At 48.8% G+C, this 60,185-nt stretch overlaps 7 protein-coding genes across 7 annotated transcripts; 3 read left to right on the top strand and 4 right to left on the bottom strand.

The window, feature by feature from the left end:
- Positions 1–2,748: 2,748 nt before the first annotated feature.
- On the bottom strand, positions 2,749–3,717 carry LOC102454621 (olfactory receptor 6B1-like). The gene has a single exon (XM_006122748.3). It carries the CDS (start codon positions 3,700–3,702, stop codon positions 2,749–2,751), a length of 954 nt encoding a protein of 317 aa, XP_006122810.3. The 5' UTR covers positions 3,703–3,717.
- An 8,772-nt stretch (positions 3,718–12,489) lies between these two features.
- LOC102454373 (olfactory receptor 9S13-like) lies at positions 12,490–13,434 on the bottom strand. Its single transcript, XM_075912239.2, has one exon. It carries the CDS (start codon positions 13,432–13,434, stop codon positions 12,490–12,492), a length of 945 nt encoding a protein of 314 aa, XP_075768354.2.
- Positions 13,435–21,302: 7,868 nt separating this feature from the next.
- Positions 21,303–22,250, top strand: LOC102454139 (olfactory receptor OR9H1-like). Its single transcript, XM_006122746.3, has one exon. It carries the CDS (start codon positions 21,303–21,305, stop codon positions 22,248–22,250), a length of 948 nt encoding a protein of 315 aa, XP_006122808.3.
- Positions 22,251–30,591: 8,341 nt separating this feature from the next.
- LOC102453900 (olfactory receptor OR9H1-like) lies at positions 30,592–32,393 on the top strand. The gene has a single exon (XM_014573445.4). The coding sequence runs from the start codon at positions 31,230–31,232 to the stop codon at positions 32,175–32,177; it is 948 nt and encodes a 315-aa protein (XP_014428931.4). The 5' UTR covers positions 30,592–31,229; the 3' UTR covers positions 32,178–32,393.
- A 3,707-nt stretch (positions 32,394–36,100) lies between these two features.
- Positions 36,101–37,239, bottom strand: LOC102453658 (olfactory receptor 9S13-like). Its single transcript, XM_006122745.3, has one exon. The coding sequence runs from the start codon at positions 37,025–37,027 to the stop codon at positions 36,101–36,103; it is 927 nt and encodes a 308-aa protein (XP_006122807.3). The 5' UTR covers positions 37,028–37,239.
- Positions 37,240–45,259: 8,020 nt separating this feature from the next.
- LOC102445369 (olfactory receptor 6Y1-like) lies at positions 45,260–46,186 on the bottom strand. The gene has a single exon (XM_006112294.3). The coding sequence runs from the start codon at positions 46,184–46,186 to the stop codon at positions 45,260–45,262; it is 927 nt and encodes a 308-aa protein (XP_006112356.3).
- A 12,007-nt stretch (positions 46,187–58,193) lies between these two features.
- Positions 58,194–59,670, top strand: LOC106732628 (olfactory receptor 5A2-like). Its single transcript, XM_014578081.4, has one exon. The coding sequence runs from the start codon at positions 58,346–58,348 to the stop codon at positions 59,294–59,296; it is 951 nt and encodes a 316-aa protein (XP_014433567.3). The 5' UTR covers positions 58,194–58,345; the 3' UTR covers positions 59,297–59,670.
- Positions 59,671–60,185: the final 515 nt, after the last annotated feature.

Here is a 60,185-nt window from a genome sequence, read left to right as displayed (position 1 = left end):
TGACTGCAAGGGACAGGTCCGCAGGGTTCCTTCCTGTTCCGTGAGCCTGGGCCATTCACATCACAAAGCCTTTGCAGGCGGGAGGCCGATACTCTTACGCCAGCCCCAGCCAAACGACCCTCGTGTGGCCTCCTCGCCCGAGGGGAAAGACGCCTCTGAGCTGAATTATTTCTTCACTTCTCGGGGCTGCTTTCATCGCTGTCCCTTCTGGGCCTTCTTCAGCAGAAGTGCCCGGCTTCCAAGAGATTTCCAAAGGACTCAGGTGCCTAACTCCCTTGGGCTTCATTGAGAATCCCAACAGCTGGACTTTCTGGATCAGGCAGTTGTATCATGGAAGCTGCAGTGCTTTATGGGAGATTAAGTCCCGGCTTGACCAAGCCCTGGCTGGGATGGTTGAGTTGGGTTGGTCCTGCTTTGGGCAGGAGGCTGGACTCGGTGACTTCTGAGGTCTCTGCCCACCCTGGGACTCTAGGATTCTAAGTGTAACCCTTCTGCCGGGTAGGCCTGGCAGTAACCAGGGCTGGGTTCAATATCTTGGGGTCCATCTCACACAGAACCGGCTCGAGCCCCCACCCAGTAATCTGGGAAATTCACGCACCCCTGGGTGCTTCTCAGAGCAATGCTTCCCCACTCGCAAGCACTGAGTCTGAGTGTAGGAAAGAAACATTTAATGAAACAGAAAGAGAAGTCATACGGCATTAACTTGGGGAAAACACCACAAACAGAGTTCAGAACCCAAACATGAGCCAAGCCCCCACCCCAGCCAAGAATCGCCCGAGGTCCAAAGAGTCCGACACCCCAAAAGTCTCTGTCCTTGGTCCGTGCCACCCAGAGTCCCAAAGTTCACCCGCAGGGCTTCACCTCCCAACCTGGGTAGAAATGGGGGTGGGGGGATAGATAGGAGGCACCTTATACGAAACTCCGCCACGCTCCACCAGCTGTCTCGTCCCACGCCTCTGGACGCTCCTCTGGGCACCTGCTGCCGCGCCACACCACGCCGCCGATGGCCGCTCCTCGCCTGCCGCCACTCCACGCCACGCTGCCGCCGGTCCTCGCCTGCCGCCGCTCCACGCCACGCCACGCCACGCCACGCCGCTCCACGCCACGCCACGCCGCTCCACGCCACGCCACGCCACGCCACGCCACGCCACGCTGCTGCCGGTCCTCGCCTGCTGCCGCTCCACGCCACGCCACGCCACGCTGCTGCCGGTCCTCGCCTGCCGCCGCTCCATGCCACGCCACGCCACGCAGCTGATGGCTGTGCCTCGCCTGCCACTGCTTCACGCCACACTACTGGTTGCCGCCACTTCACTGGCTGCAATAGGTCTGGCACTCAGCCAAACCCATGATTTCAGCGCTCAGTGATTTCAACTCTTTAGCCACCAGCTGGACTGGCAAATGAATCCAGCTTTCACTAGCAAAAGAAAAGGCTCCTCAGGGAGTCTGTTTTAGGTCTGTCCTTAAAACAAAGGGGGAAAGGTGCAGGCGGGGCCAGACTTACAGCTCACACCTGGCAGGTGTGACGCAGGCTGACTCAAACCCTTTAACCCTTCCCCCAGCTCTGTCCACTCAACTGTGGAAGGGGGGAGGCTTGTTCTTCCGAGACCTCTTGCCATGATGGTGGTGTCTCTCCTGCAAGCACTGGTGGCATGTTTTACAGTTCCCACGTTTCGGGGTAGCATGATTAGTGACCCCCACAACAGTCCCAAATTATTTACAATTCTCCACATTCCATTCCAACACTGACCCTCCATCAGCCCTGGCTGCATGGGATTTCCATAGCCACACCTCGGATTCTCTCCTGAGCTGTATTTACATGTCAACAGTTAACAGTTAATTACCTTGTAGAGCTAAACAACTGTAGTGGGCACACCCACCCCTCCTTTTAGCTGGCTGACAGCAAGCAGCAGTTCAGCCCCTGCTAACAGAAGTACGGTTGGTGAGTCCAATTTATAGAGGAGACTGGACGTGACGCACCCACCGTCTAACTCGTATGAGGCCCTGCAACAAGACTTCAAAATCCAAATATCTCCATGCAAGGAGGCACGATTTCACGCTTTGGCCAGAATATTTCCCCGCGTTGGCTGAAAATAATAAAGACATTGCCTAGTTTGGGGGTATTTAGGGGGGTTTGTGCAGTTTTCTATGGAAAGACGAGTGAAAAAAGAGTTGTGGAAAAAAAATGTGGTTGAACATCTTATTCCACAAGGAATAAGGGATGTCTCGAAACTTTGCGTTATTTTGAAATTTGGCGCCGTGTAGATGTGCCAGATTTCAAAATAGCATAGTGCCAATTGCATATCGTATTTCAATTTTAGAGTGCAGTGAAGCGATACCCTCTAGAGCTGTGGTTCTCAACTGGTGGTCCATGGTGACTTTTTCGATGGTCCACAGGAACATTGTCCAAAGTCACACGGCGTGGGCAGGCACCAAAAATCTGTTAGTAAGAAATAAATTTCAAACCAAAATGTTTGTTGTCTGCTCTTTTTTATCATGTCTCAAAAAGGAGGTGGCCTACTACAATTTTTTGATTGGCCTGGTGGTCCATGGACTAAAACGAGGTGGGAACCACTGCTCTAGAGTGACCCAATACAAAGATAGCTCCAGAGTCTCCAGAGCCTGACCCAACTTCTCAAGCTGCTAGGCCAACTTTCTAATCCTAAAGAGGTGGAGTTATATGCCTGTCCCTGCCTCATCGCTTGGGGTCGGACCTGACGACTTCTTGAGGGCCCCTCCAGGCCTGCGTTGCTATGAGTCCATGCCTCTCCAATGGGCCAAGGAGCAGTTCTTCTCCAAGGTTTTCCGCAGGACCTCCTTCACTTCCTTGTTCCTCAGGCAATAGATCAGGGGGTTCAGGGCTGGGGTGACCACGGCGTAAAAGATGGAGACCACCTTGTTGAGGTTGGCGGGGTCGATCTTCCGGGGCCGGGCGTACATGAAGAGGGTGGCTGAGAAGAAGATGATGACCACGGTGAGGTGGGAGGCGCACGTGGAGAAAGCCTTCCTCCTGCCCTGGGCGGTGGGGATGCGCACAATGGCGCCGATGATGCACAGGTAGGACAAGACCGTCACAGCTAGTGGCAGCAGTAGGATGACCAATGCCAGGGCAAAGTCCACCATCTCTGCCACCGACATGTCAGTGCAGGCCAGGTTGAGCACCGGGGAGATGTCGCAAAAGAAGTGGTTGATGACCCCGGGGCCGCAAAACGTCAGCTGCGAGATGAAATATATCTTGATCAGGGAGATGGAGAAGCCACCGGCCCAGGAGAACACTGCCAGCTGTAGGCAGAGCTGGTGGGTCATGATGGCCGGGTAGCGCAGCGGGTGGCAGATGGCCAAGTAACGGTCATAAGCCATAACGGCCAGGAGGACGCACTCGGTGCACATGAGGGAGATGAAGAAGTAGAGCTGAGCCATGCAGTTGGGGAAGGAGATGCCCTTGTTCTCAGACCAGAAGTCCACCAGCAGCCTGGGCAGGGTGACGGAGATGTACCAGATCTCCAGGAAGGACAGGGACCCCAGGAAGAGGTACATGGGCTTGTGCAGCTGGCGGTTCTGTTTCACCACCAGGATGATGACCACATTCTCGGTGACCGTCAGCATGTAGGTGAGCAAAAACACCAGGAAGAGCACAGCCTGGACTTCCAGCTGGGTGGGGAAACCCAGGAGGATGAATTCCCGGAGGCTGGTTTGGTTTTCCATCCTGGCGTCCAGCTTGATAACTGCAGATGTGAAAGGAAAAGAAAAAGCAAGTCAGTGAGTATGTACCTTTGGGTAACGGGTCAAGCACACAGAGCCGTCCAGCGGTCTAAGTAATTTACAAGAGTCACAGCCAAAGAATGCCAAGACGAAAAAACAGATCATTCTAAAACAGTCAAAGGGAAAATGAAACATGTTTGGAGTCAACCCCAAATGATTTTTCCCCACTTTTTGGGACAGCAAATACCCTGGCAAATCCATTATTCTCATAGCTGTTGCCCAGAGAGCTTAAATGATCTTTCAAAACCTTCTTGAAAATCACTTTGAATCAAAAGAAAAAGAAATCACCACAATATTCACTATTATGGAAAGATTGGGTTTTGAAGAAAATGAAAAAAAAATGTTAAAAACTGTCAAATGTTTTGCGTAGACAAAGAGCAGCTGTGAGAATAATGGATCTGGGTGGTCCAAAAATTTGGAGTTGACCCCAACCGCATTTAAAAAAAATTCAAGAAATCAAAAAAGGGGAAAAAAAGTGTCAAACAAATGAATCATTTCACATTTTACACAGCCCTGGCTGGGGTGGTTGAGTTGGGGTTGGTCCTGCTTTGGGCAGGGGGCTGGACTGTCTGCCTCCTGAGGGCTCTACCAGGCCTGGGATATTTATTAATTATTAATTATTATTATTAGTAGTAGTAGTAATAATAAAACCCTAAGAAAGGGTTAGGGATGACGCTACAAACATTAGCTTAGAAGAGCAAATTTATTCACATTATGGGTGTTTTCCCACGATAGATAGATAGATAGATAGATAGATAGATAGATAGATAGATAGATAGATAGATAGATAGAGAGGGTGTGTGGGGATAGATAGATAGATAGATAGATAGATAGATAGATAGATAGATAGAGGGGGTGCATGGGGATAGATAGATAGATAGATAGATAGATAGATAGATAGATAGATAGATAGATAGAGGGGGTGTGTGGGGATAGATAGATAGATAGATAGATAGATAGATAGATAGATAGATAGATAGATAGAGGGGGTGCATGGGGATAGATAGATAGATAGATAGATAGATAGATAGATAGATAGATAGATAGATAGATGGTGTGTGGGGGGATAGATAGATAGATAGATAGATAGATAGATAGATAGATAGATAGATAGATAGATAGATAGATAGAGGGGGTGTGTGGAGATAGATAGATAGATAGATAGATAGATAGATAGATAGAGGGTGTGTGTGGGGATAGATAGATAGATAGATAGATAGATAGATAGATAGATAGATAGATAGAGGGTGTGTGTGGGGATAGATAGATAGATAGATAGATAGATAGATAGATAGATAGATAGATAGAGGGGGTGTGTGGGGATAGATAGATAGATAGATAGATAGATAGATAGATAGATAGATAGATAGATAGATAGATAGATAGATAGATTGTATGGGGCAGGGAGAGAGACAAAATCACAGAATCCCAGAACACTAGAATTGGAAGGGACCTTGCAAGTTCATTGAGTCCAGTCCCCTGCCCCCATGGCAGGACCCAGCACTGTTTAGATCATCCCCGACAGGCGTCTGTCCAACCTGCTCTTCAATATCCCCAGCGATGGGGATTCCACAACCCCCCTGGGCAATTCATTCCAGTGTTTCACCCCCCCGACAGGCAGGAAGTTTTTCCTAATGTCCAACCTCAACCTCCCTTGCTGAAGTTTCAGCCCGTTGCTGCTTCTCCTGTCCTCAGAGGCCAAGGGGAACAATTTTTCTCCCTCTTCCCTATGACACCCTTTTAGATACCTGAAAACCGCTCTCATGTCCCCTCTCTGTCTTCTCCTTTTCAAACTAAACAAACCCAATTCTTTAAATCTTCCCTCATAACGCATGTTCTTGAGACCTTTCATCATTTTGCTGCTCTTCTCTGATAGCCAGGTGTTCTACCCTCCTTTACGTATTATGAAGTGTCCTTAAAATTTGCACTCACCTTGCACTGCTACAAAAGGCGCCTGAATTGGGTGCTGAGAAGGGGCAAATACGTAGTATAACTTGCAAACGTCTTCAGCTTTCAGGCAGTGAGTCCAGTCTCCTCCCCTCTCTCTGTCCATCTGTCTGTCTTAAAGACACTTCTGCCTCCTTGTCTAATTAGAATGTCCCACCCGCTGCCGCCACGATACCCCGGTGTTAGAAAAACGATCAAACCAGCCAGAAGCTCCGTCAATAGTTCATCCGAGTTTCATGAGTCCCAACCTCTGCTCTTCGGGTCAGAACATGTCATGGAGAGTCCAACAGGGATGCGTGTGGGGGGCTTCCTCGAACCGACTGCAGAAGGGTGCTCCAATTTCTGGGGCTTGTGGTTGAGAATTTCTTCCCCTAGCTCCTGGCGTATACCCCAGATGTGCAATACTAACTATTTTGGTGTTGCTGGGATGAGCAGAACCCTGCAAACATACATGCGGCCCTCCGGATGGCTGGTGTTTCCATTCTTCTTACCGCTGGATCATCTGTTTTCCTATTAGTAGACCTGCCAGTAGCCTTCACACCCTTGCAAAAAATCAGAGGTTGTGTCCATGCCCCAAACATCACCTCCCTGCTCCCAGGGAAAGTTTCTCATTCAACAGTCATGCCAGGGATGTTCCTTCAGTGCGTATTTGCCTGGGGTTGTGTCTCTGTCCAAAGCTACAATCCTGGATTTAAATACCATTGGGTCGTCCTTAAAGCCTGATGGGTATTTTCCCCAGATGTTAATTAATGGGTCTAAATTGCTTGGGTAGGAGAGGGAATTCAGAAGCAGCCTCAATGGGATAGTCGTCCTTAAGGGAACTTATTAACAATAAGTCAAAGCTGGACATCCATAGGTCGGGTGCAAGTGAGAAACTAAGAACATAAGAACATAAGAACGGCCGTACTGAGTCAGACCAAAGGTCCATCTAGCCCAGTATCCTGTCTGCCGACAGCGGCCAGCACCAGGTGCCCCTGAGGGGGTGGACCAAGACAATGATCAAGCGATTTGTTTCCTGCCATCCCTCTCCAGCCTCTGACAAACAGAGGCCAGGGACACCATTTCTACCCCCTGGCTAATAGCCTTTTATGGACCTAACCTCCATAAATTTATTTAGCTTCTCTTTAAACTTTGTTATAGTCCTAACCTTCACAGCCTCCTCTGGCAAGGAGTTCCACAGATTAGCTATGCGCTGTGTGAAGAAGAACTTTCACTTATTAGTTTTAAACCTGCTACCCATTAATTGCATTTGGTGTCCTCTAGTCCTTCTATTATGGGAACTAATGAATAACTTTTCTTTATTCACCCTCTCCACACCACTCATGATTTTATAGACCTCTATCATATCCCCCTCAGTCTCCCATTTTCCAAACTGAAAAGTCCCAGTTGCTTTAGCCTCTCTTCATATGGGACCCGTTCCAAACCCCTGATCATTTTAGTTGCCCTTTTCTGAACCCTTTCCCAGGCAAAAATGTCTTTTTGGAGGTGAGGAGACCACATCTGTACACAGTACAGCCTGGCTTATGAAAGAGCTCAGATTAAGGTGGAGGGGAGGGGGGCATGCCATGCTGGGCTCTGGCAGTGATTTAAAAGGGCCTATGGTTCCGGCTGCTGCTACCACCATGGCATGCCCCTGTCAGACTAGACCAATGTTTCCCAACCTTTTTTAAAAAAGCACCCCTAAACAAATTCTAAGTACCCCCAGTACCTACAGTTTTCAGCTGCACAATTTTTTTCTACTGTTGCAACACATTTGTTTAAACAACTTCATCGTAGACAGGTGGGCAATGAAATTTCTCAGTGTAAAAAGGACAAAAATAATCAAGCGCTGTAAAACGTAAAACAAAAATTCCGTTTTCTCCCAATTTCAGTTGTGTTGACGTACCCCCCAGACGTCTCTCGAGTACCCCTAAGGGGACTGGTACCACTGGTTAAGAAACGCTGGCCTAGCTGATGTAATGGTAGAACTGGTTGGAATTTTTTTTATTGAAACGTCTTCGTTTCAAGTGGGCTTCCCACAAAAGGCAGCACTTTGCGGGCCTTTCTGTTTTCCTCGACAAAAAGAAACACACATCTTTTTCATCCGAAAGCTGAAAACTAGGTTTGCATTTTTAATTGGGGCATTTTTATTAAAAAACTCCAAATGACAACAATCTGAAAGAAAATCGTTTTCCGTGAAATGCTGATAATACAGGTAGCACCTCTCTAATCCAGAACTCTCTGGTCTAGAAAAATCCGTCATGCAGAATGATTTTGGGATCGGTTCGGCCTTGGGCCATGGGCTGGACTTGATGACCTCCTGAGGTCTCTTCTAGCTCTATGAGTCTATTATTTTAGTTGGCCAGATGTCCACTTAGCATGGGTGTGGCCAAACTTCCTGCGACCCCATAAAGTTTGTTTACAGCCCCCAGGTCTGGCTCTCAGTGTTCTGTGCTGTTAGTTACCTCTAATTTACCCCTCAATGTTTTCTCAGAGCCCAGGAAGCAGTGGAAGCGTTGGTCATGCTGCTAGACAATATTGACCTTCTGTGGTCTGGCAATTTCTCTGGTTCAGCACCAGTCAAGACCCAAGAGTGCCGGATTAGAGAGGTTGAACTTGTATAATGCTCATTTTCTAGAAAGTGCTACACAATGGTCCGACTTGGCCTCACCATCTATGAATCTCAATGTTGGGGAACCAGCAACTGAGATAAGACTGTTCACGTGTTAGGTTGAATCTGAAGACTTGATCCAGAAGGATGGCTCTGACGGGGTGGCCCAGAACGAGTAGCAGAATATCTCTGAGGTACTTTTTGGTGATTCCATGACTGAGGCTCCCCTATCTGTGCCGGGGCTATAGATGGAGCCTATATCTTCAGTCTGTGCCACCCAAATACTTGCCTGACCTCTGGGGAGATGACCCAGGAGACCTGTTTGCCATGCCCTGGCAGAAGGGACACACATCTTGGCTCCTGGGATGCTCAGATGTTTAGAAGTTTTGGGCTGGCTATTATGCCACATCCATTCCAAGCTCTGTCGCTAGCCAGACTTGTATCCTGGGGCTTCACTGCTCTATGTCTATGTCTCTTGGGGTATGTCTACTCCTCGTTCCACGAGGAGTAACAGTAGTTCAGAATAGGAGCCCTAATCCGAACTACCTAGTTCGTGCCGCGTGTAGCCGCGGGCACGGAGTCCGAACTAGCGGACATTTAAAAATGGCGGCGCCCAGCAATATGCAAATGAAGCCCGGGAAATTCAAATCCCGGGCTTCATTTACAACTCCGGTTGCCTACATTACCCCGCTAGTTCGAACTAGGGTGGTAGAGTAGACATACCCTAGTTTATTCACACTGGGGAAGGGCCTCTTTTGTATCCTGTGCTTGGTCCTCCACTTATCATACAACAAGAAGCAATGGGCTTAAACTGCAGCAAGGACGGTTGAGCTTGGACATTTGGAAAAAGTTCCTAACTGTCGGGGTGGTGAAACATGGGAATAAATTGCCCAGGGAGGTTGTGGAATCTCCATCTCTGGAGATACTGAAGAGCAGGTTGGACAGACACGTGTCAGGGATGGGCTAGACAGTGCTTGCTCCTGCCGTGAGAGCAGGAGACTGGACTTGATGACCTCTAGAGGTCCCTTCCAGTTCTAGGTATCTGTGGTTCTCTATTGGACCCCCAAACTCAGCACAGGTCCCTTAGCACGAGGGATCGGACGGTACTGGGATACATGCGGGGGTTTAGGTGATAATGTTCCAGTTCTTCTGATGCATGACGACGACTTCTCCATCTGCTCCTCTCTGTGCTCGGTGTCGCTTGGCACATCGGTGTGGCCCCCTGCGGACCTGGATTGATATCGCTCTGTGTCTCTGGGGCGTGGAAACCCCACTGGTACTGACCTACCCTCACGCAGACGGGGCTATGTCAGAGGCACGACCAACAGAGCGACTGCCATTTGGGGAGGTGGGATGACCCTGCTCTCTCCCATTGACAAATGATGGCTTCAGTCTAGTGCCATACACATAGGCTTCCAGGGCTGCAGCACCCGCAGAGAAAAATTAACGGGTGCTCAACACCCATTGGCAGGCGGTGGTCTCCTGGGTCTCTGGTCCACTGGAAGCCCCGCTCATCAATGCTTCCTCCTTCCTCCCAGGGCCTCCTGGCCACCATGACACATTGGAGGATTGGGCCCAAAGAAATCTGAGGAGGTTCAACAAGGACAAGTGCAGAGTCCTGCCCTTGGGAGGGAAGAATCCCAAGTATTGGTACAGGCTGGGGGCCGACTGGCTAAGCAGCAATTCAGCAGAAAAGATCCTAGTGGATGAGAAGCTGGACATGAGTCAACAGGGAGCCCTTGTAGCCAAGAGAGCTAAGGGATTATTAGAGTGAATTAGGAGGAGCGTTGCCAGCAGGTTTAGAGAAGTGATTAGTCCCCTTTATTCAGTGCTGGTGAGACAACACCTGCAGTACTGCATCCAGTTCTGGGCCCCCCAGTACAGAAAGGACGTGGACGCATTGGAGAGGGTCCAGCGGAGGCAACCAAAACAATTCAGGGCTGGAGCACATGACCTACGAGGAGAGGCTGAGGGATTTGGGCTTGTTCAGTCCGCAGAAGAGAAGAGTGAGGGGGGATTTGAGAGCAGCCTTCAACTTCCTGAAGGGGGTTCCAAAGAGGCTGGAGAGAGGCTGTTGTCAGTGGGGGCAGGTGACAGAACAAGGAGCAATGGGCTCAGGTTGCAGTGGGGGAGGTCTAGGTTGGACATTAGGAAAAACTCTTTCCCTAGGCAGGTGGGGAAGCGCTGGGCTGGGTTCCCTGGGGAGGGGGTAGAATGTTCACCCTTAGAGGTGTTTAAGTCCCAGCTGGACCAAGCCCTGGCTGGGATGATTGAGTTGGGTTGGTCCTGCCTTGGGCAGGGGTTGGACTCAATGACTCCTGGGGTCTCTTCCAGCCCTGGGATTCTATGGGTCTATGAACAGCTCTTTCTCTATGCAGAAGAGGCTTTGGGAGGCAGGGGGATGAGCAGGGGCGGGGCAGACCCAGGGGACAAGGGCAGCCACAGGAGTAGCAGGAGTGGAATGTGGCAGGACGGGGGTAGGAGTTTGTGGAAGGTGGTGCACTGGGGCAGGGCCTGGGGCAAAGGGTGGCTGAGTACTTCTGGGCTAAAGGAGAAGACAACACCTAAGCAAAGCCATGCCCTAAATGCAATGGGAAGGTAAGAGGTGTTGGACTCACAGAGCGGCTAGGTTGGAGATCACAGTCACTAACTGAAGAAAGTCTGCTCAGATAGGTAGATAGAGGGGTGTGTGTGGGTATAGATAGATAGAGAGAGAGAGTGGTATGGGGATAGGTCATCAAATCCAGTCCCCTGCCCTCATGGCAGTACCAAGCACCATCCAGAAAATCCCTGACAGGTGTTTGTCCAACCTGCTCTTCAATATCTCCAGAGATGGAGATTCCACAACCTCCCCGGGCAACTTATTCCAGTGTTTCACCTCCCTGAGAGGTAGGAAGTTTTTCCTAATGTCCAACCTAAACCTCCCTTGCTGCAGCATAAGCCCATTGCTTCTTGTTCTGTCCTCAGAGGCCGAGGAGAATATTTTTTCTCCCTCCTCTTTGTGACACCCTTTTAGATACTTGAAAGCCGCTCGCATATCCCCTCTCAGTCTTCTCTTTTCTAAATGAAACAAGCCCAGTTCTTTCAGTCTTTCCTCATAGCTTCTATTCTCTAGACCTTTCATCATTCTTGTTGCTCTTCTCTGGACCCTCTCCAATTTCTCCACATCTTCCTTGAAAAGTGGTGCCCAGAACTGGACACAATTCTCCAATTTAGGCCTAATCAGCTGAGAGCAGAGCAGAAGAATGACTTCTCGTGTCTTGCTCATCACACTCCTTTTCATGAGCCCAGAATCAGGTTTGCATTTTTTGCAACAGCATCACACTGTTGACTCATGTTTAGCTTGTGGTCCACTCGGACCCCTAGATCCCTTTCTGCCGTTCTCCTTCCTAGACAGTCACTTCCCGTTGTGTGTGTGTGAAATGGATTGTTCCTTCCTAAGTGGAGCACTTTGCATTTGGCCTGATTAATCTTCATCCTATTGACCTCAGACCATTTCTCTGATCATTTTGAATTATGACCCCATCCTCCAAAGCACGTACAACCTCTCCCAGCTTGGTATCATCTGAAAACGTCATAAAGCATACTCTCTATGCCACCATCTAAATTCTCCATGCCAATATTTAAATCAGTTATGTATCAGAACTGGTCCCAAATCAGACCCCTGGAGAGCCCCATTTGTTATGCATTTCATTACGCCCTGGTGGCTTGCAGACATCTAACTTTTCTAGGAATTTTTAACTTGTTCTTTTTTTATTTTATCTTCTAAACCTACCCCATTCCCACTAGCAGTCACTATGTTAGATATTCCTTCATCATCAGACTTCTTGGTGAAGTCCAGATCAAAAAAATAATTAAGCACCTCTGCCATTTCCATATTTCCTGTTACTGTTTCTCCCTCCTCACTTAGCAGTGGGCCTGCCCTGTCCTTGATCTACCTTTTGCTTCTAATATATCTATAGAATGTCTTCTTGCTACCCTTTATGTCTCTAGCTAGTTTGAGCTCATTTTGTGCCTTTACTTTTCTAATCTTGCCCCTGCATACCTGTGTTTGCTTAAATTCATCCTTTATAATTTGTCCTAGTTTCCACTTTTTATGGGACTCCTTATAGATAGGAAACAAGGCAGAATGGAAAACCTTTAGATGAGCCACAGACTTTGTCTCTGTTCTCTGCCTCCTGTAACCCAAGTTATTATTTTAGCATCGTTGATCCAAAGGTTCTTTGCAAGGCTTCTTTCACATCCTTGTTCCTCAGGCTGTAAATGAGGGGATTCAACATAGGGATGACCAGGGTGTAAAACACAGACACCACTTTGCTGTGGGCCAGAGAGATGAAAGAGCTGGGTTGGGCGTACATGAAAGTCAGAGTCCCGTAAAAGACACCCACAGCCACCATGTGGGAGGTGCAGGTGGAGAAGGCCTTCCGTCTGCCCTCGGTGGAGCGGATCCGGAGGATGGTGGTGATGACACACGCGTAGGAGACGAGGATGACCATGGAGGTGCTCACGAGGATAAGGCTGGAGAGCGTAAAGAGCACCAGTTCGTTCATGGCTGTGTTGCTGCAGGAGAGGGAGAGCAAGGCGGGAATGTCGCAGAAGAAGTGGTCGATCTCTCTAGACCCACAGAAGCGCAGGGTGAAGGTGAAGGTGGCTTGCACCATGGCGTTTATGACGCCACAAACATAGGAGCCCACCAGCAGCTGGAGGCAAACCCGCTTGGACATGGCGACAGGGTAGAGGAGCGGGCTGCAGATGGCCGAGTATCGGTCATAGGCCATGGCCGCCAGCAGGAATGTCTCCGTGGTGACAAAGACACCGAAGAAGAAGAACTGGGTGGCACACCCATGGAAGGAAATGGTTTGGCTGCCGGCTAGGAAGGTGGCCATGGCTTTGGGGGCGATGGTGGAGGAGTAGCAGAGGTCTAAGAGCGACAGGTTCATCAGGAAGAAGTACATGGGGGTGTGAAGGCGGGAGCTGACCCGAATGAGGAAGACCAGAAGGACGTTGCCCAGCAAGGTTGTTGCGTAAATCACCAGAAACGCCACGAACGGGCCCATCTTGGGCTCCGGACCACGTCCAAACCCCAGGAGGATGAAGTCTGCCAGTGCTGTATGGTTTTGCGCCTTCGTTGGCTCCATTTCCTTGGGGAAAGAAACACGGTAACCATTACAAAAGGGAACAAGGGGTCCTTTTGGTTGCTCATCCATTAGAAATGAAGGCAGATGCCCCGCGGGCTTTCATAAAAGTAGGCTGAGCCTTTGTCATTAAATGCCCTTAAATCTCTTCTTAACACATCTCTCTGCGAGGCCTGTTAGAAATGGCGACTTTTCTACAATCGGGCCCACGTTTATTCATTTTCCCGTGCGAGACTGATTTATGTCTTTGCTCACAGAGGGCAAGATTCTGCCACGCTTACTCATGGCCTTATTCCCTGAGAGCCACGGAGCAGCACAGTGCTCCATACGAGACGGCCAGCTGTCTCTTCCAAAGGGACACGCTTAAGGGCAGAAAAGCAAACTATTCCACTGAGTAGGAAAGACGGGATGTCTGGCAAGAGACCACCTTGGCTTAACCAGGAAATCTTGGATGCTCTAAACATCAATAAAAAGGTTGTATAGAAAGTGGAAAATAGGTCTAGAACTGGGTGTGTTTAGTCTGGAAAAGAGAAGACGGAGAGAATCATAGAATACTAGGGCTGGAAGGGACCTCGAGGGGTCATCGAGTCCAGTCCCCTGCCCTCATGGCAGGACCCAGTACTGTCTAGACCATCCCCAATAGATATTTTTCTAAGCTGCTCTTAAATATCTCCAGAGACAGAAATTCCACAACCTTCCTAGGAGACATGAGAGCAGTTTCAAGTAGCTAAAAGGGTGTGACAAGGAGGAAGAAGGAAAAAAATATTCTCCTTGGCCTCTGAGGATGGAACAAGAAGCAATGGGCTTAAACTGCAGCAAGGGAGGTTTAGGTTGGACATTAGGAAAACCTTCCTAACTATCAGGTTGGTTAAATACCGTAATAAATTGCTTACGGGGGTTCTTGAATCTCCATCACTAGTGATATTTAAAAGCAGGTTGGACAGACACTTGTCAGGGATGGTCTAGATGCTGCTTGGTCCTGCCATGAGGGCAGGGGACTGGACTCGATGACCTTTTGAGGTCCCTTCCAGTTCAAGGATTCTATGAAACACGACCTTCAGTCCACACTAGAAGGGAGAATTACGAGGATTAAGAATTAAGCCCAAGAGTTTGTGATTAAACTCGAGTGTAACTCTGTCTCTCTCCCAGTTTAGGAAAATCCAGGATAAAATTTCCTTGTGCAACTTTCATTCACTGCCTTGTATTTATACATCCCGCTAGACTTGAGCTGATAGGACTTTTACAGGAAATTGACAGCAAACACACAAACCTCATTCCCCTCCGTCTCCATCGAAATCCGCCCCCGGACAAAGTCAGAAAAACACGGCTTGAGAGCTTCCCAGCATGTGATTTAAGGGTGTCTGTTTTGTACACTTTGACATGGGGGACCCACAATTTGCTTTTCCACAGTCCTGAAGCTTTAACTGCTAACATGTCCATCTGTCCTGTCATTAAATAATTCCAGTCTAACTCCTTTCTTCGAACTCCCATAATGGCCCACAACTGCAGCTGTTTAAATTGATAGAAATTAACACAAATGTGTAAAAAAACTCTGATATTTTCTCTGGAAACTATATTAAACAATTGAATTCTCTGAGGACAGAACAAGAAGCAATGGGCTTAAACTGCAGCAAGGGAGGTTTAGGTTGGACTTTAGGAAAAACTTCCTACCTGTGCGGATGGTGAAACACTGGAATAAGTAGCCCAGGGGGGTTGTGGAATCTCCATCCCTGGAGACAAGTTGGACAGACGCCTGTCAGGGATGGTCTAGACGGTGTTTGGTCCTGCCGTGAGATCAGGGGACTGGACTAGCTCCCAGCAATAGCTTTCCTACCCAGCTCCTCACCGTTTACCTCCCGGTTCCCTTGTCCAGTCTGCTCACCAAGGCAGCTTCCGATTTCTCTCCCCGGCTTTTGTATAACAAAACTCCCCCATGATTCACCTGGAGACCTTTCCTTCCCGTTTTCACGCAGTGCCTCGTACAGTCCCTCACCCGGTTCCTTACTGCCGGTGCTACTGGAACAGTTCTAAGAATTAGAACGGGTCGTAATTTTGTCCCCTTGGAGATGAGTGGAGTTTCAGTTGTATGAAAATGTTCCCTTAAAGGATTAGCTTTCCGCAAGAATCATGCCCCTTCCCCTTTCTGTAAGTAAGTTTTCCAATGCACAGCTCCTGTTTTTCAATGGAAACCAAAAACTTTCAGTGGGGGATGAAAGGTCGGACGGGCTCTTACAACAAAACACAGAAACCAGAGCGATGTTTTAGGACCCTTCAGCTTCAGGGCACTTCCTCACTAACTTGCACCTCAAATCTTTGCAACTGGAATTGACGGAAAAGTCTTCTCTGCTCCTTGCCCCTTCCTTATTCCACACAACACAGCTGATAATCCACTGCCACATGTCACCAGACTTTCCCCTCGGTCTCCAGCAGAAGCCTGAAATCAACATACCCCCCTAGCTCCATTCAACTTGCAAGGCATGTTCTTTGCCACCAGCAGATCATCTCATCGGCCACCACTCAACCCAAGCATTTGCAAAGCGGATCTGCTGTGATGTGGTGGAGAGCCAACATTTTCACCCCGGACCCGAGCGCCGGGATTCCTGTGGCCCTTACCATGTTATCCACAGGCTGGGAAGTCCCTTTTGCCCCAGCGATCTCGCCTGCTCCCTCACCTCTGAGAAGTGAGCTCCGACTTCACTGCGTCTTTCTTCTTGGTTCCAGGACCCTCCGGGACATGGTCCCCAGGTGCATCCCCAGGACCAGAACTTCAAGCGTGATTCATTTTTTTTTCGCTCTGTTCTGAGGACAGTGATGTCTCCAGACTAACTATTGGGCTCACGTTGAACTCAGAGTAGTTTGGGACTTCGGGCCATAAAGTCACCTTCCCCTAATGAACACGCCCTCTTAGTCCTGGTCTGCACTAGGCCAGGCAGGTGCATTACGATAGGCAACTCCAGCTACGCCAAATGTGTAGTTGGTGTCGATTTACCTTAAGTCAAGCCATAGTGGAGTCAACACAGTGGGAGGTCAATCGGAGCACATGCTTCCATCGGCTTCCCTTACTCCTTGCAGAACGAAAAGCTCCAGACACCAATCTGGGCTGCCCTCAGCATGCAATTTAGGGGGTCTACACTAGACCCCCTAAATCGAACGCTAGAAAATCAACCTTGATCTTCTCGCTAGTGTAGACACACACTGAGAAGGGCTTACGGATGCAGGTTGTCCTGCTGAGTACGGGGGGTGGAATTCGTCCCCTTTTTTCTTCTCTTTAAATTTCAGCATGTTCTGAGGAATGGGAATTCAGGTTCTAAGGCAGCGTTCCCTCAACAAAACGAATTCAACAGAGCATATTCCTATCCGGTCAATTTTGCTGGGGACTCGTGTCCAAACAGTGTCCGGTTGTACTAGGAAAAGAAGTGTTGGACATCAGAGAGGAATCTCCAGGTCCCCCAAGCCATCCTCCTTGTGGGAGATTTTCACGAGAGCCTTCGGTCCCTCAGGGTGTGTCTACATTATGGAGAAGTTCAACCCTCCGGAGGTTGATCATTTAGCATTCAATTTAGCAGGTCTAATGTAGGCCCCCAAATCGAATGGAGAGAACAGCCCCGCCAGCAGGGTGTACTCCTCATTCTGTGGGCAGCACGGGAAACCGACAAGAGCGAGGGCTCCCGCCAGCCTCTCACAATGGAGACGCCGTGGTGACTTAATGCGACATGCCTGGTCTTGTGTAGAGAAACAGCCAGAGGGAAACAAGTCCTGTTCAGTTATATCCCTTGAACGCAGACCACTAAATATTGACTCCTTATATCAGAGAAACTAATGAGATAGGAGAGCTTGAATGGTGGGAATTAAAGGAGGCTATGGGCCGGACAGATGGCACAGAAACTTGGTGGCAGGATGATTACCAGTGGGACATAATGATACAGGACCCAGAAGATCGTGGGATGACAGAACTGGCCATGACGCTGGAGGAGACAACAAGGGCACGTCTACACTAGGGAATTGTGTCAAAGTAACAAAATTTGACTTCATACCTCCCGATTTTACAAAATCAAACTAGCGCATCCCCACTACGAGGAAGCCTCAAAATTTGTCCAAGGCTGGCTTCGTTAATGCGGAAGTGCTACCTCGACTTAGAGCCCCAGGAAGCACTGAGGAGTAATATGTTCAAATGACTTTGGGGAGCAGCTATTTTGAAATAGCAGCGCCGGCGCATCTACACTGCCTCTATTTCGAAATGACTCTTTTGGAATGAGCGGTAGTCCCTGAGGAAAGCAGGAGGACAGATTTCAAAATCAGAGGCCTGTCATTTCGAAATAACGGGGTTGGTTACATGGACGTTCCGCTTATCAAGTTGACCGAAGGGGGGCTATTTTGTGTAGCCCAGGGCTGGGTGACCGCCCCGGGCCGTTCCTATATCCTTACAGAAATGCAAAAAGCAGTTTGGCAGAAACGTGCCAAGTAAGAAAGTCCTACACATGATCTACTCAAACCCACTCAAGTAGGGCAGAAAAGGTGGTTCCCTCCGCAGCCCCCAGAACATACTGAATGTCCATTGAGAAACTGAAAGCTGCGATTTTCAGCTGAAGATGCCAGAAAACCAAAAGGCATTTCTTGAAGACCTTCTTAATTTTTTTCCAGGAAAAAAATCATGTTTTGATTGCCCCTCATATTTACTTGATATGAGTTCACACTCCAGGGAGAATGGAAGATGAAGAAACAAACCCAGCACCTAATTCTCAGAGTTCAATTCATCCCTTCTGGGAACAGAGAATCCAATTCTTCTAATTCCACCCCCCCGCTGCCTTTTGGGGCGCGCCTCAGGCTGCAGACGGAGTGTCTGACTCTCCTCTCCCGGGTTTAAATCGCTCTCCAAGCCTCTGGATTTAGCTCATGATGACTTCACCCCCCGCTGCCGATTGCGAAGCCCAGTGACTCAGGAGCGAACGCCTGGCTCTGATTTCTCCTGGGGCTCCCGGGTGGAGCTGGGAGGGAGGGGAAAGCAAAGACAATAGACTTTAAAAAGCCTTGTGGGGAACGAGTCCCCGCCCTATGCTATTACATCTTGGCCAAAGGCTCAGGGCTGGATGAACGAGCCATTCTCCTTCCCTGGCAGCCCACCACCCGGGGGCCGGACAGAACCTAGAGACATCAGCGACATCCAAGAACGGCCACAGCCCAGGAGATGAGCCGGCTGGTGAGAGACACAGCCCAGCTGGAACCGCATCTCTTGATGGCAATCAAGACTCGGAAACACTGTAAGAGTCAAGAAGCTAGAAAGGCCCTTCCCTGCCTTTCCTCCTTCTTTCCTGGCCGGTGAGGTTCCACATTGGGGCAACCTGTCAGGGGTGTGGCGGTTTCACCGGCCGTTTTTGTAAATCAAGATCAGATGTTTTTCTGATTGATCTGTCCCGGGAATTATTTAGGAGACGCCGTCTCCCTTGTGTTCTACACTTCAGGTGTGATGGTCACCTTGTTATCGTCTTCCCTTGGCATCTGTGAATCTATGACATTAAAGAACTTCCAGTTGTAACAAAACATCTGAGGTTCACCGATTTCAAGGCCAGAATGGGCCATTTAATATTCCAATTTCATCTCCTCTATAACGCCAACCAGAGAATTTCATCCCGTTCAATTTGCGTTTTTATTAAAGTGTCTTCCCGAAAGGCATTGGGTCTTTACCTAAACTTCTTGTTGCCTTTTTCTGCAAAAATAAAGATACCTTTAATCCCCAGAATAGTCTTTCTTGGTCCTCCCGCACCCGATCTTCATTTTGATCATATAAAGAGGTGGTCTGTATGTCCCACTCCCTCAAACATTTTTTCCAGCTCTCACATTATTTCTGGGACTCTTCTCTAATATGGCTGCAACTTTTCGGCAGGAATGGAGGGGCCACTGGGTGGCCATGATCTCTCATGATTGGGATGGTCACCAAAAAGTCCTCCTCTGCCCTACAGCATGTACAGACATGATTAAATCATTTCCATCCACCTCTTGACTCAACTAAACACATCGGCCTCCTTTATTAGTTGACCGTGAGACCTTCAATCAGTCTCTCTCGCCACTGCCCCATTGTCTATATTCTAAGTATCCTGCTTGAAGCCGGGACACATCCGTGGTTTCTCCAGCGCCGTATACAGCGGCAATGAACGTCCTTGATCAGAGCGAGTCATTTACTGCCACCTCCTATTTGCTGGGTTGACAACAGCATGTTCATGACTAGGTCTAAGGTCTTTGAGATGGTTGGGGTGGGGGCTAAAATGGAGGAACAATTGGCATTTAAGGAGAATTTAGGAGGTTTTACGATATCTAAAGATCCTACAGGACTCAGCCGGCTCTGAGAACAGCTAGCTCTGAGGGCTCCATGGGATTTAGGCTCCAGGGGAAGTTGCAGCTTTGATAATTGAGTGTGATGCAGAATTGCCTGGTAAGTGAAATAACAGAAATGCACAAATACATACGGTGCTGTATTATGGAGCAAAAATGTGAGAATCTGATACTAAAAGCGAGTATCCAATGACTCTCGAAAGAGCTTTTAGTTCCCAGAAAGTAGCTCCTCATAAAACTTTTATTAAGACCCTGTTCTAGTCTTGTGCAGGCAAATCTCCATTTAATGTGACCAGCATTACAACAATATTCTATATCAGAACATCTATACAGCAATGCTATTTCAGGATACTGGAGTATCCCGAAATTGCTATCCCGTGTCTTCCCAGCATACCCATTATTTCAGGCTCCCTATTCCAATGTCCCTATAAACCTCATTCTATGAGTAAAGGATGTTTTGGAACAGCACTTTATTTCCAAATTTGGCACTGTACAGACAGCATCAAATGACAAAATAAGCTATTTCAAGACAGCATCTAAATAAGCGATGCATTATCTTTGTCCATATACTGTTTTAATTCTTATTTAAGGCCCAAAATCTTTCACTGGACTTTCTCTTCCAAACAAGCATTCTTGCTACGCCTTTCGCTGCAAAAATAAAGATTTCTTTAATATCCAGAACTCCCCTACTTTTTCCACTCTTTCTAGAAATCAGTGGAAAAACTTAAACAACCAATAGTCTAGTAGCTCCTTAAAGACTAACAAGACATGAAGATGGTATCAAAGCGTTCGTGGACACAACCCACTTCTTCAGATGACTGGAGTATTAGAACTGGAGTACTAAATCAGTGGATTTCTCATGGAAGGAGAGGTTGTTTCACTTATGCTTTGAATTTCAGACATGCAGGGAAGCTGGTTCAGTTGTAGAGGATCTTGAAAAATCACTTTCCAAAATGCACAAATTGGCTCCCGTTTTATTAGGAAGGGATAAAGCTTGGTTTGCCCCAGGTTTGATCTGCTTACAGTGAGGCAAAATTTTTTTCTGCTTTCACATTCAACTTTCAATGCTCCGATTTCCAACCAAGGACAAAGGAGCCACCTGACTCATTTCCAAAATCCCTCCCTAGCTACTTTTCGGTGCCTCACTTGGGCTACCGCCTGAGACCTTCCAAACCCTCCATGGCTTGATCTTCTTAGCACGTTCTGAGATAGGGAATTCCTGAAAGCTTAATTTTCCGGCAGGGACGCTGAGAGGCGGAAATAAAACAGCTGTAAGTTCTCCTAAGACCCTGAAAGTTAAAATGACTGAAACCTTTTGAGGATCACAGGAGGTTTCTTGGACATCTTAGAAAATCCCAGGCAAAGAGATTTGCTTTAGGGAGAGCATATAGAAAAGGCTCAAATTTGCAAACTTGTAGCCCAGTGTCTTTCCGGCAAGAGCTCCTCACTGCCCCCTTTTTTTGGTGAGACCTGAAATACACATTACCCGTTGGGTTCTTCTTTAACTTTGGTCTTGCTCTCTTTCTCCCAAGGAAACGCCAGCCATGGAGATAGCGAGAGCAGATAACTGCACGGCTCAAGGGGGATTCGTCCTGCAGGGATTCGGGAATGGCCCGGAAGCCCAGCTGGTCCCTTTTGTGGTGTTTTTGTTGATTTACATGATCACGGTGCTTTGGAACGCCGGCATGATCCTCCTCATCTGTGCCAATCCTAGTCTTCACACCCCCATGTATTTCTTCCTCATGAACCTGTCGGTCTTGGACCTCTGCTTCACCACCACCATCGCCCCCAAAGCCATGGCCAGCTTCCTGGTGGGGAGCAACGCCATTTCCCACAATGAATGCGCCGCCCAGTTCTTCCTTTTCTCGGTCTTCCTCACGGCCGAGGGGTTCCTGCTGGCGGCCATGGCGTACGACCGCTACACGGCCATCTGCAACCCGCTCCTCTACCCCATCACCATGTCCAAGTGGCTTTGCGTCCGGCTGGTGGCCGGCTCCATCTTCAGTGGCTGCGTGAACTCCATGGTGCAAACCGGCTTCACGTTTTCGCTGCGCTATTGCGGGTCGAGGGAGATCGACCATTTCTTCTGCGATGGCCCACCGCTGATTAACCTGGCCACCAGCGACACGTACATCAACAACCTGGTGATGTTCACCTTGTGCGGCTTCATCATCGGCAGCACCTTTCTGGTCGTCTTCATCTCCTACTTCTACATCATCTCCACCATCCTCCGGATCCGCTCCGCCGAAGGCCGGCACAAGGCCTTCTCCACCTGCACCTCCCACATGATCGCGGTGAGCATCCTTTACGGCTCCACGGCCTTCATGTACGCCCAGCCCACTTGGGTGTCTTCGCTCTACCCTCGCAAAGCCGTGTCTGTCTTCTACACCTTCATCATCCCCATGGTGAATCCACTCATCTACAGCCTGCGGAACAAGGAAGTGAAAGACGCCTGGGCCAGGACGATGGGGAGGAAATCGTGGGAGGGATGAAGCTTGCCTTGGAGCACGCAGGTCACACCTGCCTGGTGAGGGCTTGCGCCGACTTCTGGAACTGGAACTCAACCCAGGAAGGTGAAATAAACATTTTCTGGCAAAGCTTTCATTGGTTTGCATTTTCATTTTTCTCCAGCTGGGTGGGATGACACTGGAGATTGGGGGACCCCTTTGAATACTAGAATCCCAGGCCTGGCAGAGACTTCAGGAGTCATTGAGTCCAGCCCCTCCCCAAAGCAGGAACAACCCAACTCAATCATCCCAGCCAGGGCTTGGTGAAACTGGAACTTAAACACCTCTAGGGATGGAGATTCCACCCCCTCCCTAGGGAACCCATCCCAGTGCTTCCCCACCTGCCTAGGGAAATAGCTTTTCCTAATATCCAACCCCAATCTCCCCCACTATAACTTGAGCCCATTGCTCTTTGTTCTGCTACCTGCCACCCCTGAGAACAACCTCTCTTCATCGTCTTTGGAGTCCCCCTTCAGGAAGTTGAAAGTTGCTGTCAAATCCCCCCTCACTCTTCTCTTCTGGGGTACGGCAAGGCTGTGGTATCCCCAAAAAACTCTGCCACATCCAGGGAACGCTTTTGTTCTTCCGCTTTTTTCTGGCAGAAGAGCAAACGCGCTCTTTGAGACGCCCCTGTATTCCTCTTTGTACGATGAAGGAGGCGGCTTTTGAAAGAGGGGCTCTTCTCACATTGGGCTCAGTCTTGACGGGCCAAATGTTGGAAAAGCCTCTTCCGACAAAAGAATCCAAAAAAGGAATGCAAAATGTGGAGTAGCCTAGCCGTACCTCTGCAGACTAAACAAGCCCCCCGCCTCACCTCTAACTCACGTGCTCCAGCATCCTCAGCATTTTGGTTGCCTTGCACTGGACGTTCTTCAATGCGTCCACACCCTTTCTGTAAAGGGGGGTCTGGGATGGGTGTCTGCCCTATGCTGGCTCTTTAGGGGTATAACCCAGCCCTGGGTGAGGGTCTGGGGTGCAGTGCCAGGGAGGCTGGAGGCTTTGTGGGACAGAGCAGGGCTGGGGAAAGGCAAATGAGGCTGTGGTGCTTTGCCGTGGCTGTAGGTCTGGAGACAGGGCCTGAGGGCAGTAGGGCAAGCCAAGACGCAGCCAGGGCAAGCAAAGGCAGCAGGTCCACACCCCCTGCCAACGTGGAATGGCCTTGTCAGATGCAGTTGGCCCTGAAGCAGGTGCTGGATGACCCTGGCAGTGGATCACTGAGGCAGGGCGGGTGTAAGAGGCATTGGGGTTCCATGGGAGGGGAGGACCCCAGAGTTCAGGGGAACCGAGCTAGGACAGTACCAGCAGGGGTGACACCAGGGCTAGGGAGCTAATTCCCAAAGCAATCAGCAGGAGGCGCCGTGGGGGTGAGCGCCACCCCCTGGCAGGGCCCGGAACTGGATGCAACGCTCCAGATGTGGCATCCCCAGAGCTGACTAAAAGGGAATAATCACACCTCTGGATCTGCTGGCAACGCTCCTCCTAATGCAGCCCAATATGCTATTTACTTAAGGGGACACACACACACACACACACACACACACACACACACAGCCAGCCAGCCAGTCACACACACAGACACACACACACAGCTCCCAAAAGATTCTCCAGCTGCTGTTATAGTGACCAATCCTTATCATTGGTCCATTTGTTGCCGGCATCTTCTCTCTCATCTGTTCACAAGCCCCACACACATCTCCCCTGCACAAGGAACAGCCCGTCCAAACAAAGAAGAGCAAACCCATAGTCAACGCTATTGCAATGAATTCCTGCAACATCCTACCCCACCCAAGGAGCAGTGTAGTGTTACAGTCGAAGAGTCAAACAATCCCAGCCCTCGATCCTCAGCACACAAGTGGACTGGCTGTGGGGTGGAATTGGGCCTTTGAATGAGAGACATCTGGGGGTGTCTTTCCCCTTAAACGTCAGAATCTGTTCCGTCCCATTTGAGCCGATTCAGTTCTTCTTCGGAGCTTTCCCAAATACTTCCCATCGACCTCTTTAGCTGCCTAAATACCAATATGACCCTAGGTGGCTAGGTACCCAACATCCCATCGTTTATTTATGGGATGAATCACAGACTCACAGAACACTAGAACTGGAAGGGACCTCGAGAGGTCATCGAGTCCAGTCGCCTGCCCTCACAGCAGGCCCAAGCACCGTCTAGACCATCCCTGATAGATGTGATTCTGAGCAGAATTAAAAAGAATACCCCATCACATCGCCCACAACATTTGTGCCTCATGCATCTTTTGGAAAATAACAAAATAAATCCAAACCGTTACCAGCTACCATATTTCTGCAGGTACCTTGCATTGCCAGCTTGTCTGAATCTATATTGATACTAAAAGTGGGATAAAACAGAACAAATACAATGGCGGCTACATGACCCCTTTTGCCGTGGGAAGCTAGACAAAGGAGAAGGGGGGGCGGGGGGAGGGTGCTGCCTGCAGGACTGAGACTGGCTGCTGAGCATGAGTTAGTCTTGGCTGGCTTAGGATACAGGGTTGGGGCCCAGGGCTCTCCCCAAGATGGATGGCATGGGCTGCTCCTACTTCCTGTGCTGACAAGTCTGTTCTAGGCTGTGTCCCTGTGGACTAATAACCCTTCTGTGATACTGGCTGAGAGACATGTCTGGATGCAGGTAGGGCCCGGTGGCTCACCGCCCCTCAGCGACAATTTCTATGGGACTTTGATATTAGCGTCCATCGGAAGGAGTAAGACGAGGCCGACAACGTTCAGCAGGAACGGGCAAACCATGCAAAGTGGAATCACGAGGCCGACTTCCTTCCTGTGGGATTATCTGTCAGCCTTCCCTGTCCCTGCGTCTCCAGAGTTCAAAGTTTCCATATTAGCAATGGCAACAGATTCCACCTATGTCCCTAGTCCCAGATACTGCAAAGACACGTGGCCGTGAAAAGCCTGTTCTCCCAAAAAAGGAACCATGTAAACAGAAAGGGCCAGAAAAAGTGTGAATGTATTTTACAGTTGGGAAACTGAGGGAAAAAAGGGTGAGATTTTCAAAGCTGCCTAAGTGGTTTGAACACTAAAATCATATTTAAGACCATGAGCATTGGGCACCAAAAATCATCAACATCTCAGCCTAGGCGCCAGACAGAACAAGAAATCAACCCCAGATGTCCCTAATTCCAGTCCTATATCTTCCCCACAGAACCATTCCTCCCATGTTGGGCATTAGGTTGGACGTTAAGAAAAAGTTCCTACCTGTCAGGGTGGTCAAACACTGGAATAAATTGCCCGGGGAGGTTGTGGAATCCCCATCTCTGGAGATATTTAAGAGTAGGTTAGATAAATATCCATCAGGGATGGTCTAGACAGGATTTGGTCCTGCCATGAGGGCAGGGAACTGGACTCGATGACCTCTCGAGGTCCCTTCCAGTCCTAGTGTTCTATGACTCTATGACTATATGTTGGAGAGAGATCTTCTCCCAAGGGATTTAGAGGCGAGCCTCCGATTCCTCACCCTTGCACTGTGTGTGGGATTCTCAAAGGAGTCAAAGGGTGTGGGAGGCTCAGTTGAGTGCCTAATTCCCTTAGGTTCCTCTGAAAGTCCATGCCTTTCCTCAGAATATTCACCAGCTGAGACTGTTGTTCAATGGGCGAGCCCTGTAGGAATTCCTCTATCATTGGTACCCATTCCCATCCATCCTGATTGCTGACCTTTTAATTTCAGCATGTTCCGAGGAATGGGAATTCAGGTCCTAAGGCAGCTTTCCCTCGACAGAACGAATTCAACAGAGCATATTCCTATCCGGTCAATTGCGCTGGGGACTTGGCATCCAGTTGTACTAGGAAAAGAGGTGTTGGACTCCGGAGAGGAATCTCCAAGTCCCCCAAGTCATCTCCTTGTGGGAGATTTTCACGAGAGTCTCCGGTCTCTCAGGGCGTGTCTATGCTATGGAGAGGATTGACCCTCAGGAGGTCGATCATCTGGGCTGTGTCTACACTGGCATGAATTTCCAGAAATGCTTAAAACGGAATACTATTCCATTTTCAGTTTTTCCGGAAAAGGAGTGTCTACATTGGCAGGCTGCTTTTCCAGAAAAGCCCTTTTTCCGGAAAAGCGTCTGTGGCCAATGTAGATGCGCTTTTCCGGAAAAGAGCCCCGATCGCCATTTTCGCGATTGGGGCTTTTTTCCGGAAAAGACTACTGGGCTGTCTACACTGGCCCTTTTCCGGAACAGTGTTCCGGAATAAGGACTTATGCCCGAGCGGGAGCAGAATAGTTTTTCCGGAATAGCGGCTGATTTTGTACAGTAGAGCGTCGTCGCTTTTCCGGAAATTCAAGGGCCAGTGTAGACAGCTCGCAGCTTATTCCGGAGAAGCGGCTGATTTTCCAGAATAAGTGGCCCAGTGTAGACACAGCCCTGGTGTTCAATTGAGCGGGGCTAGTGCAGGCCCCTAAATCGAATGGTGAAGGCAGCTCCCATCAGCGCTGTGTACTCCTCATTCTGTGCAGAGCACGGGAAGTCGACCGGAGCGAGGGCTCCCGCCAGCCTCTCACAATGGAGACGGAACGGTGGCTCAGTGCGACACACCAGAGCTGGTGTAGACCAGGCCTGAGAGACTTGCGGCCAATGCACAGCTTGGGGTGAAGAGAAACAGCCAGAGGGAAACGAGTCCTGTTCAGCTACATCCCTTGAACGCAGACCACTAAATGCTGCCTCCTTTTGTCAGAGAAACTACTGAGATAGGAGAGTTTGAATGGTAGGAATTAAAGGAGGCTATGGGCTGGACAGATGGCACAGAAACTTGGTGTCAGGATGATTACCAGTGGGACATGATGGTACAGGACTTAGAAGATCGTGGGATGACAGAACTGGCCACGATGCTGGAGGAGACAATGAGGACATGTCTACACTAGGGAATTATGTCAAAGTAACAAAATTCAACTTCATAACTCCAGATTTTACAAAATCAAACTAGTGCATCCCCACTACAGGAAAGCCTCAAAATTCGTCCGAGGCAGGCGCATTAAGTGTGGACACGCTACCTTGACTTAGAGCCCCAGGAAGCACTGGGGAGTAATATGTTCGAATGACTCTGGGGAGCAGCTATTTTGAAATAGCAGCACCGGCGCATCTACACTGCCTCTATTTTGAAATGACTCTTTCGGAATGTGCAGTAGTCCCTGAGGAAAGCAAGAGGACAGATTTTGAAATCAGCAGCCTATCATTTCGAATTAACGAGGTTGGTAGCATGCTCGCTCCGCTTATCAATTCGACCGCAGGGGAGTTATTTCGAAATAACGCCCAAGCCTAGCCCAGAGCTGGGTGACCGAGCTGGGCTGTTCCTATATCCTTAAAGAAATGCAAAAAGCAGTTTGGCCGAAATTTTCCAAGCAAGAAAGTCCTACACATGATCTCCTCCGGCTCATTCAAGTGTTCCCTCCACAGCCCCCAGAACATACTCAATGTCCATTGAGAAACTGAAAGCTGCGATTTTCAACTGAAGATGCCAGAAAACCAAAAGGCATTTCTTGAAGACCTTCTTAATTTTTTTCCATGAAAAAAATCATGTTTTGATTGCCCCTCATGCTCCAGGGAGAATGGAAGATGAGGAAACAAACCCAACGCCTAATTCTCAGAGTTCAATTCATCCCTTCCAGGAACAGAAAATCCACCGCTTTGCATGCGGAGACCAACCCATCTAATTTCCCCGCCTCCCATGGGGCGTATCTCAGGCTGCAAATGGCGTGTCTGACTCTCCTCTCCCGGGTGTAAATCGCTCTCCAAGCCTCCGGATTTAGCTCAAGGTGACTTCACTCCCTCTGCCGATTGCGAAGCCCAGTGACTCAGGAGCGAACGCCGGTTCTGATTTGTCCTGGGACTCCCAGGTGGAGCTGGGAGGGAGGGGAAAGCAAAGACAATAGACTTTAAAAACCTTGTCATGGGCGAGTCACCGCCCTATGCTATTACATCTTGGCCGAAGGCTCAAGGCTGGATGAACGAGACCTTCTCCTTCCCCGGCAGCCCACTGCCCGGGGGCCAGACAGAACCTACAGACATCAGCGACATCTAAGAACGACCACAGCCCAGGCGATGAGCTGGCTGGTGAGACACACAGCCCAGCCGGAACCGCCTCTCTCGACGGCAAACAAGGCTCGGAAACACTGTAAGAGTCGAGAAGCTAGAAAGGCCCTTCCCTTCCCTTCCCTTCCTTCTTCCTGCCTGGCCGGTGGGGTTCCAGATAGGGGCAACCTGTCAGGGGTGTGGCGGATTCACCGGCCGTTTTTGTAAATCAGATGTTTTTCTGATTGATCTGTCCCAGGAATTATTTAGGAGTCGCCGTCTCCCTTGTGTTCTACACACCAGGTGTGGTGGTCACCGTGCTATCGTCTGCCCTAGGCATCTGTGAATAACACTAAATAACTTGCACTTGTAACAAAACCTCAGAGGTTCACCGATTTCAAGGCCAGAAAGGACCTCTATAATGCTAGCCAGGGAATTTCATCCCGTTCAATTTGCTTTTTTATTAAAGCATCTTCCTGAAAGGCCCCAGGTCTTTACTTAAAAACGAGGGGAAACAGAGGGTCTCCTGTTTCCTGTGGCTCTTTGCCCCCAACAATTAACAACTGTCATTCTTAAAAGCATCTACCTTATTTTTGTATTGAATTTTTTGGTTTCTCTTCTTGTTGCCTTTTTCTGCAAAAAATAAAGATACCTTTAATCCCCAGAATAGTCTTCCTTGGCTTACACATGGTGATCGAGTCATCCCCCTCACCCCCAACCTGATCTTCATTTTGATCACTTAAAGAGGTGGTCTTTATGTCCCACTGCCACAAACGTTTTTTTAAGCTCTCACGTGATTTCTGGGACTCTTCTCTGATATGGCTGCAACTTTTTGGCAGGAATGGAGGACCACTGGGTAGCCATGATCTCTCAGTGTTGATGTGGTCACCAAAAAGTCCTCCTCTGCCCTACAGCATGTACAGACATGATTAAATCATTTCCATCCACCTCTTGACTCAACTAAACACATCGGCCTCCTGTATTAGTTGACCATGAGACCTTCAATCAGTCTCTCTCACCACTGCCCCATTGTCTATATTCTAAGTATCCTGCTATAGCAGGGACACATCCGTGGTTTCTCCAGCGCCGTATACAGCGGCAATGAACGTCCTTGTTCAGAGCGAGTCATTTACTGCAACCCCCTATTTACTGGGTTGACAACAGCATGTTCATGACTAGGTCCAAGGTCTTTGAGATGGTTGGGGTGGGGGCTAAAACGGAGGAACAATTGGCATTCAAGGAGAATTTAGGAGGTTTTATGAGACAGAAAGACCCTTTAGGGGTCAGCTGGCTCTAAGAATAGCTAGCTCTGAGGGCTCCATGGGATTTAGGCTCCAGGGAAAGTTACAGCTTCGATAATTGAGTGTGATGCACAATTACCTGGTAAGTGGAACAACAGAAATGCACAAATACATACGGTGCTGTATTATGGAGCAAAGGTGTGAGAATCTGGTACTAAACTCGGGTATCCAACAATTCTCGAAAGAGCTTTTAGCTCCCAGAAAGTAGCTCCTCATAAAACTTTTATTAAGACCCTGTTCTAGTCTTGTGCAGGCAAATGTCCCTTTAATGTGACTAGCATTACGACAATATTCTGTATGGGAATGTCTGCACCGCAACGCTATTTCGGGATACTGGAGTATCCCGAGATTTCTATCCCACGTCTTCACAGCATGCCTGTTATTTCAGGCTCACTATTCTGACATCCCTGTAACCCTCCTTCTGGAAGTAAGGGGTGTTTCGGAAAAGCGCTTTATTTCCAAATTTGGCACTGTACAGACAAGTGCCAAATGATGAAATAAGCTATTTTGAAATAGCATCAAAATAAGAGACACAATTTGCATAACTCAAACTGCGTATCTTATTTTGAGTTACAGTGCAGCGTAGATGCACCCTAAGAGAGTAAAAGTTCTGAAATTCCGCCCCTGAAATCTTCCAGGAAAAGAAATAAAGGGATTAGTCATTATCTTTGTCCATATACTGTTTTAATTCATATTTAAAGCCCCCAATCTTTCACTGGACTTTCTCTTCCAAACAGGCGTTCTTGCTACGCCTTTCACTGCAAAAATAAAGATGTCTCTAATATCCGGAAATCCCCTACTTTTCCTACTCTTTCTAGAAATCAATGGAAAAACTTAAAAAACAACCAATAATCTAGTAGCACCTTAAAGACTAACAAAACATGTAGATGGTATCATGAGCATTCATGGACACAACCCACTTCTCCAGATGACTGGAGTATTAGAACTGGAGTACTAAACCAGTGGGTTTCTCATGGAAGGAAAGGTTGTTTCACTCATGCTTTGAATTTCAGTTCAGTTGTAGAGGATCTTGAAAAAGCACTTTCCAAAATGCACAAATTGGCTCCTGTTTTATTATAAAGGGGTTAAGTTTGGATCGCACCAGCTTTGATCTGCTTACAGTGAAGCAATAAACTTTTCTGCTTTCAATTTCATCTCCTAAGGCTCTGATTTCCACCCAAGAATAAAGGAGCCAGCTGACTTTTCCAAAATTCCTCCTAAGCTACTTTTCGGTGCCTCCCTCGGCTACCATCTGAGACCTTCCAAACCCTCCATAGCTAGAACTTCTTAGCATGTTCTGAGATGGGGAATTCCCGAAAGCTTAATTTTCCGGCAGAGACGCTGAGAGGCAGAAATATTACAGCTGTAAGTTCTCATAAGTCCGTGAAAGTTAAGGTGACTGAAACCTTTTGAGGATCACTGGGGATTTCTTGGATGATTTAGAAAACACCAGGCGAAGAGGTTTGCTTTAGGGAGAGCATGTAGAAAAATGCTCAAATTTGCAAACTTGTAGCCCAGTGTCTTTCCCACAAGAGCTTTGCCCCCTATTTTTGGTGAGACCTGAAATGCACCTGGTCCGTTGGGTTCTTTTTTAACCTTGGTCTTGCTCCCTTCCCCTCAAGGAAACGCCAGCCATGGAGACAGTGAGAGCGGATAATTGCACAGCTCGGGGGGGATTCATCCTTTTGGGTTTCGGGAATGGCCCGGAAGCCCAGCTGGTCCCTTTGGTGGCGTTTCTGCTGATTTACATGATCACAGTCCTTGGGAACGCCGGCATGATCCTCCTCATCTGCTCCAACCCTCGTCTTCACACCCCCATGTATTTCTTCCTCATGAACCTGTCGGTCTTGGACCTCTGCTTCACCACCACCATCGCCCCCAAAGCCATGTCCAGCTTCCTGGTGGGGAGCAACGCCATTTCCCACAACGAATGCGCCACCCAGTTCTTCCTTTTCTCGGTCTTCCTCACGGCCGAGGGGTTCCTGCTGGCGGCCATGGCGTACGACCGCTACACGGCCATCTGCAACCCGCTCCTCTACCCCGTCACCATGTCCAAGTGGCTTTGCGTCCGGCTGGTGGCCGGCTCCATCTTCAGCGGCTGCGTGAACTCCATGGTGCAAACCGGCTTCACGTTTTCGCTGCGCTACTGCGGGTCGAGGGAGATCGACCATTTCTTCTGCGATGGCCCACCGCTGATTAACCTGGCCACCAGCGACACGTACGTCAACAACCTGGTGATGTTCACCTTGTGTGGCTTCGTCATCGGCAGCACCTCTCTGGTCGTCCTCGTCTCCTACGTCTACATCATCTCCACCATCCTTCGGATCCACTCCACCGAAGGCCGGCACAAGGCCTTCTCCACCTGCACCTCCCACGTGATCGCGGTGAGCATCTTCTACGGCTCCACGGCCTTCATGTATGCCCAGCCCACTTGGGTGTCTTCGCTCTACCCTCGCAAAGCCGTGTCCGTCTTCTACACCTTCATCATCCCCATGGTGAATCCACTCATCTACAGCCTGCGGAACAAGGAAGTGAAAGACGCCTGGGCCAGGACGATGGGGAGGAAATCATGGGAGGGATGAAGCTTGCCTTGGAGCACACAGGTCACACCTGCCTGCTGAGGGCTTGCGTCGACTTCTGGAACTGGAACTCAACCTAGGAAGGTGAAATAAACATTTTCTGGCAAAGATTTCACTGGTTTGCATTGTCGTTTTTCTCCAGCTGGGTGGGATGACACTGGAGATTGGGGGACTTTGTGGGACCCCTTTGAATACTAGAATCCCAGGCCTGGCAGAGACCTCAGGAGTCATTGAGTCCAGTCCCCTCCCCAAAGCAGGACCAACCCAACTCAACCATCCCAGCCAGGGCTTGGTCAAGTCAGGACTTATGCACCTCTAGGGATGGAGATTCCACCCCCTCCCTAGGGAACCCAGCCCAGTGCTTCCCCACCCACCTAGGGAAAGAGTTTTTCCTAATATCCAACCTAGGCCTCCCGCATTGCAACTTGAGCCCATTGCTCCTTGTTCTGCCGTCTGCCCCCCGTGAGAACAGCCTCTCCCCAGCCTCTTTGGAACTCCCCTCACTCTTCTCTTCTAGGGTGCGGCTAGACTGTGGGGTTTTTCAGGATACAGAAGCCCGAAAAAACTCCGCCACAATCCAGGGAATGCTTTTTTTTTTTGCGGAAGAGCAAACGTGCTCTTTCGGAAGCCCCTGTATTCCTATCAAAAGACGGGTTTTTGCCTGACATTTGGCCCAATCTAGATGGGCCAAATATTGGAGAAGCCTCTTCCGACATAAGAATAGGGAAAAGATATGCAAATTGTGGGGCGCGTTTTGCGTATCTTTTTCTGACAAAAACTTTTAATCTAGCCAGACCCCTGCAGACTAACCAAGCCCCAGTCCCTCTGCCTCTCCTCGCAGGTCATGTTCTCCAGCTCCTGAATCATTTTGGTCGCCCTCCGCTGCACCGTCTCTAATGCATCCGCATCTTTCCTGTAGTGGGGGGTCTGGGGTGGGTGTCTGCCCCACACTGACTCGTTAGGGGTAAAACCCAGCCCTGGGTGAGGCCTGGGATTCTGGCACCTGCAGCTGAGGGCAGGGACAGCTGATTCGGGCCCAGCTGGGGCTGTATGAACAAGGGCTCCCAGAGGGGCGTAGACAGACACACTCTGCCTCTAGCTGGGGGGGCGGGGAGGAGGCAGGCAGGGCCTGGTTGCCAGGGATGCTGGAGGCTTCCTGAAACTGGGCAGGGCTGGGGAGAGGCCGGCAGAGCTAGGGGGCTCTGGCTTCACTCCTGGGCAGGTCTGAGGCAAGGCCTGAGAGCACGAAGGCTGCAGAGAGGCTTCCAGGGCAGGCAAAGGCAGCAGGTCCCCACCCCTGCCAATAAGGAGTGGCTGTGCCAGGCTGCAGTTGGCCCCGAGGCAGGGGCTAGATGGCCCTGGCTGTGGGTTATTGCAGCAGGGTGGGGGTAGGTGGATCGGAGGAGTGTCCAGGAGGGGAGGACCCCAAAGTGCAGGTGCATTGAGCTAGGACGGTACCAGCAGGAGTGACACCAGCCAGAAGGGGGCGCTTCAGGGCTGGGAGCTAATTCCCACAGGGTCCAGCAGGAGGCACCGGGAGGGGGGTGGACGCCGCCCTGTGGGAGGGCCCAGAACTGGACGCAATGCTCCAGATGCGGCCTTCCCAGTGGTGAATAAAGGGGAATAATCACTTCTCTGGATCTGTGGGAATTTATGCTCCTCTTAATGCAGCCTAATATGCAGACACACACCCAGAGACACACATATACAAAGACAGACACACACACAAATATACAAAGACAGAGACACACAAAGACACACAAAAACAGACACACAAGAAGTCAGACAAACAGACACAGACACACACACACAGCTCCCAAAAGATTCTCCAGCTGCTTTTATAGTGACCAATCCTTATCATTGCTCGAGTCAGTCCAGCGGCCAGCTAGGCACAACACGAGTGGGGGCTGGCCCTGAAGGCATTCTCATGTTGATTCTCTGTTGTTTTTCCAGAACAACCCCAAAGTCTCCCAGCACGCTCCTCCCTTTTAGAGGAGTTGATTCTCGTGTTCGGCTTCGGGCTAATAGCCATTGATGGGCCTAACCACCATGAATTTGTCTAGTTCTTTTTTGAACTATGTTAAAGTCCTGGTCTTCACAACATCCCCCGGCAAGGAGTTCCACAGGTTGACTTTGTGCTGCATGATGAAAAACGTCCATTGGTTTGTTTTAAACCTGCTCCCTATTCATTTCCTTTGCTGACCCCTCATTCTTATGTGATGGGAATGAGTAAATAACTTTTCCTTATTCACTTTCACCACACCTGCCACGATTTTATAGACCTCTATCATATCCCCCCTTAGGCTCCTCTTTCCTGAGCTGAAATGTCTCCATCTTTTTAACCAGGACAAGGTGAAACTGGAACCTTCATTTTTTCACTCTTTTTCCCAGTGAGATCCATCTGTTGCTGGCATCTTCTCTCTCATCTGTTCACAAGCCCCGCACACATCTCCCCTGCACAAGGAAAAGCACGTCCAAACAAAGAACAGCAAGCCCATGGTCAACACTATTGCAATGAATTCCCGCAACATCCTACCCCACCCAAGGAACAGACAAAGAGTCAAACAATCCCAACCCTCGAACTTCAGCACACAAGTGGACTGGCCATGGTGTGGAATTGGGCCTTTTATGATGAGGGACATCATGAAGAGTGTGTCTTTCCCCTTAAATATCATAATCTATTTCATCCCATTTGACCTGAGTCAGTTCTTTTTCGGAGCTTTCCAAATACTTCCCATCAGCCTCTTTCACCGCCTAAATACAAATATGTCCCTAGGTGGCTAAGTACCCGAAGTCCCATCGTTTATTTCTGAGATGAATCACAGACTCATAGAAAACTAGAACTGGAGGGGACGTTCAGAGCTCATTGAGGCCAGTCCCCCACCCGCATGGTAGGACCAAGCATCTTCTACATTATCCCGGATAGATGTCTAGCCAACCTGCTCTTAAAAATGGGGGATTGCGTTCACTCTCCTTGCTCTGTTGAGTTGCATGGGATTTCTGCCATCCTGTGGTGATGCTGTGTGTGCATGCCTCAGTTTCCCTGGTGCTGCACTGATGCCTACATGGAATTTTGGGGGGTGACGCTCACTGAGGGATTCTGTGACAGCCCAGACTGGCTGTTGAGTGTGAATTAGTCTTGGCTGGCTTAGGATACAGTGAAGCATCAATTGGAAGGAGTAAGACGAGTCCAACAAAGTTCAGCGGGAACGGGAAAACAACCATGCAAAGTGAAATCATGAGGTGGATTTCCTTCCCTCCGGATTATCTGTCAGCCTTCCCTGTCCCTGCATCTCCAGAGTTCAAAGTTCCCATATTAGCAATGGCAACAGATTCTGCCTTCCTCCCTAGTCCCAGATGCTGCAAAGACACGTGGCTGTGAAAAGCTTGTTCTCCCATAAAAGGAACTATGTAAATAGATAGGGCCAGAAAAAGTGTGACTATCTATATTTTACACTTGGGAAACTTAGGAAAAAAGGGTGAGATTTTCAAAGCTGCCTAAGTGGTTTGAACACCACAATCGTATTCAAGTCCATGAGCATTGAGCACCAAAACCCATCAACCGCTCAGCCAAGGCACCAGACAGAGCGAGAAATCGACCCCAGATGTCCCAAATCCCAGGCCAATATCTTCACCACAAAACCATTCCTCCCATGTTGGAGAGAGATCTTCTCCCAAGGGATTTAGAGGCGAGCCTCCGATTCCTCACCATTGCATGGTGTGTGGGATTCTCAAAGGAGTCAAAGGGTGTGGGAAGTTCAGTTGGGTGCCTAATTCCCTTCGGTTCCTCTGAAAGTCCCTGCCTTTCCTCATAATATTCCCCAGCTGAGACCGTTGTTCAATGGCAGATGTCTGTGGGAATTCCCCTGTCCTTGATACCCATTCCCATCCATCCTGATCGCTGACCGATTGCTCAGCAGCCTTGCTCAGCGGGAAAACCCTTTCTTTTTCAGTTGTCTCCTCAGAGCCTCTTTCACCTCCTTGTTCCTCAAGCTGTAGATCAAAGGGTTCAGCATGGGGATGACGACGGTGTAGAACACGGAGACTACTTTGCTTTGACCTGGGAAGGCGACGGCCCCGGGTTGAGCGTACATGAAGAAGACCGTCCCAAAGAACAAGCTCACAGCCACCAGGTGGGAGGCGCAGGTGGAGAAGGCGCGGCGCCGGCACTCGGCAGAGGGCATCCGTAAGACCGTGGTGAGGATGTAGCCATAGGAGATCAGGACAACTAAGCCCGTGCTCATGATGATGAGCCCGCACACGACCAGCATCGCCATTTCGTTGGCGGCGGTGTCGGAGCAGGCAGCGTTCATCACAGCAGGGACATCGCAGAAGAAGTGGTCGATCTTCCCCGAGCCGCAGAAGGACAAGCGGAACGTGAAGCCTGTCTGGATGCTGCCGTTGAGGCAGCCAGAGAGGTAGGAGCCTACCACCAAGACCTGACACACCCGCTTGGACATCTTCATTGGGTAGCGCAAGGGGTCGCAGATGGCGACGAAACGGTCGTAGGCCATGGTGGCCAGGAAGAAGGCCTCGGTGGTGCCAAAGAGGGAAAAGAAGAACATTTGGGTGGCGCAGCCATTGTAGGAGATGGCCCGGCACCCTGTTGAGAAGCTCAGCAGGGCTTTGGGGGTGATGACGGAGGAGTAGCAGAGGTCCAGGAAGGAGAGGTTTTTCAGGAAGAAGTACATGGGGGTGTGGAGCCGGGAGTCAAGGCTGATGATGGTGATCATGCCGACATTGCCCGCCAGGGTGACACTGTAGAGAATGAAGAAGAGGAGAGAGAGGAAGACTTGCACTTCACCTCCGAAGCCCTCCAAGGTGAACACAGTCACTGCGCTGCAGTTTTCCATGGCTCCCTTGGAGTATGGAGGAAAGCAGAGACGACGGGGGAAGAATGTGGTTTCTGCAATGAGCACTGGTCACCCTACCCTACACACTTGCTGTCGGCAGACACAACTGTAGAAGGACCCGCTGCAACTCTCGGCAGAAAAACCACTCCGGCTCCCCCTGAGTGTCATGCTTCTGGATCACAAGCAAACACCCACGCGCCTAATTCATTGTGCTGGGAACTGGCTGGACCTGGAAGTAGAAAAGGGGATGGGAATGAAGGAGACGGCTTCACCAAGCCACCAAAACTCTATTAAAAATAAACAACGAGAAATCCTATGGCATCTTATAGTCTAACAGATTTATTGGAGCATAAGCTTTCGTGGGAAAAGACCCACTTCGTCAGATTCATGTCGTGGAAATTCCAGAGGCAAATATAAATATACAGGCACATGTTCAATCTCCCTGGACACACAGTAACAGATTTAAAAGTAGCCATCCTGCAACAAAAAAACCCTTCGAAAACAGGCTTCAAAGCGAAACCGCAGAGCTACAATTCATTTGCAAATGTGACATTATCAGTTTAGGATTAAACAAAGACTGGGAATGGCTAGTCAATTGCAAAAGCAGTTTCTCCTCTCTTGGAGTACATCTAGACTACAGGCTTTTGTCAACAGAAGTTTTGTCGACAGATACTGTCGACAAAGCTTCTGTCGACAAAGAGCGTCTAGACTACAGCCAGTTCTGTCGACAAAGCAAGCTGCTTTGTTGACATGACAGTGTAGATGCAAAGGCCAGTGTAGATGCAATAACGCCTTCTGTTGACAGAACTCTGTCGACAAAAGGCATTATTACTCATAGAATGAGGTTTACCGCCGTTGACAGAACAGCTGAGTTCTGTTGACGTTATGTTGACAGAACTCAGTGGCAGTGTAGATGCAGGTAGAGTTTTGTCGACAAAAGTCCACTTTGGTAGACAAAACCCTATAGTCTAGACAAACTGGTGTTCACACCTCCACATCAGCTCCTAGAAGTGGGCCACATCCTCCCTGACTGAATTGACCTCATTATCTCTGGCCTTCCTCTTGATTGGTACTCCCTTCTCCTGTGCCTGTATATTTATACCTGCCTCTGGAATTTCCACGACATGCATCTGACGACGTGGGTCGTTGCCCATGAAAGCTTATGCCCCAATACATCTATTAGTCTAGAAGGTGCCACAGGACTCCATGTTGTTTAAGCAGATTCAGACTAACATGACGACCCCTCTGATACTTGTCTATTAAAAATGTACATATAAATAAATATATTACATAAAAATGGCTAGAAAAAAGAGAAGTAAAAGGAAGTAAAGAGAAAGGGATTTGAAAAGGAAATAGAGGGAAAACACCTCAGGGACGGGTGTATGGGGATAGATAGATAGATAGATAGATAGATAGATAGATAGATAGATAGATAGATAGATAGATAGATAGATAGATAGATAGATAGAGGAGGTGTATGGGGATAGATAGATAGATAGATAGATAGATAGATAGATAGATAGATAGATAGATAGATAGATAGAGGAGGTGTATGGGGATAGATAGATAGATAGATAGATAGATAGATAGATAGATAGATAGATAGATAGAGGAGGTGTATGGGGATAGATAGATAGATAGATAGATAGATAGATAGAGGAGGTGTATGGGGATAGATAGATAGATAGATAGATAGATAGATAGATAGATAGATAGATAGATAGATAGATAGATAGATAGATAGAGGGGGTGTGTGGGGATAGATAGATAGATAGATAGATAGATAGATAGATAGATAGATAGATAGATAGATAGATAGATGTGAACATTTGGTGGCAAGTTAGGCTGAAATCTATTAGCTAACCGACATCTCCTACACTTTTACAATAACCAACCCCATGATAATTTTGCTGTTCATGGTGGCAGAAATCTGAGGCCTCACAAGCGTTTAGCCCAAACCAATACAAATCTTCTCCTACCTATAACATCCTTTACCTGCTACAGGTCCAAAGATCCCTTCCTGACCCCTCCTTTGAAAGAGGAGAAAAAGGCTCCAAATTGTCCCCCTTGCTGAGCCCAGTGTGAATGGGGAACCGATGTGAAGGGCAGTGGAACAGAGACTATCCAGGATAGGGTATGTATTGAGATCAATGGTTCTCTCCTCTCACCCACCTCGATGCAAATCGGGGGTAACTCCACTGAGGTCAGCAGGACTCATTCTACTCTCTCTACCCCCAGCTGAGGAAGTGGGTTGTGCCCACGGCGACTCCTGATACTAAAGAGTCTCGAAGGTGCCACAGGACCACTTGCGCCTAACTCCAATGTTGTTCCAGTGTTTCCCCGGGATGGTCAGCATCCAGGTCTGGTGTAAAATGAGCATCAGGGACATCAGAAGCGCCTCTCATGCATCCCCTCATCTGATTCTCTGACTCTACTGCCGAACCCGTGTCTCTCTTTCCCCACAAGCCGTCATTTCAAACGAAGTCCCTGCCTTTCCTAACTTACTTGCCTCCCCCCGCAAGAAGGACAAATACGTCTTGTCACTACCAATCCATCAGGACTGCATGACGTGGTCAGATGACACTAGAATGACTTACTTTTCAGATGCATCCACCTCTGCGGGGATTTACAGCTAATGCACCGGTCTGATTTCATTTTCTTTTAATTGGCTCTGCAGAAATGTGAGAAAAAATACCCCCCCCCCCCCCCCCCAAACGCTGAGTATTGAAACATCCAGAAGTCATAAAGCAGCAAAACAGCGACCAAACACACTTCCTTGGTCTCACCAATTTCTTACTGAAGAGGAAAAAAATAAGTTTTCCCCCCCTGCAGCCATTTGCGGTTAGATTTCTGACTGCAGCTCAGCGTTGTTTATTGTGCTGTAAGACACCGTGAAATACAGCAGCACCTTCCTTGGATTCAGCATGAGCAACCCGGTGTGTTTTGCTAACTCACCCTTAGGGTGCTTTTTAAAAAGCCTTTCCTGTTCCCATCGGACTTGTTCTTGAAGCAGACAATTAATGAGGCTTTCCACACACAGATCATATGTGATACGTACGTGGTCATTTTGAGAACTAAGAAACCAAGAATGCTTAGTGCTGTAGCAGAAACAGATGCCACTGGGGAATTTGCTCTCTGCCTGCTACATTTTGGAATGATTGGTAAGCAGCTACCCACGTGGAACTAAGCAGGAGTCTGTGGTTAGATCTCTAGCTTTGGACTTTGGACTCCAAAGTTTGGGTCCCCCCTCTATCAGGGTTCTTGTGTCACACAACCAGGGATTAAGAGACCTACGAATGCACATAGTTGCCTAATGCATGTTAAAATCATTTTGATGTGACCAGGAAATCATAGAACACTGGAAGGGACCTCGAGAGGTCATCAAGTCCAGTCCCCTGCCCTCACAACAGGACCAAGCACCATCTAGATCATCCCTGACAGGCGTCTGTCCAACCTGCTCTTAAATATCTCCAGAGATGGAGATTCCACAACCCCCCTAGGCAATTTATTCCAGTGTTTCACCACCTGGACAAATAGGAATTTTTTCCTAATGTCCAACCTACACCTCCCTTGCTGCACTTTAAGCCCATTGCTTCTTGTCCTGTACTCAGAAGCCGAGAACAATTTTTCTCCCTTCTCCTTGTTACACCCTTTTAGGTACACCATCATGTCACCTCTCAGTCTTCTCTTTTCCAAACTAAACAAGCCCAATTCTTTCAACCTTCCTTCATAGCTCATGTTCTCGAGACCTTTCATCATTTTTGTTGCTCTTCTCTGGACCTTCTCCAATTTCTCTACATCTTTCTTGAAATGTGGTGCCCAGTTCAATAGGTAAGTGCTTCTACAATGTGTCTAGGTGCCTGGCAGCATCTTCAGACACCAAAATACCTTTAAAAATCTCACCTGAAGTGACCCAGGAGGGCCATAAACCGTCCCCCCTCACACCCACTAGACAGTCCAACAGGTTTCTTGACCATGCCGAGGCTTAGCTCTTAAGTTTGTCTTCTCCCAAGTAAAGAAGTTGGCTTGAATAGTTCTGGTGGGTTAAAGGTTCTTCACCTTCGTGGACTGGTTTGATTGCAGCTTTGATTGCAACAAGGACAGGACACAACCTGTTGGTATGGAGACCGGGTCTGGAGGCTTTCTACTGGGCAGGACCTGTGATGGGCGTCGTTCCCACCTCCATGGAAAACTTGGGCAAACAATGATTTTTTTGGAGTATCCAAAAAGCAAGAAATTCAAAACTGGGAAGTGTGGCCTCAGAAACATCATGGTAGGCTCAACGCTTTATGCATCCCTGTTTCACCTGGGACTACATTCTCCGGCTGGTCTACACATCTCTGGAGGCATCAGTTTTTCTCCTTGTACAGAGGTGGTGTACAGATGCCTTCTGGCTCAAGACCCCTGCTCATAGAGGCTCACAAATGACCACTCTTAAGAGGCACGATGGTGCCACTGTGAATAGAAATATTTGGGGTTTTGGCTGGAAAAATAAAAACGCTTCATTTTGGGGGGCATTAAACTTTTTTAGTAACTATTTGAATTGTTGGAGAAAATGTCATTTGGATGAAACTCCAATTTCCCATTAGCAAACCATTTAAATGGGAAATTCTTGGCCACCCCTTTTTTCTCTAGTCTAAGTCTGGTGCATGAGATTAGCTACAATATAGCCACATCATCATCAGTGAACTCTGGATTATCCATCTGAGAGCACAGCCCTTGAAGATTTCAATGAAAGGAGTAAATCTACCAGGTAGCAGAGTAGTAGGTTGTTACCTCTTTTGCAGGCCAGCCACTACAGAAGGGTCCGACAAACATTTTGCAAGCCTTTGCTGAGAAATGTGTAGTGCTGATTTGGTTTGGTGCACCGTGATCATCGTAATTGCTGCTAGACGTCATCACTGGTGCATTTTTATGAAGTTGACAAAGAAAGGTTCCTTTATTACTACAGTACAGTAACGCCGATAGGTTCGATATGAGACTAGAGCCCTGTTCCGGGCACTGTGCAGATCCACATTGATTGGCTCTTCATGGTTCAGACGAGATGCACAGGGCAGTAAAGGAATTGTCATTAGTCCTGTTTGACAGACAGAAGCATGGAAACATTGATCTAAGATTTACAAAGGAATTTAGTGGCGATTTGACATGCAAAAAGGTGAATTTGGTATTCAAACACAATTGAAAACCAATAAAAATTGGAGCAGGATTTTTTTTAAATGCTCAAGTGATTTAGGAGCATAAGTTCTTCTGATTTAGGAGCACAAGCTCCTCATAAAACAGCGTTCTCCCGTTCTCCTCATTGTCTTCATAGAATCATAGAGCTGGAAGAGACCTCAGAAGGTCATCAAGTCCAGCCCCTTGCCCAAGGCAGGACCAATCCCAACTAAATCAACCCGGCCAGGGCTTTGTCAAGCCGAGACTTCAACACCTCTAGGGATGGAGACTCCACCCCCTCCCTAGGTAATCCATCCCAGTGCTTCACCACCCTCCTAGGGAAATAGTTTTTCCTAATGTCCAACCTAGACCTCCCCCACTGTAACTTGAGACCATTGCTCCTTGTTCTGCTGTCTTAGGTGGCTTTGAAATGTCCATGTTTCAAAGAACTCCCCAAGGACACCTTGAGCTGAGAATTGACCCCCGTGGTCTTGGGGACAGTTCCAGCAAATTAAATACAAGACCATCTTTCTGCTCCTGGATAAGTGTTACACTTGCTCAGTATATTTCTGCTCACTCTTCTTACCAGCCTCCCTCATTATCTGGGCGGCCTCTTGGTGTGGACCCCAAAGGTCAGACATGTTCTTTCTTTTCAAAGGCATCTCAGCAATGAGACATGCCATTGTAGCAAGCATGTCCACTCATCCCGCATCTTCCAGCGCATCCTCTCTTTGGAACCATAGCTAATGGTAGGGTCTTTGCCATTTGACGGATGTGACTTTGGAGAAGAGAGGCAGTAAAGTCAACATGTTCATGAATGGCAGGTTCCCTAGCATGTGAAAGGCTGACCTCGGACACCCTGGGTTTGATTTTTCAGGGGGCTTTAGATATTGAGTAGAACTCATCAGAAAATTAGATTTTTTTTTCCAATGACAAAAATTAATTTAATCTGTTTCCCATGGCAAAGTTTGTCTTTTGGGCCAAATAACCTGAGTGTCACATGTAGTTTAGTTGCCTCAATGTATCTATAGCCCAGGCTCCCTTCTTGGATTACACCTACCACAGGTTTCTTAATTAGTCATGGGAGGCAATTGCACCATGGGAGTTCCCATTTATGGTGCATCATGGGAGATATGGTATAGTTGGGGAGAATAACCTGGGCCTATCTACACTAGGAATTTGTTTCAAAATAATTACTCCAGATGGGTATGTCTACACTACCCCGCTAGTTCGAACTAGCAGGGTAATGTATGCATACCGAACTTGCTAATGAAGCCCGGGATTTGAATTTCCCGGGCTTCATTAGCATAAAGCCGGCACCGCCATTTTTAAAAGCCGGCTAGTGCGAACCCCGTGCCGCGCGGCTACACGTGGCACGGGCTAGATAGTTCGAACTACGTAGCCATTCCGAACTATCTGTACTCCTCGTGGAATGAGGAGTACAGATAGTTCGGAATAGCTACGTAGTTCGAACTATCTAGCCCGTGCCGTGTGTAGCCGCGCGGGAAATTCAAATCCCGGGCTTCATTAGCAAGTTCGGTATGCATACATTACCCCGCTAGTTCAAACTAGCGGGGTAGTGTAGACATACCCGATAGGTCTACACAGCAAAATTATTTCGAAATAACTTTCTTAGTGTCTACACAAGCCAACTGCTATTTCGCAATTAATTTGAAACAGAGGGCTTAGTTCAAAATTGGTAAACCTAATTCCACGAGGAATAGCGCCAATTCTGAAATTCCTATTTCGAAATAAGCACTGCGTAGATGCTTATTTCGGAAGAGGGGGCCTCCAGACGTTCCCAGGGTGCCCTGCTGGCCGCCCTGGCTACAAGATAACTTCTGACATGATGCCCTGTAAGAACCAGTCCCGGCTGGCCTTAAATATAATTCTGCGTCCAATCAGTGTAGATGTGTTATTTTGAAATAAGATATTTCGAAATAACTATTTCAAAATTAGATATTTCGAAATAAAGCTGTAGTGTAGACATACCCTCCCAAAATAACTATTCCAAAATAGCATGTCCCCACTATGGAGAAGCCTCAAAATTAGTCCAAGGAAGGCTCCTGTAAGGTAAACGTGATACCTTGCCGTAAAGCCCGAGCAAGCAATGGGGAGTAATTACTCTGCATGACTTTGGGGAGTAGTTATTTCGAAAAAGCAGCAGCGTCCACATTCTTGCCATTTCAAAATAATTATTTTGAAATACGTGTTATTTCTCACAGAAAGCAAGAGCCATTATTTCAACATAACCAGCCGTTGGACACACAGCTCGTTATTTCAAAATAAGGGGCGTTATTCTGAAATAACTCGCCAGTGTAGACCAGAACTTAATGAGGGGTATGTCTACACCGCAGTGTTATTTCAGAATAATGGTCATTATTCCGAAATAACAATGTGAGCGTCTACACAGATTTTGAAATAATGGACAGCTTATTCCAAAATCTGTAAACCTCATTCTACGAGGAATAATGCCTATTCCAAAATAGTTATTTCGAAATAAGGTGTGTGAAGATGCTCCATTTGTGCTATTTTGAAATAGCCCCTCCCCATGGCCATTCTAAGTTATTCCTCCCCAGTGCCTCCTGGCACTCTAAATCGAGATAGCACATCTACATTAGGGAAACCTTTTTCTCCATGTAGCTGAGGAGAATGGGGATGTAAGGAAACTGAACTAAAATCCCATGAGACACCGCCAACGTATTTTCAATACATTGTTTTTTCAACCATTTGGGGATGGAGGGTTCCGGAAAATCAAAATTTTCCACCAAAATTTGGCATTTAGAATTTTTTTTGTCAAAAAGCTAATTTTCTGTCAAAACACACCAGTACCGGAATCGATATATTTTCAACACATCTCACGGGACACACAGTCTTGCCTCAGAACTGCCCCAAAGTTCCGGCAGGAACATGGAGTATGATTTACAAGGTGCCAAAAGGAGCTACCTGCCCACTGAGACCTCACGTCTGAACCTCCAGCCCATCCTCCCCAGCGTTGGAACCCATGGCCACTTGTGCATGCAACGTGCCACCCGTCAGACTAATCAGTAGCTTGGCCTCTTCCCTGGCGGTCCTTATCTAGGAGCTGAGAATTGCCTTCCTCAGTGCATCCTTGACCTCCTTGTTCCTGAGGCAGTAGATGAGGGGGTTCAGGAGGGGCACCACCGTGGTGTACAGCACCGACACCAGCTTGTTGGAGCTGTAAGCGTACATGGCTTTGGGGCGGGTGTAGGTGAAGAGGGTGGTGGAGTAGAACAAGACCACCACGGCCAGATGGGAGCTGCAGGTGGAGAAGGCCTTGTGCCTGCCCTGAGCCGAGGGCATCCGGAGCACGGCGAAGAGGATGCAAACGTACGAGGTGACCACGATGCACAGCGGCACCATGATGACCAACAGGGCCAGGATGAAGTCTACTAGCTCGGCAAGGGAGGAGTCGGAGCAGGAGATGTTCAAGAGGGGGGAGATGTCACAGAAGTAGTGGTTGATGGCGTCCGTGTGGCAGAACCGGAGCCGGGCAATGAAGCTCAGCTTGATGGTGGCTGTGACTAAGCCACAAACCCAGCAGCCAGCCGCCAGCTGGGCGCAGAACCTACCGCTCATGATGGACGGGTACCGCAAGGGGCTGCAAATGGCCACGCAACGGTCATAGGCCATGGCAGCCAAGAGGATGTACTCCGTGCACACAAAGGTCACAAAGAAATACAGCTGCGCCATGCACCCTTGGAAGGCAATGCGCTTATCCGGGGTCATGAAATCGGCCAGCATCTTGGGCGCAATGACCGTCACGTACCAGATCTCCAGGAAGGACAGGTTGCCCAGGAAGAAGTACATGGGCTTGTGCAGGCGGGGTTTGGCCCGGATGACGAGGAGAATGACGATGTTTTCCATCAGCGTTAGCAAATAGGCCAGGAGGAAGACCGAGAAGAGGAGTCGCTGACGCCTGGCAGACGTGGTGAATCCCAGCAGAAAGAAGTGATTGACGTGGGTTTGGTTTCCTTCATCCATCCCTTCCAGGCAACTCCTTCCTGCCCCACCTGTGGTGAATTCAATCACGATTAGTCCAATTCCAGCCCGTGGAGAACAGCTGGGGCCCAACCCAAGAGGGCGGCCCCATTGTGCTGGACTTTACACATCCGTTCCGTGTGCAGCGGCAGTCAAAAAAGTAAACAGAATTTTAGGAATCATTAAAAAAGGGATAGAGAATAAGACAGAGAATATTGTATTGCCTCTACCTAAAAACATAGGACGCCCACATGTTGGATACTGCGTACAGATGTGGTCACCTCATCTCCAAAAAGATCTCTTGGCATTGGAAAAGGTTCCGAAAAGGGCAACAAAAATGATGAGGGGTTCAGAACGGGTGCCCGATAAGCAGAGATTAAAAAGACTGGGACTTAGAAAAGAGGAGACTAAAGGGAGTTACGGCAGGTCTATAAAATCATGGCAGGTGTGGAGAAGGTGAAGAAGGAAATGTTATTGACTGTTATAACAGAAGAACAATGGGTCACCAAATGAAACGATTAGTTGGCAGGTTTAAAAGAAACAAAAGGAAGTTTTTCTTCATGAAGTGCACAGTTAACCTGTGGAACTCCTTGCCAGAGGATGTTGTGAAGGCCAGGACTAGATGAATACATGGCGGTTAGGTCCATCCTGTTAGCCAGGATGGGCAGAGATGGTGTCTCTGTTTGTCAGAGGCTGGGAATAGGCGACAGGGGAGGGGGTCACTGGATGGTTCCCTGTTCTGTTCCCTCCCTCTGGGGCACCTGGCATTGGCCACTGTGGGGCAGACAGGACACTGGGCTAGACGAGCCTTTGGTCTGACCCAGTGTGGCCATTCTTATGTATTGTCCTTGCAGCAAAGACCACTGGGCTCTGATTAGACAAGAAGGACTCGTATTGGAAATTCTTCATGCCAGAAGCCATCTTTTTGCTCTGTGTTTGTACAGCACCTAGCACAGTGAGATCTCAAAGGGAATTAGGCACCTTGGTGCTTTTCAAAATGCCTTTAAGCCTCTCTCTTTTTCTTTAGATACTTCAATGCCTCTCCAACTCTTGCCAAGACGACCCAACGGTGCACTGAAAGTCAGGCGCCCATGGCTTAGCCCACCAAAGGAATCAGGCACCTACAGGCCATATTTAGGTCTCTATATCTGGGCTTGGCTGCCTAAATCCAAGTTCCGGACTCCAGTGCAACGCCCACAACTGCCACTGGACTCGGTGCCGGCAGGTAGGTGCCCAGAGGATGCCGGTTGAATTGGCTGCCGGCCTTCAGTAAGCGGAAGGGGGTTCCAAAGAGGATGGAAAGAGGCTGTTCTCAGTGGTGGCAGATGGCAGAACAAGGAGCAATGGGCTCAAGTTGCAGCTTTTTTGGGTGGGAGAGAACATCAAAGGAAGGGGAAAGGAAAGGGACATCTCAGTTTCCATCCAGTAGAGAGTAAAGAAAAGTTTCTAAAAAGTTAGGATATTTTTTTTCCAATATTTTCTGAGGTCCCTCGTTTGCGGAATGTTACCCGCTCTGTGGCTACCAGGCCAGCACGTTACTAGGCCAAGTGTCTATGCCTACGGGGCTTTGGCTGGCAAGGAGGAGAGGAGTGAGAATAGAAACCTTTGCAAATCCCAGACCCCCGTCAGGGAAACTTACATTTCAGTGAGAGGTCAAAATGCAGCCAAGGGAGGCATTTCCTTCAGTCCAGCTGTAGCCAAACTTTTCCTCTGTGGAATATTTACAGGAGAGGATTCATTAGAAGAGTTCTTGAATATGGGAGAGTAGATAGATGCACCGTCCCATGCACTAATCAATATGCTAACGATTCCCGCAGCCCAGTCCTTATTACAGAAACAACCGGTGATGACAAGCAATTCGTAATGAGCTGAAATAGCCTCATTCTGGGTCGTTAACTCCCTCGTCACTGAACACATTCGCAGTATCAAGCAGGCCGCATCAGTCACAATACTTTGGATTCATGCACAAAGTTTCTTAGGCTCTGTCTGGTCTTACACACTGTCACGGGCAATGTGATTCATTTGCTAACGAAACTGAATGCCTCCTGTGTGCACCTGTTCTGTCCTTGTTTTCTCTCAGGCTATGTCTACGCTATGACTTTTTCCGCAGGAGGCAATGCAAATGAAGCGTGAATTGGCATTTTCTCGTGCTTCATTCGCATACTCTTTTTCATTCTGTTTTTGTGCTCAGGGGGTTTTGCGCTAAAACAGGCAGTATGGCCATGGCTGTTTTGTGCAAAAACCCCTTTTTCCGCAAGATCCTTATGCTCTCAGGCAAATTAGGATGCAAAAGAAGCACAAGAAAATGCTAATCCACGCTTCCTTTGCATTGCCTCTTGCGGAAAAAGTCATAGGCTGTGTCTACACTGGCATGAATTTCTGGAAATGCTTAAAATGGAATACTATTCCATTTTCAGTTTTTCCAGAAAAGGAGCGTCTACATTGGCAGGCTGCTTTTCCAGAAAAGCCCTTTTTCCGGAAAAGCGTCTGTGGCCAATGTAGACGCGCTTTTCCGGAAAAGAGCCCCGATCGCCATTTTCGATGTGTCTACACTGGCCCTTTTCCGGAACAGTGTTCCGGAATAAGGACTTATGCCCGAACAGGAGCAGAATAGTTTTTCCAGAATAGCGGCTGATTTTGTACAGTAGAGCGTCGTCGCTTTTCCGGAAATTCAAGGGCCAGTGTAGACAGCTCGCAGCTTATTCCGGAAAAGCGGCTGATTTTCCAGAATAAGTGGCCCAGTGTAGACACAGCCATAGTGTAGACAAAGCCTCAGATGACAGACAGACAGGCAGATAGAATCACAGAATACTAGAACTGGAAGGGACTTCAGAGGTCATCAAGTTCAGTCCCTGCCCTCACGGCAGGACCAAGCAACGTCTAGAGCATCCCCGACAGGTGTCTGTCCAGCCTGCCCTTCAATATCTCCAATGATGGAAATTCCACAACCTCCCCAGGCAATGTATTCCAGTGTTTCACCACCCTGACAGTCAGGAAGTTTTTCCTAATGTCCAACCTGAACCTCCCTTGCTGCAGTTTAAGTCCATTGCTTCTTGTCCTGTCCTCAGAGGCCAAGGAGAACAATTTCCCCCCCTCCTCCCTGTGACACCCTTTTAGATACTTGAAAACGGCTATCGTGTCCCCTCTCAGTCTTCTCTTTTCCAAACTCAATCAACCCAGTTCTTTCAGTCTTCCCTCATAGCTGCTGTTCTCTAGACCTGTCATTATTTTTTTGGTGCTCTTCTCTGGACCCTCTTCAATTTCTCCTCATCTCTCTTGAAATGTGGTGCCCAGCACTGGACACAATACTCCAGCTGAGACCGAATCAGTAGAGAACAGAGTGGAAGAATGACTCCTTGTGTCTTGCTCACAGCACTCCTGTTAATGCCGCCCAGAATCATAGCTATGCAAATCACATAACTTATTTTGATCTTATTTCGAAATAGCTTATTTGTTCATTTAACTCGAAATCACCCCCTATTCCAAAACGTCCCTTCTTCCTTGTGGAGCGAGGTTGACAGGGACACTGGAATAGCATGCCCCTTATCTTGCGAAATAACAGGTGTGCTGATAAGACACGGGATAGCTATTTTGGGACACCTGCAGAAATAGCACAGCTGTGTGCACATAGCCAATCTGAATAGAGATGTTGAATTTGGGACTTTTTATGGGGGTCTGCAAACACCATCCAACCACCATCTCTACATCCACTTCCTTCTCCCTCTAGGAAGGGAGGGGTGAGAGCAGGCTAACGGGTCCCTGAAAACACGTGCTAGGTAGTTACGCTGAACAATCTCTTCCCTTTGCATTTCATTCTGGCTTGGAGTCCCTTTCCCCAGCCTGCAGACAAGCTCTCTGCAACCTCACAAGTGCCTCTATCTCCCCATAAAAGATATCACTTCGCCACCTTGTCTCTCGCATACCTGGGACAAGGACACCACCTGGCTTCCAAGTCTCATACGATTGCTGTTGATTGCAGGCATCTGGTTCCAGAGTGTCCTTTCAAGAATCAAGTTGAGGTTGGTCCTGCCTTGGGCAGGTGGCTGGACTTGATGAGCTCCTGAGGTCTCTTCCAGCTCTATGATTCTATGAATCCTGCCTATTGAAAGTTACGCCTGCGTAAATGCAGCCGTACATAGTTTCCCCAGATGCCTAATCCATACTGAAGTTTCAGAGCTAGCAGGCAGGACAGTTGGTAAAACACACCTCGCCACGGAAGGAAAATTTGCCTTCAAACATGGAGTAGCTGGAGAGCAGAGTGGGTCTGGACAGCAAAGTTCAGCACCAGGTACATGAAGGATGCCGGTGCCGGTATGTGTGTGTCTCTTTATTTGCCGTCGGTGTCCCTGGAGGGGACCCGTTGGAAGCAAGCACACTGCGAACAAACTCATCTGTCGGCACAGGTGCTCAATACCTAGTAGGCTGCGCCTGTTCTGATTCATTGGGGTCTCAGCTCTGGGAGAGAGAGGGAGGAGCAGGGCCGGAGCAGGACTCAGGCGATGGTGGAGCTCTGGAAGGGCTGGGAGGGAAGTACAGGCTCCTCAGGCATGGCGAGGACCTTTCGGCAGCTTTGGGAACCTCAGCAGAACCCAACAGAGGTGCCTCCAAGGCCAATGGATTCCTAGAGGATCATGGAAACATGTGGGCTGGATTCCCCTGCTGGTGCCAATCAAACTGGCTGCATTGGCGTCCATGGGGCAGATCACCCGCTGTGGGGTCAACTGGAGTGGAGCCATGGGCACCATTTTAAGGGGCAAGGGGGGCTGCACACTTCCCCCCACCACACACAAGTTTCAAAGAATCCCAGGGCAGGCAGAGCCCTCAGGAGGCATCGAGTCCAGCCCCCTGACCAAAGCAGGACCAACCCAACTCAATCAACCCAGCTAGGGCTTGGTCAAGCTGGAAGTTAAACACCTCTGGGGATGGAGATTCCACCCCCTCCCTAGGGAACCCAGCCCAGCGCTTCCCCGCCCACCTAGGGAAAGAGTTTTTCCTACTATCCAACCTAGATCTCCTCCGCTGCAACTTGAGCCCATTGCTCCTCGTTCTGCCACCTGCCCCTACTGAGAACAGCCTCTCTCCAGCCTCTCTGGAACCCCCTGCAGGAAGCTCTCAAATCCCCCCTCACTCTTCTCTTCTGCAGACTGAACAAGGCCAAATCCCTCAGCCTCTTCTCATAGGTCATGTGCTCCAGCTCCCGAATTATTTTGGTCGCCTCCGCTGGACCCTCTTCAATTTATCCACATCCTTTCGGGGGGAGAGTGGGGAGACAGGAACTGGATGCAGCTTTCCAGATGTGGCTTTCTCAGTGCCAAATAAAGGAGAATGATCACTTCTCTAGATCTGGCAGTCCTCCTACTAATGCAGTTCGATACGCCATTAGCCTTCTTGGCTACCAGGGCACACTGTTCACTCGTCTCCAGCTACTCATCCACTGTAACCCCCGGGTCCTTTTCTGCAGAACTGCTACTCAGGTCCCCAGCCTGTACCAATGCTTGGGATTCTTCCGTTCCAAGGGCAGGACTCTGCACTTGCCCTTGTTGAACCTCATCAGATTTTTTTTGGCTCGACCCTCTACTCTGTCTAGGTCACTCTGGACCCTCTCCCTGCCCTCAAGCATATCTACCTGTCCCCCTAGCTTAGTGTCATCCACAGACTTGAAAAGGGTGCAACCTAGCCCCTCATCCAGGACATTAATAAAGATGTTGAACAAAACCAGTCCTAGAAGAGATCCTTAGGGCACACCGCTAGAAACTGACCGCCAGCCAGACATCGAGCCATTGATCACTACCTATTGGGTCTAGCCAGCTTTCTATCCATCGTAATGTCCTTTTATCCAATCCATCCTCCCTTAACTTGCTGGTAAGAAAACAGCCTCTCCCCGAGTTACAAATGAGTTACAGACCAAACACTTGGCCATAACTCAAAATGTTCGTAACTCGGACCCCATTGAGTTACATGGCGACTGCGCTGTTTGTAAGCGCGGATCGCGTTCGTAACTCAGGGACCACAGTTACTACCACTTTGGTCATAAATGCAAACAGTCGTAACTCAACCGTTCACAACTCGGGGACTGGCTGTATTGTGGGATACCGTATCAAAAGCTTTGCTAAAGTCAAGGTATATCACATCCACTGACCTCCCTGTAGCCACAGAGCCAGTATCACGTCATAGAAGTTAATCAGGTTGGCCTTGACTATTCCTTATCACTTTCCCCTCTTCCAAGTCCTTCAAAATGGATTCCTTGAGGATCCCCTCCATGATTTTTCTGGGGACTGAGGTGAGGCTGACCAGTCTAGTTCCCTGGATCATTCTTCCCTTTTTTACATTTGCCTTTTTCCAATCATCAGACACCTCCCCCAACTGCCACGAGTTTTGAAAGATAGTGGCCCATGGCCATTTGGTTCATTCTTATTGATAAACTAGGCAAATATAACTTAGATAGGGCCACGATAAGGTGGGTGCATAATTGGCTGGATAATCGTAGTCAGAGAGTTGTTGTTAACGGTTCTAAATCCTGCTGGAAAGGGATAACAAGTGGAGTTCCTCAAGGGTCTGTTTTGGGACCCGTACTGTTCAATATCTTCATCAATGATGTAGATATTGGGATAGAGAGTACGCTTATTAAGTTTGCAGATGATACCAAACTGGGTGGGGTTGCGACTTCTTTGGAGGATAGGGACATAATTCAAAATGACCTTAGCAAGTTAGAGAAATGGTCAGAGGTAAACAGGATGAGGTTTAATAAAGAGAAATGCAAAGTGCTCCACTTAGGAAGGAACAATCAGTTCCATACATACAAGATGGGAAGCGACTGTCTAGGAAGGAACATGGCAGAAAGGGATCTAGGGGTCATAGTGGACCACAAGTTGAATATGAGTCAACAGTGTGATGCTGTTGCAAAAAAAGCAAATATGATTCTAGGTTGTATCAACAGGTGTGTTGTAAGCAAAACTCGTGAAGTCATTCTGCCGCTCTACTCTGCACTAGTTAGGCCTCAGCTGGAGTACTGTGTCCAGTTCTGGGCGCCACATTTCAAGAAAGATGTGGAGAAATTGGAAAGGGTACAGAGAAGAGCGACAAGAATGATTAAAGGTTTAGAGAACATGACCTATGAAGCCAGGCTTCATGAACTGGGCTTGTTTAGTTTGGAAAAAAGAAGATTAAGGGGGGACATGATAGCGGTTTTCAAATATCTAAAAGGGTGTCACAAGGAGGAAGGAGAAAATTTGTTCCTCTTGGTTTCTGAGGACAGGACAAGGAGTAATGGGCTTAAAGTGCAGCAGGGGAGGTTTAGATTGGACATTAGGAAAAAATTCCTAACTGTCAGGGTGGTCAAATATTGGAATAAATTGCCAAGGGAGGTGGTGGAATCTCCCTCTCTGGAGATATTTAAGAACAGGTTAGATAGACATCTGTCAGGGATGGTGTAGACGGAGCTTGGTCCTGCCTTGAGGGCGGGGGGCTGGATTCGATGACCTCTTGAGGTCCCTTCCAGTCCTATTATTCTATGATTCTATGATTCTATGATTTATACCAAAACATTAAAACAGTTATGGCAGCGTCAAAACAGCTGGCAGTCCAGATGCAGAAGAGGGCGAGGAATTATCTGCCTTCTCCCCAGCATGCAGAAGAGTGAGGTAGAGCCAATAACAGCGGAAAGGGGGAATAGGAAAGGGCTGATGAAGGTCTCATGCCATCAAAGCTGGAGGAGATACAGGGGGAATACGTGTGCTACGCAATGGGACATAAGGTGATGGAGAGTCACTTCTCACCACGGGCCCCTGGCTGGCTTCCCTCATGTCCACCTCACACGGCAGCGCCAGGCCTCCATGCTACCACTGAGTCCTGGCAAAGCAGAGCCCGGAGGACCACCAACACATGGGGCCTGCCAGCAGCTCCATGCCAAGAGCAGCCTGCTCGGTCTCTGCTGTCCCACACCCATCTGCTCCCAAACCATCCCTCTCCCCGACGTAAGACTCCACCTTGGGTTGTCTGGAAGATCACTTTCCCATGTGTTACCATGGTGGATGAGGTTGCCTGGCAACATTGATTGTAGGTTCTCTTTGGGAACCAATCCCATGCGGCCACTGAAGCATATAGAGGTGACTGCCACCCGGCACCCGGGGAACGGAGCTGGGAGGGAGGTAATCTGTGTATTGGGCAGGAATTTATATTGGGACATTAAACACAAGACGAAGACAAAGAAGACGACGACACCTCTATCTCTTTCGGTGTCCCTCTCCTCTCACGTACCCCGTTTTCAAGCCGTGCATCAATATTGGCTGCAGCCCAGCTATTCCTGATTTATTCTGCAGTAAGTCGGAGCAGAATTGTTTCCTAATTAACTCCTCAAGATGTGGAAATCTCCATTTGATTTCTCGTATTACCTAAGGTACTGTAAGTCGTTAGTAAGTGTGTAAATTTGCTAATCTTCGGGAAGTGGAGGAAAGGGAGAAGAACAGACGGTGGAGGATCTGGATGGGGGAGTGGGAGGGAGGAAGGTGGGCAGGGACAGGGTATGAGAGCCACATCCCAGGGATTCATGGATGGTTTTTGAAAGTTACACCTAACCTTTCCGAATGTGCAAGGTCCTTCTGTTTCCGCATCGTCCCTGCTCTTTCACTGTCCTGTCGGCCAGGTCATTTGGGAACTCAGCTGTGTTACAAAGACCCAGAAGAGTCAACAACTTACAAAGTAGCCAGCAAAAGGCTGTGAATCCCAGTGATTGTGGAACCCGGGCCATGCTCACGAGAATGAGCTTTCACTATTGGTGGATGTTCTGGTGCTCAGGGTGCTGGCTGGGGTTTGTGGGTGCTGGCTCCGTTGTCTGTCTGTGTTGGTTTCTGTGTGGATTGAGCTGCGCTGGGACATGTGTGCGGATTCCTGTGTGTGGTGCACAAAGGATGTGTGTTCTCGTTGGGGACTGGTAGCGGCTAGAGGGTTTCTGAGGGCTGACTGAGGTGAGGCATGAGAGGTACGATAGGGGTGAGGGCTGTCTTACACTGACTGATATAGGTTGATCTGGGGGGGGGGGTGCTATTGGAATTTGTGTGAGAGAATTGTTTTATTGTGTAGGCGGTTGTGTTGATTTGTCACCCTTCTGGATGTTCCCTTTTTTCATGCCCCTAGCAAATGTCATTCCTTGGCTCATTGGGTTTTGTGTCTCCTGTTGCATCCTGCATTGTGTGCCTCAGCATTTCAGATGTGGTCCCTATGTGTCTGAGCTGTTCTTCTGTCCTCTTCCTCTGCTCTTTGTTCCGGTCCCCACCTTGCGCGGGATTCCTTTGGAGTTTGCAAGCTACAGAATGACACATGGAGTCACCATCCGGGGATCTTATTAGAGCGAATTTCACCAAGTCAGTTCTGAGCATGGTTTGGAACTTCGGCCGAGCCTGCCCCGTTTTTCCCATGCAAAGTTTCTCTCTGTGGCTATTAGACAAATACACCCCTGAAAATATCTTTCAGCATTTCACAACCCTCACCTACTGCACTCTGTATGAGGTCATAATTCTAAAATGGGTTAATTATCTTCTCGACGGGTTAGTGACTGTTAATTTCATTTGGTGAGCCCTAGTTCTTGCATTGGGGGAAAGAGTAAAAAACACTTCCTTCTTCACTTTCTCCACATGGTTTTATAGACTTCTACCATGTCATTTCCAAGCTGAGAAGTCCAAGTCTTTTTAACCTCTCCTCACACAGAAACCATCTTGCTCCCTTAATCATTTTTGTGGCTCTTTTCTAAACCTTTTCCTATGTCAAGAGATCTTTTTGGAAATGGAGCTGTCACATCTGAACACAGTATTCAAGATGTGGGCATAGCACAGATGTAGAGAGGCAATATGATAGTCTCTGTCTTATTTTCTATCCCTTTCTTAATGACTCACAACAGTCTATTTGTGTGTTTGACGGTCTCAGTACATCGAGTGACTGTTTTCAGAGAAGTGTCCATGGTGACTCGAAGATCTCTCTCGTGCATGGTAATAGCTAACTCCGTCTCCATTATTGTCCAAGTATGGTCGGGATTATGTTTTCCACTGTGCACAACACTGAATTTCCCAACACTGAATTTCATCCGTCATTGTGTTGCCTCACAACTCGGTGTTGTTATAGCTCTCTGTATCCTCTGCATTCTGCTTTGAACTTTCGTATCTTGAATAATTTTGTATCATTAGCAAATTTTGCCACTTCCCTGTTAACCCCTTTCTCCTGATCATGCATGAGTGTGCTGAAAAGCCCTCGCCCCAGTATTGAGTCCCGGGAGATACCACTATTTACCTCTTTCTATTCCAAAAACTGACCTAAAACAAACGGAAAAAACTATGTAGCACTTTAAAGACTAAGAAGATGGTTTAATAGGTGATCAGCTTTCGTGGGCCAGACCTACATTTGCGGAAGTGGGTCTGGCCCACAAAAGCTAATCACTTATTAAACCATCTTCTTATTCTTTAAAGTGCTACATCGTTTTTCCTTTTGTTTGAGCAAGCTCAGACTAACACGGCTGACCATTTATTCCTACCCTTTGTTTCCTATCTTTTAACCAGTTACCAACTGTCACTTGCTGCCGGATGCTCTGTCCATGGGGTGCAGTGTATCCCACCGCTGCCACCAGCGTCACTGAAGTGTGGGGAGTCACCAGTCCTGCACCCCCATACGCAGGAAGAGGAGACTCAGCCAGCTGGTAGAAGAAAAGGATTATTATTCAACTGGGACACAGCACAGAACAGACTTTTCAGCACAGAAACTCAGAAGCAGTGAGTACAATCCATCTTGGGAAAGGGGGGCCCAGAGCCAGTACCGGGGATCACTCCCTGCACCCCAAACTGCCCCCAAACTAGCTCCCATGCTCTGCAGTCTGGCCGCAAGCCCTTCTTCCCACCCTCGCCCTGGTTTCCAGGCAGAATGTCACTTTTTAGCACCCCCTCCCTGCTCAGGTTCTGAGGGGCATCAGCCCCTGTGTATGCATGTGGTAGAGCTGCCTCAGTGTCACTATCATCATTTAGTTATTGGTGCAGTGTCCCAGGAACGTGTGGCACACACGGGGGGTTCCTGTAGGACAGAACTCACATGCACCATTAACACTAGCCCCAGCCCCATGTCCGAGCCGTCGGTGAGCACCATGAAAGGTTTGTCAAAGTCTCGTTTCACCAGCACCAGAGCTCTGGTCAGGGCTTCCTTCAGTGCACAGAGAGCCCCCGGCCCGGCTCGGTCCAGCCCACCTTGTCAGGCTCTCCTTTCTCACACAGCTCTGTGATGGGGGCGGCGATGGAGCACCATCCCAATGCAGGACTGGACCTGCTTCTTAGTCTGGAGAACTGCCCAGTCTCTGGTCCCATCTGCCTTGGCCAGCTCGGGCTTTAAGCTGCCGCTTCCCACCTTATGGCCCATGTAAGGCATCTCCGCCATCCCCACCTTGCACTTCTCAGCCTTTATAGCCAGCCTGGCTCCCTGCAGCTGGCCCAGCACATGGCAGTCCTGGGGCACTTGGTCCTGCCAGGTCTGGCTAAAGACAGGAATATCTTCAATGTACGCCAGGGCCAAACTCTCCATCCCCCTCAGTGCCGGTACATCTGGCGCTAGAACGTGGCAGGTGCCCCGTCCCCTCCTTCACCCTGAGACCAAAGGGCAAGACCAGGAACTCATAGTGCCCCACGGGGTGATAAATGTCGATTTCAGCCTGGCACATGAGTTCAATGGCACCTGCCCTCGGTGGGGTCTCTCTGCCTCTCAGCTCCCCCATGTCCTGCTCATGCTGCCACGGTCTCTCCCAGCCCTCTTGTTCCTTCTCACTTTCTTGCCACTCCATCCCATGGTCCTTCTCACGGTCATGTCGGTCCTTCTCTTGGTCCTGATGGTCCTTGTCTTGGTCCTGATGGTCCTCATTATAGTCCTTCTCACAGTCCTGGCAGTCCATCTCATGGTCCTAGTGTTCCTGGTCTGGTCCTAGTGGTCCTTCTCATGGTCCGCCAGTTCCTTTAACCTAAGTTCTCTTTCAATTTCCAGCTGCCGCGGGTGCACCAAGTGGAAATCCAGATTTTATAAACCTCTGCTGACCGAGTGGGTCCTGAGGCAACCCACAGAGAGAAGTTGTACCAGAAATGCTGACTGTTTTGCAATGGAAGATGGACTCTACAGGGCAGAATTTGTTTTTCTTTCCCACAGATGAAACCGACGGCAAAGAAAGGCCTGGGGAATCAAACGTCCTTCACGGAGTTCATCCTCCTGGGATTTGGGGACCTCCCTCAACTACAGCCCTTTCTCTTCTTCTTCTTCTTCATGATCTACATAGTGACCCTGGCTGGGAACCTCCTCCTCATCATGCTTGCCGTGGCTGACCAGCACCTCCACACCCCCATGTATTTCTTCCTGGGGAACCTCTCCTGCTTGGAGACCTGCTACAGCTCCACCATCCTGCCCCGGCTGCTGGCCAGTCTCCTGATGGGGGACAGGACTATTTCTGTTACTGGGTGCATCACGCAATTATATTTCTTTTGTTGCTTGGCAGGCGTAGAATGCTGTCTCCTCTCCGTGATGTCCTATGACCGGTACCTCGCCATTTGCAAACCTCTGCACTACACGGCGATAATTAACGGCCGGTTGTGCCTCCAGCTAGTGGTTGGGTCGTGGCTCGGTGGCTTTGTGTCTGTGTCCTTCTTAATACCTGTGTCACAATTAACATTCTGTGGGCCAAATGAAATTGACCATTTCTTTTGTGATTTCAGTCCAATCATTGAAGTATCCTGCAGTGACACTCACTGGCTGGAGGTTGTGGCTTTTGTACATTCGTCCGTGTTCACATTCCCTCCATTTCTCTTGACTCTGGCGTCCTACGTGTGTATCATCGCCACCATCCTGCGGATTCCATCCACCAGCGGGAGGCAAAAGGCCTTTTCCACCTGTTCCTCCCATCTCATCGTGGTGACCCTTTTCTATGGGTCCCTGGTCGTTGTCTATCTCCTCTCGGACTCTGATGCGCTGAGGGATTTACACAAAGTGTGCTCTGTTTTTTATGCGGTCCTGACCCCCCTGATCAACCCGCTGATCTACAGCCTCAGAAACAAGGAGGTAAAGGAAGCCCTGAGAAAAGCTCTTCTTCGATTTTTCACCTTTTAAATAAACGCAGGGATTGTAAGCAACACGCAAAACCTACAATTGGTGTCAGGAAGTCCTGATTCTGAGAATCATCTACCTATACAGTTTAGAAATATGCATCCGTCTCTGTCTGTCTGTCCATGTGTGGGTCCACTGTCTTTTCCAGAACATCTGAATGGTAGAATTAGAGCCACCACATTTGGTATGAAGCGTCCTCTTCCTGTTAATTAAACCAGTGTCAGGGTTCGGTTGTGCCAGGCAAACAGGAAGCGCCTGGAATGGGATTGTTCTCCGTCACACGGAAAGGGAAGGGGTTGGTTGGAGGGATGTTATTCTGCAGAGATTCTGCAGGGGACAGTGCAGGCTGGGTACAGTTCTATCCTGGCCAGTTCATGTAGCCTAGGGTCTGTGACTCCCAGAGCAGATGTCCAGCAAAAAGAAGGGATGTCACACGCTCGGGTTGTTAACAGAAGTCATATTTTAAATAAATGAAAAATGTACATGCTGCATTGCAGTGATGGTATTTTTTGGAAAAAGAAGGTTTTGGGGGGAAGGGGAGGCAGGGAGTGGGTGGCTTAAGTCAGAGGGTTGGAAGGTATGCGGGGTTCAAGGATGTATGAGGTGCAGGAGTTAGGGCAGGGGGCTGGGAGCGAGGGGGGCTTACCAGGGCCACTCTTGATGGCATGGGTGGTGCTGCTTTGGTGATGGTTCCTCCCAGTGATCCAGTGCCATGGTCCCTGGCCAGCGGCTCATCCTGAGGGGCTGGGACTGCTCTACCCAGAGTGCAGGCTCCTCCTAGAAGGGAGTATCCAGTCAGGTTGGGGCTCTGCAGGCTGGCCCCAGCCTCCATCTGCAGCCGTTCAGGGGGGTGGTGCTAAGCAGGTAATCTGGCAGGGGTGAGGGGACGTTG

This window comes from Pelodiscus sinensis, chromosome 30 (assembly GCF_052426305.1).
Source record: "Pelodiscus sinensis isolate ZL-2025 chromosome 30, ASM5242630v1, whole genome shotgun sequence".
In the NCBI taxonomy this organism is placed as follows: domain Eukaryota; kingdom Metazoa; phylum Chordata; order Testudines; family Trionychidae; genus Pelodiscus; species Pelodiscus sinensis.
This window is presented reverse-complemented; position numbering and strand designations above follow the sequence as displayed.

What these genes read in the sequence shown, in the direction of transcription:
- LOC102454621 (XM_006122748.3), bottom strand. Translation starts at nt 3,702, where the DNA reads ATGGAAAACCAAACCAGCCTCCGGGAATTCATCCTCCTGGGTTTCCCC.
- LOC102454139 (XM_006122746.3), top strand. Translation starts at nt 21,303, where the DNA reads ATGGAGATAGCGAGAGCAGATAACTGCACGGCTCAAGGGGGATTCGTC.
- LOC102453900 (XM_014573445.4), top strand. Translation starts at nt 31,230, where the DNA reads ATGGAGACAGTGAGAGCGGATAATTGCACAGCTCGGGGGGGATTCATC.
- LOC102454373 (XM_075912239.2), bottom strand. Translation starts at nt 13,434, where the DNA reads ATGGAGCCAACGAAGGCGCAAAACCATACAGCACTGGCAGACTTCATC.
- LOC106732628 (XM_014578081.4), top strand. Translation starts at nt 58,346, where the DNA reads ATGAAACCGACGGCAAAGAAAGGCCTGGGGAATCAAACGTCCTTCACG.
- LOC102445369 (XM_006112294.3), bottom strand. Translation starts at nt 46,186, where the DNA reads ATGGATGAAGGAAACCAAACCCACGTCAATCACTTCTTTCTGCTGGGA.
- LOC102453658 (XM_006122745.3), bottom strand. Translation starts at nt 37,027, where the DNA reads ATGGAAAACTGCAGCGCAGTGACTGTGTTCACCTTGGAGGGCTTCGGA.